Source organism: Loxodonta africana, chromosome 9, assembly GCF_030014295.1.
Source record: "Loxodonta africana isolate mLoxAfr1 chromosome 9, mLoxAfr1.hap2, whole genome shotgun sequence".
In the NCBI taxonomy this organism is placed as follows: Eukaryota; Metazoa; Chordata; class Mammalia; order Proboscidea; family Elephantidae; genus Loxodonta; species Loxodonta africana.
This window is the reverse complement of record NC_087350.1, coordinates 77,171,096-77,243,184: the sequence shown is the minus strand read 5'-3', so window position 1 is coordinate 77,243,184 and position 72,089 is coordinate 77,171,096.

The window sequence follows — 72,089 nt, the reverse complement described above, 5'->3', positions numbered from 1 at the left end:
GAGCTTTTGTTTCCTCATCTGTAAAATGGGTTTATTTCTGCCTTACAGAGCTGTTGAGAGAACTGGGTAAGATAATGAATTTTAAGCTTTGGTGGTGCCATTTGGTTTAAGAGCTTGGCTACTAACCAAAAGGTTGGCAGTTCAAATGCACCAGCTATTCCCTGGAAACTCTATGGGGTGGTTCTAATCTGTCCTATAGGGTTGCTATGAGTTGGAATTGATTTGACAGCAATAAGGTTTTTTTTTTTTTTTTTAGTTTATGAAAGCTGAAATAATAGAGAAATATGATTATACCAAGAAGCGCTTATTATGTGGCCTAAATTACACTGGTTGGATCCTGGAGATACGCCAGGAATGTAAAAGCTGTTCAAAGTCTGCTGCTCAATTTGGGGAGTACAAACACCTCAATGGACATGGGGTTCCAAGAGAATGAATGTCCATCCGAGCAATAGATTCTCTGTGCTCACCAAATGATGAAGTCCAGCTCGGGCGACCATATGGCTAGAAGATCAGTTTAAGCGTCCAGGCCTCCAGGATCAACCCTTCCAGAAGACAAAGCATATTTGAAAATGTAAAATGTAATTCTGCCCGGACTAGGATTACAAGGACATTTGATAGGTAAATTGTCAATGGTTTGATAACATTTTCTCTTCCTTATCTGTGAATATATCATGGAATAAGCCTCCCTTTTTTTTTTTTTTTTTTATCAGTGAAGAACTTGGAATTAAAAAAAGAAAATGTCCAAAGGATAGAAGGAGGGTCACATAACCAAAGATGAACGTGAAAGTGTGGTAGGAACACCTAAGCATAGCGTCGGTAGGCTGGAGCCCAGCAAAGTACAGAGTATTCTCCAACGAGAAACATGAGGAAGGATGGAAAGGTGATGGGAGTATGAGCTTGCCAGAGTAGAGAAAGCTAAGGACTAAAATAAGCTAAGAGGTAAAGTTGGAAAAAAAAATTTTTTTCAAAAAACTCAGAGAAAAAAAAAAAGAGAGAAAAAGAAAGGTAAAATCCAGCAAAAGAGCAGCATTTCCCAACGTGAGTTCTTAGAGCATTAATTCTGTGAAATTTTATTAGCAGGTATAGCAAGGAAAAGAGCAACTCTGATCAAATAAATCTTAGAATTGTTGGATTGTCCAATCAATTGATGGAGCTTCCTTATTGTGCACTTCTTAGTGATGTGGCTAGACTAAGGTGGACTAAGCCCCACAAAGAGGAGGCTACAGTAAGTGTATTTCCAGACTTATTTGACCACAGAACTTTTTCTTTTTTTAATTTTCACAATGCGTCTTGCAGAAATAGTGTTCCACGAAACAGGCTTAGAGAACACTGGCTTAGAAGATCCAAAAGAGAATATGATTTCAGACCAAAGGAGCCTCTGGGACCTTAGAAACTCTAGCCATTCTCTCTTAATCAGTTTAGTTATTCATTCAACAAATATTTATCAGCATCTCTATATGCTAGGCCTTATCCCAGACCCTGGGAATACAGCAGCGAACGAGACAAAGGAGGCTACCACGGAGGCTCCATTTTACTGAGAAGGAAAGGGAAGGAAATAAATAAACAAGTAAGGAAATAAATCAACAGGATTGTGATAGGCCAAATAATGTTGCCCCCAAGATGTTCATATCCTAATTGCCAGAACCGATGAATGTTACTTTATATGGCAAAAGCGACTTTGCAGGTATGATTAAGTCAAGCATCTTGAAACGGGAAGATTATCCCGGATTATCTGGGTGGGTCCAATATAATCACAAGGGTTCTTATGAGAGAGACACAGGAAGGTCAGACAGAGGAAGGCCATGTGATGACAGAACCAAAAGGAGAATTGGTGATGTGATGTGGCCACAAGACAAGGCATGCAGGCAGCCTCTGGAAACTGGAAAATGTGTGGAAAAAATTCTCCCCTGGAGCCTCCAGAGGACATGCATCTCTGCTTGATTAGCCCCGCAAGGCTCATTTTGGACTTCTGACCTGCAGAACTGGAAGATAATAAATTTGCATTTTTAAAGCCATTAACTTTGTGATAATTTGTTACAGCAGCCACAGGAAACTATATATTTATGGGTCAATATTTTTTTTATGAGTAGGAATTGAATTGATGGCAACGGGTTTTCTATATATAATATTAGATGATGCTAAGTTCTGTGAAGAAAATACAAGGGGATGTGATGGTATGACTCGGTGGGGTGGAAACAGGCTGCTGCTTTCAACCTGGCCGTTAGGGATGGCAGCTCTGAAGAAGTTAGTTGACAATGCTATTCAAGATAGTACCACTTGGCTTCTCTGTTGCCCTGTCCCCTCCAGCGAGGAAAGGTAGCCCACTGGCAGCTGACATTATGATACTAGTTGGTCCAAAGAATAGAGACTCAGGTTATCTCAAGGGATGAACAAACAGTTTATTGAAAGAATATACGTAGAAATAAAGAAATCGAAATCATCACCCTGGGGCCAAGACCCAAGGAAATAGAGGGAAAAAAAGGTGCCCAACCAGACTCATGGAAGAAAAGGAAACATTGATAGAGACAGAAACAGAGTAGTTCAAAAATGGAAAGTTGCCTGACACTATTGAAAGTGGACATCAAGGATCTTTAGCCTAGGCCTCCTCATTAAACTGACTCCGACCTTTATCTCTGCTTTTTTCAATGTGTCTTTCTATCTTGGCTCCAAATACCAGAGGCTTACTACGCTAAACTCTTTGATTAAACCCCCCAAGAGAGGAAATCTGATTGGCCCAATTCTTTACCATCTTTCTTCATCTGTCATTGGTCGGCTTAGAGATTGGCTGCCTTTAGGTCAAGTGTTCATCCCTGGTCCAGTCAGCTAAGATCAGAGTAGCCAGGTTGGTTGGCCACTGATGCATAAGGAACTGCCTAGGACCATAGCAGAAAGAGGTGAGGGTCAGACATCGTTGTTTTCTCCAAAAGAGGCTGTGGGTGTGACTGGACCTCGGCACAATGAGTCATCTCAGGAAGTCCAAATTTCTGGAAAGTGAAGCCTGTTATACTTACATCTTATCTCAACAATGTACTAGTGCTATTCTTAAAAAAATAAAACACAAATCTGTGCAAAATAACAGCACCAAAATAAGAGGACCTCCCTGTCATTTGAGTTATTCAAGTAGCAACTTTACAAAGATAATCTAGAAAGGATTTCATTACCCTAATGTCTCAGTTCCAGAGGTTTTCTTAGGAGCCACTGCATTTTTCCAAACCTTCAGATATGTGGGAGGAAAATCTGAATGTACATACAGAAGGCAAATACAAGGGTAGCTAGTCCGATGACTCCCGAGGGTGTATCCCCTCTAAAAGGCATGATTCTATAACAATTCTAGACCAGTTCTGGTGAGATGGAGCAGGGACAAAGAGCAGGAGGAACCAGAGGTCTAGAAAAGCTTAAGTTCACCAGAGCCCAGAGATGAACCTAGGTTGGGGTGTCATGATTCAGGGAGAGCACATATATGCTCCCCTCCCCCGCCCTGAGCAGAGTTGGTGGATGTAACCTCTGTGGTGTGACTGCCAGGATAGGGAGAAAGTTCCTATGGGGTCCTGTCTTGTATGCCCCCAGTGTTCACTGAACACCATGAAGTATGAGAAGGAAGAAGAACTGATCGTTTTGGGGACCCCAATTATGAAGTTCTTTCCCTTAGTTTGTCTCTTTTAATCCTCCCGTAGATTAGAGAGGTAAGGAGATCATTATAGCCCCATTTCACTGATGACGAAACTGAGTGTTGTAGAAATGAGTATCCCTGATGGGCCACAGCTCCCTGAACTCTCTGTAAAAATTCACCACCACTCAGCAGCTCACAGTGCAAAGAGACACTGCTTCCTCTTTCCTTGCTGCCAGCTCCCTCCCTCTCCAACCCTACATAGAGCTTTCTGTCAACAGATGTTCTGGATCTAATAACCACTATTGTACTGCAGAGAGCTAGAGAAAATAATACCTTAGAACATTGACAAGCCCTGGCCTGGGACAGATGGCCACCAGGCACAGCTTGAGGAGGAGGTGGAAGAGGAAGCCCCAGCTCCATCACTTACAAGCTGAGAGCCCTTGTGAAAGCCACTTCACCTCTCTGAGCTTTCTCGTCCTCAACTGCAAAATATTTCCATCCGCCCTACCGTGTTACAGAGGTGAGGCAAGGATTAATACAAAGACTCTTTGTGAAAGTGCTTCACAAACTATAAAGCATTCTTTGAAGATTATTGTGGCCAGAAGGAACGTGACTTGGCCAGCCTAGAATATCTCTCCAAGAGGCTGAATTCTCTTATCTGCTCATTCATTGTCCCAGGTGACTCCCTGCCCTCTGACTTCCAATTGTAGCTACAGTGAGCAGTACCGGCAGGCAGGCAGGGGCTTTGTCTGAGCATCTTCAGAGCCTCGTCTCCTAGTGCACTATAGCAGCTCAATTAATTTTAACTGAATGCATATTTGTGCAGTGGTTTACAGGCTGTACGTATTTCCATGTAAATTATTTTATTTATCCCTTAAAACCTTTTTAAGATGAGCACTAACTATGGGCCAGGCACTGCTACTAGCACCTTTATGTGTATTATCTCATTTAATCCTCACAACAACCCTATGAGGCAGGTGTACTATTATTATCTTCTAATTCCAGATGGGGAAGCTGAGGCACAGAGAGGTCGAGGGACTTGCCTAAGGTCAAGCTGTAAAGTGGTGACAGAGTTGAGATATACACCCAGGCTGGCTGGTTCCAGAGACCACTCTCTTTGCAACATGCTAAGCTGGCTCTTGACAATTCCCTTGTATCATCTATTTCATTCCAGGCATTTTATATGTGTCATCTTATCTAACTGTCCCAACAGCCCTAAAAGGCTGGTAATTCTGTTATACTGAAAAGGAGTAGTAAACTAATTTCTCTGAATTTTCACAGTAGCAAAGCCAGGATTCATACCCAAGTCTTCTATCAAGTCTGGTGTTCTTCACATGACATGTACCTCTTGGATAAGAAAGGTAAAAATAAGCTCTTCCCAAGATGCTCTGGAGATAATTGAGATAACAAAGGGCAAGTGGTTTGATTTTCTTTGGAAGGAAGGTTCTTAAGAAACTTAACATTTGATTATTGTTCCTGCGCGTTCCGTGAGGAGCAGCAGTGTGGGGGTGATGCCAAATATCAATCAGCCGATGAACGAATCAGTCATCTTCTGGGTAAGTGCACACATCAAATTAGCATTTTAGGAGTGAGGCAGAGAATAAGATTTCTAATAAGTCTCTCTCCAGAATAGACACCAGTATTCAGAGACTTGCTTTAGATATTTCTAACAGTCAATGCTCATAGGATTTTCACATGAAAGTTAGTAATCCTAAAACTATCCTAGGCAATTTGCATCTCTGTTTAGAAACTAACAAGAACAGTTCTGAAGAAAACAGTAAATTCTACTTCCTTATTTTCCAATTTCACATACCCCCACAGGGGTCATATGTGTAATGTGGTTGATTTCTAAAGAAAAGCCTAAAGCTTTACCCACTGGAATTTTTGAAAGAGTGGAAACTTGCAAAAGGTGATTGCTAAGTCAAATCAATAAACCATCATTCACCATGAATATAAGAAAGCAAGATGTGATCTTTCACTTTGAGCAGCTTGAAATGACCTAGAGACACGGAAGGACATGTAGTGTAGCCACAGAGGTCATTGTGGAGTATGAATCCCAGCTCTGGCACTTCCTAGCTCTGTGATCTTGGGCAAGACAATCTCTTTATAAGCCTTAAGCCTCAGTTAACTTATCTGCAAAATGGGGAAAATAACACCGTACGAACCATAGTAAGCATTGACTCGGCAATGACTGTATGCCAGATGCTGTTCTAAGGCAGGGGCAACAGCAGATAGCTAGACAAGATCCTTGGTCCTACAGAGCTTACAGTCTAGAGACACTCAATAAATTGTTCATAATTATGATAGTGTATTATTACTGTAGGAGCCGTGGTGGTATAATGGTTAAATGCTCAACTGCTAATTGGAAGGTCTGCGGTTCAAACCCACCATTGGCTCCGTGGGAGAAAAGACCTTGAAATCTGCTCTTGTGATGATTTACAGTCTTGGAAACCCTATGGGGGCAGTTCTACTCTGTCCTGTAGGGTTGTTATGAGTTGGAATTGACTCAATGGCACAAACGACAACAATAATTATTACTGCTGTTGACATTTTTTTGTTGACTGAAGTTTGGTCCTTTCTTTTTCCAGACCAGTTTTTCTTTTGGAAAAAAAAATCTGCTATTTCAATAGAAATCATTTTCTCTTTCATGCTTAGTGACTAAAAGAAAAAGCTTAATGTTGCTTGAAGTAATGATTTATGGGTTGCCTTAAAAAAAAAAATTTTTTTTATAGACAATTTTTTTTTTTTTTAGACAAAGGTGGTGAGTTGGTTAAGCATTCGGCAACTAACCAAAATGTTGGCAGTTCGAATCCACCAGCTGCTCCTTGGAAACCCTATGGAGCAGTTCTACTCTGCCTACAGGGTTGCTATGAGTCAAAATCAACTCGACCGCAATGGGTTTATAGACAAAGAAAAAAAAAAGGTGAAATTTGCTACATAGGCCAGGCCTGGCAATTTCACAGAAAGTCAAAGAAAGCACCCTCATTTCTGGGTGCACCAGGAAAGCCTTAAGTGACCAAGGATCCCGGAAGCATCCTGGGGATGCAGGGCCCTTTCTCTAGGCAGGGCCTCCGGAGACAGACACGCTGGGGAGACCCAGGTGGACACACTCAGGACAGGGTGGGCCTAGAGGTGTCATGAGACACGCGTGGCTGAGAAGGCTCACCAGGAACATGGGGTGCACATGTACTTTCACTGGCCATCTCCAGATTGTCTGCACCAAGAGGGACCCCTCAAGTGGGTGGAACTGATTACTCACATGTGGAGATTTGCATGGACCTACCCATCTCATGGGCTTCACTTTGGAGCCCAGGCAGCTTTTTATGCTTCTCAGCCATCTCACCAGCCTCATTCAGTGGCTTCTACATGGCTCCAGGACCTTCTTCTGTAAGTTTGCATGTCACCTCAGCCCAATCTTTATTATTGAAGGAAAAGCTTTGAAGCAGAGGACACAAGGATAAAGATCTGACTTCTAACTCACCTGTGAATTTATCTTCTAACAAAGATACTCCTAATTAATCTTTTTGATCAAGGTAAACATTCTCACAGTTGATAAAGTTTTGTTTTTTTTTTTTTTTTCTAAAGGGGAAACCATTCCTAGAACTTCAGAACAATAGAATATTAGAGATGGAGGGACATTCGAACCAATTAATCCAACTTCCTTTTTTCAGAGCTGAGGGAATGGGGATTTGAAGAGGGGAAAGGACTCTTTCAAGGTTCCAGTATTAATATGTGGGATATCTGGGGCTAGGAACCAGGTCTTCTGACTCAATCTAGAGCTCCTTCCATCTCTTGATCAATTTACAACCTGGAGCAGGAAATTTGACTATCCTTCTAATCTCCTCCCAACTTGTAAGCAGCTACAAAAATAGATACAATCTGGAAGCCTAGCCATGCCAAATATTGTGGCAGACTTCCCAGCTTCGCCCTCCTCCTCCCCCAGCTGATGGGAAGTTGAAGCTCCATAGCGCTCTTGCTCGAAACGTGAAAATTATCTCTTTTTTATTCTTCTTTATATTTAAGTCTCACTGCATAAGCAGGTTCAAAGCCCCCTCAAGATCATCTCTCCAGGGAGAAGAGATCAGATAACTCATCAGACAGACCTCCCTGTTTTAGATTCTGTAAATTAAGAACTATACGAGGCTCAGGCCAATGAAGACGAAAGACACAGGGGCTTCAAGGGAAACCTATGTGGCTGCATCAGGTCTTTCTACTGAGATAAGATGCTGAAAAGAGAGAAACAAAAGAGGGAAGGTTGAGCTTATTAAAAGACTGATTTCAAACGGAGGCTGAACCCTGTGACAGAAGCATCACTGAAACAAAAGACAAGAATATTTGAGCATAGATAGAAGTTGAATTCAAGAAAGTGTTTTTCTTCATGCTGATACTTGGCAGAGTACTGCAAAGGGTATGTGGAGACATATGTACAATGATGCTCATTGCAGCATTATTGGTAATAGAAAAAAATGGAAATAATCTAAATCTCCTTCCACGAGGAACTGGTTAGATTAAATTACGGTGCATCACACTATGGAATATCACAAATTTGTTCAAAATATAAAGGTAAGCTATATATTCTGACAAGCATGGTGTCCAACATATATTAAGGTAATAAGTGATAAAAAGTCAGAGTGGTACGTAATATGATCTCATTTGATTTAACATAAATCGCATGTATTTCTGTATACATAGAAAACTCTAGAAGATTATGCAAGAAAATTAATCACTGGGAGATGCTAATAGGAAGAGAGGAGGAAAATGAGAAGTTTTCACTTGTTGTCTTTCATCCCTCTAAATTGTGTGAAGGTTTTACCATGAGAATATATTACTTCTGTTTTTTTTTTTTAAACCTCCACAAAAATTATCTGGACATTATTTTTCTCATAAATTTTAATTTATTAATAAATTTTCCAAAACATAAAAAAAAAAAAAATAGTAAAAACTCTCAGAAAGTATTCACTGCAACTCTTTCCTTCATTTCCCCAAGATTTCAGCCCTTGGATAATGTTTATCCTTGCCATCCTTGCCATCACTTTTTGTGACTTTGAAGGTTGACACCATGTAGAATTCCTCAGTCATATGCTTTCTTGGCCTCCTCCACTTGCACCTCCCTAAATTCATTAGACATCAGCCACCCAGCTGTGGTCACATATTGAACCTCATTACCGTGCCCAGAGCTAGAACTTGGATCCTTTCTCTGGTCATAGCCAGAAAGCTATGATCCCAAGGAGTCAGCGCAGATGCTAACCAAGCCATCCTGACTTCCTTTTTTTGATAAAAGTGCAGATCAGGGCATTTCCTCTGTGGGTGCTTGTGAATTGCAGCAAGGCTCTTGTCCAAGTCTCCACAACTCATTTGTGGAACCACACAGAGAAGAGTGGGCTGGTGGGCTACAGAGCAGTGGACGTGGTGAACATAGCTGTGCACTGAACAAATACTTAAAAAAGTATAGGTTATGATAGGTGGTAGTCTGGATGAAACCAAAACCAAACCCGCTGGTGTCGAGTCGATTCCAATTCATAGCGACCCTACAGGACAGAGTAGAACTGCCCCACAGAGCTTCCAAAGAATGTCTGGTAGATTTGAACTGCTGACCTTTTGGTTAGCAGCCATAGCTCTTAACCATTACGCCACCAGGGTTTCCAGGTAATCTGGTTAGAGGAATCTAAAAGGCCTGATTTGGCCTGTATCTTGCTCAGCCTATTTATCAATGATTTGGAAGATAACTGGGAAGCCACATTTTCCATATTCACCAACGTTTCCCCCGTTACACTGATTTTCTTTTCCCTCTGACTTTATTATACATCCCAATCTCTGAACTTGAAAGGGTACAAACTGCACCCCCCCCCTTTTTTTTTAATGTTAGAAACTTGCCTTGTCTACTTACTGTATGATTCCATTTAGATAACATTCTGGAAAGCTGTAGAGATAGAGAGCAGGGGTTAGGGTGGGAGTAGGAATTGACTACAAAGGGGCAACACTAGTGAGGTTTTTTGAAAGATGAAACTATTTTGCATTATGACTGTAGTGGTAGACACATGACTCTGGGCATCTATCAAAACCCATTGAACGCTATACTACCGTAAAGTGTGCATTTTACTGTATGTAAATTTAAAAATAAATTTTAAAAATCTCACCTTGTCATTTTGAGATCCTAATCTAAAATAATAATGCATATAAAAATAAATATTAGTTCCTCAGTTCAACAACTTACAACTAAAAAGGTAAAATCCCCCGATTTCTTCAGAGTTGGAGTTACAATACGTGGCTGGACATAGCAATCAGAGCATCATCTGGTCTCTACCTGCCCCCTCAGTTTCATCTCCAGTCACTACTCCTTCTTTGCGCTTCACATTCCCAGGCCTAAGTAATCAGGTTGTTTCTTGCTCCTGTTGCGCTTCACATTTCCAGACCTAAGTATACCAGGTTGTTTCTTGCTCCTGTGACTTTGCACAAATTGTTCTTTGAACTCTTAATGCCTTTGACCTGCCGTCTCACCACCAACCATGAAAACTGTCCTGCTTTCAAAACTCAGCTCAGTCAGCAGCTTCTTGGGGAAGCCGTTCCTGCCTCTCTCCCTAAGCTATCTTGGTACATCATGCTGATTTCTACCCTCATCCTCCTAATGCCAAATTGGATTATTTGCTGATGTGTCCTTCACCCCACCAAAGACAGGTTGAGGGTCTTCTTATTCACCTCAGAATTCCCAGAATCCAGCAATGTTGGGGACATAATGCAATGCTCAATAAATGTTTGTAGATTTTAAACAATCTTAAATGACTGATTTTTTTAATTATGCAAAATAAACCACTGATTACATGTTTGAAGAAGAGGGCAGTTCTCAAAAACAAACAAGCAGACAAAAAAGCATCTCTAGCAATGTATTAAGCGTCCCCTTTTCCAGAATTCTGGGATCAGTTTCATGTATTAAGAGGATGGAATCAAGAGTAATCCATTCTATAGCATGTATTACAAAATATCATAGCGACTCATAGCGACCCTGTAGGACAGAGGAGAACTGCCCCACAGAGTTTCCAAGGATCGCCTGGCAGATTCAAACTGCTGACCCTTTGGTTAGCAGCCGTAGCGCTTAATGACGGCACTGGGCTTGGTTTGGTTTTTATTATTATTACAAAATATAGTCCTGTGCCCATTTTAGTCGATTTTCTTCTAGTTTTTAGGCACTGGTATAAATAAGATTGCTACACCTTTGTGCAGTGTGGGATTCATGATTCTTTGCTGCAGTCCCTTATACTTAAGACATGAGGACTCAGAATTCATTTGACTTTAGCTGGAGCTTATGCTGATGCATCTGAAGGCAAAGGGCGACGTACAGGCAGAGCACACAGACTTGTTTGGAAGAACTGTGATGTATTTCTGTAAGAATCTAGGACTATTGCTCACGGTAAACTCCATGGGTCTTACTGGAATACTCAGGGATCTGAAGGGATTGGAGGAAGGGATTTCCCAGCCTTGTACTCTGTATTCACCAAAGCTGAACTCATTCCCTGGCTCTGGCAATGGGATAGGTCAAAGACATCTGGCTGTTCGGGCTGGGATTCTGGCCACAGCTCAGATGGAGCCTTGCTCGGAAGAGCCTGCAACAGACCGGGTCTGCAAGGAGAGCTGCCAGCCTTTTTGTTACACTTGCTCCAGTCTAGGCGGGTCTGGCTGGGGCTGGGGATGCAATCAAACCACTTGAGGTCTGGATAGGGTGTGAGTATGACAGGGCCAAGACCGAAGACTTGAGAACCTGGCAATACTACTCAGGAATACAATATCTTAGAAGAAGAATGGCATAGGGAACATGAGCTGTCATCTCTCTGATCCTCAGTTTCCTCATCTGTCAAAGATAGAGGATTAGGACTAGTGATTTCTAAGTCTCCCTTCCCTACTCCAGTTTCTCCCAGGTTGGTCCAAAACAAGGCAAGGCAGGAGCATAGGCCAAGGCAGCCCAGCGCTGGTGCTGAGCTTAGTCAGAGCAGAGAGGGGTCCAAGGTAGGGGCAGCCCTGGGCATTCCTGGATGATTCCTGAAGCTCCTTGCTCCAATAAGACTTTGGGACAGCTGCTTCCTAGATTAGCCAAATTTCCCAAGCCAGTTAATAAACTTAGTGCCTAGAGAATAATTGTTCAAAAAAGGGATGGGGGGGGGCTACTCAGTGGCTTTCAGAAGCCCACATGGGCAATCCACTAGGGCCCAGCATCCCAGGCAGGAGTTTCGGGGGCAGGACTGACATTTCTCAGCCAAATGTCCCACCACCAACCAACCCTAGACTTGACACAGCCCCTCTCCCTCCTTTTAACTACTCCTCTATTCCTAGCCCTCCCTCCTCACCATATATACTTGAGTAGGAAGCAGTATGGTATGGTAGAAGTACAGCAACTTTAGGGCCTGAAGCCCTGAGTTTGAGTCTCAGCCCTGACTGTGATGCATGATGTGACCTCGGGTGAGTTATTTTTGCTGCCTCTGCCTCAGTATTCTTCATCTGTGAAATGGAAAGTACACCACCCACTCCTAGAGATGTTTCCGTGATTCAAATCACATCACTAAATGGCAGTGCTCTGTAGACTGAAACACTACACAAACCTAAGTCATTAACCACGTCAAATTATTTTGGGAAGTTGTTGGGGTCTAAATGATGCATAAACAAAACCAGAGCTGGAGAGGGAGCCTCTTTATGCCCTGTGCAGACTTGCTGTCTCCTGTCTGTCATCTGGCGAACCCCCAGGCCCTCCCCCCAGTCTTCCGGGCTTGGCTGTGGGGCAAGTCAGCCGCTAGCAGGACCGCTCACTGCTCAAACCAGACAGTCCCCAGGGCTGTCAGCCTATCAGCTGGCATGCTGACAGAGAAGGGATCTGGCCAATAAATGTTTAATCAGGATGGTACCAAATCTCAAATTTGGCAATTCAACTTAGTGAACCCAAAGGGATAGCAGCAGTAATAAAGACTAAAGGCCCGTGGTCTGGTAGGCCACGAACCTCCCAACCTCAAGGCCATGGGGTCTTATGGAAGGGTGGAGGGTCTGGGAAAAAGATGTGAGCATTCCTTGTGCAGGGAGCAGTATGGTTAATGGGAAATGTCATTTCTATCCCCAGACACTTGAATGCCAAGACCAGCTCTGCTATTTACTGACTATATCACCTTGCCCAGGTCACAAATTCTCTGAGCCTCAGTTTTCTCAATCTATAATTTGTATTATAATGGGTATTACAATAATAATATCATTCTAGTAGTTAATCTTTACTAACGGTGTGTTATGTGCCAGGCACTGTTGCCTGTTCTCTGCAGGTATAACATACACAATCTGCTTCTTAGGAGTCTTCTGAGGTAACTAAGTAAAGAACCTGGTAGACTAATAGGCAGTCCACAAGAATGAGCTTTCTCTCCACATCCCTAATCCTTAAGTTCCATAAAAACCAACTGTTCCAGTACAGCCTCTATCTTTTGTGAATCCAGCTCAACCACTTACCAGCTGTGTAGCTTTGGACAAATTATTTAACCTCTCTGAACTTTGCTTTTCTCATGGGTAAAACAAAGAGTACTGACCTCATAAAGTTGTCATAGGGATTAAATGCGATAAAGATGTAAAACATGTAATGCAGCACCTGGAACATAGTAAAAGCTTAATAAATATCAGCTGTTTTTATTATTATATAGACTTGTCTTAGTTTCCTAGGGCTGCTGTAACAAAATACCACAAAGTGGGTGGCTTTAAAGAATAGGAATCCATTGTCTCAGTTCTGGAGGCTAGGAGTCTAAACTCAGGGCTTTGGCAGGGCCATGCTCTCCCTGTCCACTCTGGGAGAAGGTCCTTCCTTGTCTCTTCCAGCTTCTGGTAGTCCCCAGTGTTTCTTGGTCCTCCTTGGTACATAGATGCTTCTTCACATGGCATCTTCCCCCTGTGTGTTTCTATCTTTGTGGCTTTCCTCTCTTTTATAAGGACATCACTCATATTGGATTAGGACTCAGCCTACTCCAGTATGATCTCGTGTAAACCTAACTGATAACATCTTCAGAGACCATGTATCCAAACAAGGTCATGTTCACAGGTACAGGGATTACAACTTCAGCATTATCATTTTGGAGGGCACAATTCAATTCATAATAACTAACCACCACATTCATGTCATGTTTTTTACTTCATGAAGCACTTCCATATCTATTAGCTCATTAGATTCATGCTCTGTTAGACATACAGGGAAAGAATTATTATTTCCTATTGGACAAACAAATATATGGAGGTTAAGATAGTGTGGAGTGACTTACTCAAGGTCACACCGTGAATAGACAACAGAGGTGAAACTTAAATCCCGATCTTCCCCCTCCAAGTCCAGTGCTTTTCCCTTCTAAAAAGCTGCTGAGAATCACTGGCAACTGTGAGTTAACCCCTCAGAACAGTTCCTTTGGCCTGGAAATGAATCCCGTTGGAGAGGCCAGTGATAATTGATGGTGGGTGAAATCCAGGGGTCCTGAGTGCATCTGGAGGCTCCATGGCTGCTCTACAAATGGAGGAAGAAGGCCCAGTACTAGGCAACCAGAGGCCCTGGAGGACAATTTGTGGTAGGAATACTTACGAGCTAGGGAGAAGAGGGGCATGGGGTAAATGAGTGAAAACAGTTCCTTCTAAGTTTGGAAGTCCTTACACTTCTCAAGGTCTCACAGAGTTTGGATGAAAAATTATAGGCATTAATGTTCTAGGTATTTTTTGGGGGAAAAGGTCCATAACTTTTATCAGATTCTCAGAAGCATCCCTGATCTACAGAAAGGAAAGAACAAACAAAGCATGACACTTTGACTTCCACAACTGAAGTCACCCTCTTCCAAGTCCTATCATCTAGGTGGCTTCTAAAGAGTATGGCAATAGCTGAAGAAAACAGTCCCTAGCCTCAATCTGCCTCTCCTCAGTGTAATCTTAATTTTCTTCCTTTATTCTTGTCTATACTTGTCAAATTTTCTTTAACAATTAAAAAGTGCATTTATAGCATTCAAAACACACACAAAAAAATTTTTTTTTTTTTAAGTTTTAACTCCATTATTTAACCCAAGGAAGAGTTAACATAAGCAGGGTCTACCATTTTGTCTGTCTCGACAAACACAATTTAGATGTACTGTTTTTAATGAAGACCAAAACAGACCAAATAATTAAGTTAAAAACAACAGCACCAATTTAGTGGTTTACCAATTAGCAATTCATTTCAACATGTATTGAGCTAATATGAGTTTACAGATCACCAAGCTTAGTGCTCCTAGCTTAATTGGCCTCTCTGCAGCCTTTGGCATGGCTGGCCATTGTCTTCTTCCACAATTACCACCTGCCTTTGGTCTTGGTGACTCATGTTTGCCTGCCTCTTTACCTCTTAAGCTGCTTCCTCTTCTGCCCATGCCCTAGATATTGGCCTTGCCCATATTCTCCCTGTTTTCTTGCTCTTTATCTCCCTGGCTGATTTCATTTGCTTCCAACTCTTCAGTTACCATCTCTATGCTGATTATTCCCAAATCTGTAACTCTAGCTCAGACATCTCAAAAGAATTCTAAATCTATAAAGTCAACCTTTTACTGGACACCTCTATCTGAATGTTCCACACACACACACACACACACACACACACACACACACACAATCCAAACCTGTTGCCGTTGAGTTATTTCTCCTCATAGTGACCCTGTAGGACAGAGTAGAATTACACTGTAGGGTTTCCAAGCAGCCGCTAGACTTTTGATTAGCAGCTGATCTCTTATCCACTGTGCTACCAGGGTTCGAATGTTCCACAGGCATCTCAAAATCAACACGTCAGAAGCTGAACTTATCATCCTTAAGGTCAACTCATCTCCAAATCATGATCTTCCTCTTGTGACCCTGAAATCAGCAATAAATTTTTACATACAACACCAAATGCATGATCCACAAAACAAAAAAATGGGTAAGTTGGATTGTATTGAAATTTAAAACTTATGCTCTCTGAAAGACGCTGATAACAAAATGAAAAGATAAGCCATAGACTCACAGAAAATATTTGCAAAACACACATCTGAAGAAGGATTTATAGTCAAATTATAGAAAGAACTCTTAAAACTTAACAATAAGAAAACTAAAAACCCAATTAAAAAATGGGCAAAAGATCTGAATGGACACTTTACCAAAGAAGATATACAAATATCAAATAAGCAGGTGAAAAGATGCGTGTTTTGCAAAAAGAGGAAAGAATGAACTCTAATGTAACTATTGACTTTTTGTTTTTAGGTGACAACAAGTTGGTTCCAACTCACAGCGACCCTATGTACAACACAACAAAACACTGCCTGGTCCTGCCCCATCCTCATAATTTTTGTTATGCTTGAGCCCATTTTTGTAGCCACTGTGTCAATCCATCGCGTTGAGGGTCTTCCTCTTTTTCACTGACCCTCTACTTTACCAAGCATGATGTCCTTCTCCAGGGACTGGTCCCTCCTGATAGCATGTCCCAAGCATGTGAGATGAAGTCTTACCATCCTTGTTTCTAAGGAACAAACTGGCTACACTGCTTCCAAGACAGATTTGTTTGTTCTTTTGGCAGTCCATAGTTATCATGGATTGGATCGTGTCCCTCACAAATGTGTGTCAAATTGGCTAGGCCAGGATTCCCAGTATTGTGTGACTGCCCACCTTTTTGTCATCTGATGTGATTTTCCTATGTATTGTAAGCCTTATCTCTATGATGTTAATGAGACAGTTATGTCAGTGAGGCAGAAGACAAGCTACATGTTTAGGTTGTATCTTAAGTCAATCTCTTTTGAGATAAAACAGAGGTGGACCTCATACCATTAAGAAACAAGAGCCAGGAGAATAGCACATCCTTTGGACCCAAGGACCCTGCGCTGAGAAGCTCCTTGACCGGGGAAGGTTGATGACAAGGAGCTTCTGTTAGAACAACTGCTGCTTGGCCTATGTACAGGTTCCTCATAAGCACAATCAAGTGTTCTGCATTTCCCGTTCTTCACAATGTAATCCATAATTTGTAATGGTCCACTCAGTTGATTAAGAACTGATGGTACTGAAGGAAGAAGTCTAAGCTGCACTGAAGACACTGGTGAAAAACAAGCCTCCAGGAATTGACAGAATACCAGTTGAAATGTTTCAACAAACAGATGCAATGCTGGAAGTGCACACTCGTTTATACCAAAAATTTGGAAAACAGCTACCTGGCCAACCTACTGGAAGTATGTATGTTTATTCCAAAGAAAAGTGATCCAACTGAATGAGGAAATTGTCAAACAATATCACATGGAAGCAAAATTTTGCTGGAGATCATCCAAAAGCAGTTGCAGCAGTGCATTGACAGGGAACTCCCAGAAATTCAAGCCTGATTCAGAAGAGGATGTGGAATGAGGAATATCATTGCTGATGTCAGATGGATCCTGGCTGAATGCAGAGAATATCAGAAAAACGTTGTCTTAGTCATCTAGTGCTGCCATAACAAAAATAAAACAAGTGGATGGCTTTAACAAAGAGAAATTTATTTTCTCACATTCTAGTAGGTTACAAGCCCAAATTCAGGGCGTCAGCTCTAGGGGAAGGCTTTCTCTCTCTGACAGCTCTGAAAGAAGGTCTTTGTCCTCTATCTTCCCATGGTCGAGGAGCTTCTCAGGTCCAGGGACCCCGAGTCCAAAGGATACCCTCTGCTCCTTGTGCTGCTTCCTTGGTGGTGTGAGGTCCCCAACTCTCTGCTTGCTTTCCTTTCCTTTTATCTCCTGAGAGATAAAAGGGGATGCAGGCCACACTGCAGGGAAACTCCCTTTACATTGGATCAGGGATGTGACCTGGTAAGGGTGGTACAATTTCACCCTAATCCTCTTTAACATAAAATTACAATCATAAAATGGAGGACAACCACACAATACTGGGAATCATGGCCTAACCAAGTTGTTACATACATTTTTAGGGGGACATAATTCAATCCATGACAGACATTTACCTGTGTTTTATTGACTCTGCAAAGGCTGTGTGGATTATGGCAAATTATGGATAACATTATGAAGAGTGGGAATTCCAGAACATTTAATTTTGCTCATGAGGAACCTGTACATAGATCAAGAGTGAGTTGTTCGAACAGAGTAAGGGGATACTGCGTGCTTTAAAGTCAGTAAAGTGTGTATCGGCATTGCATCCTTTCAATATACTTATTCTATCCAAGCAGATAGACTATATGAAGAAGAACATGTCATCAAGATTGAAGGAAGACTCATTAACAACCTGCCTTACGCAGATGAAACAACCCTGCTTGCTGGAAGTGAAGAGGACTTGAAGTACTTATGAAGATCAAAGACTACAGTCTTCAGTATGGATTATGTGTCAAAATAAAGAAAACAAAAATCCTCACAACTGGATTAATAAGCAATAACATGATAATTGGAGAAAAGATTAAAGTTGTCAAGGATTTCATTTTACCTGGACCCATAATCAACATCCATGGAAGCAGCAGTCAAGAAATCAATTGACACATTGCATTGGGCATATCTACTGCAAAAGACCTCTTTAAGTGTTAAAAAAGCAAAGATGTTACTTTAAGGACTACGGTGGGCCTGACCCAAGCTGTGAATAAGGAAGACTGAAAAAGAATTGACGCCTTTGAGTTATGGTGTGGGCAAAGAATATTGAGTATACCATGAACTGTCAAAAGAACGAACAAATTTGTCTTAGAAGAAGTACAGCCAGAACGGTCCTTGGAAGCAAGGATGGCAAGACTTTGTCTCACATACTTTGGCCATGTTATTAGGAGGGACGAGTCCCTGGAAAAGGACATCATGCTTGGCAAAGTAGAGGGTCAGCGAAAAAGTGGAAGACCCTCAATGAGATGGATTGACACTGTGGCTACAAAAATGGGCTCAAGCATAACAACAATCATGAGCATGGCACATGAGCAGGCACTGTTTTGTTCTGTTGTACATAGGGTTGCTATGAGTCAGAATTGCCTCCACGGCACCTAACAGCAACAACAACAACAACACAGTTGAATGCCTTTGCATGGTCAATAAAACACAGGTAAACATCCTTCTGGTATTCACTGCTTTCAGCCAAGATCCATCTGACTTCAGCAATGATATTCCTCATTCCACATCCTCTTCTGAAGCCGGCTTGAATTTCTGGCAGTTCCCTGTCAATGTACTGCTGCAACCACTTTTGAATGATCTTCAGCAAAATTTTACTTGCACATGATATTAATGATATTGTTCAAAAATTTCCACATTTGTTGGATCACCTTTCTTTGGAACAGGAATAAATATGGACCTATTCCTGTCAGTTGGCCAGGTAGCTGTCTTCCAAATTTCTTGGCATAGACAAGTGAGTGCTTCCAGCACTGCATCCATTTGTTGAAAAATTCTGTCAATTTCCGGAGCCTTGTTTTTTGCCGATGTCTGCAGTGCAGCTTGGACTTCTTACTTCAGTGCTATCTGTTCTTGATCATATGCTACCTCCTGAAATGATTGAATGTTGACTCTGTGTATTCCTTCCATCTTCTTTTGATGCTTCCTGCATGGTTCAGTATTTTGCCCATAGAATCCTTCAATATTGCAACTCTTTCAGCTTGAGAAATGCCGAGTGTGTTTTTCTCTTTTGATTTTCTAACTCCAGGTCTTTGCACATATCACTATAATACTTTACTTTGTCTTCTCTAACTGCCCTTTCAAATCTTCTGTTCACCTCTTGTACTTCATCATTTCTTCCATTTGCTTTAGCTACTTGACATTCAAAAGCAAGTTTTAAAGCCTCTTTTGACATCCATTTTGATCTTTTCTTTACTGCCTTACTTTTTTCATGTATGATGTGCTCCTGTAACTTGTCTGGTCTTTGGTCATGAGTGTTCAATGTATCAAATCTATTCTTGAGGTGGTCTCTAAATTCAGGTGGGATATACTCCAGGTCTTACTTTGGTTCTTGCGGACTTGTTCTAGTTTTCTTCAGCTTCAATTTAACTTGCATATGTGCAATTGAATGGAAACACTGGTGGCATAGTGGTTAAGTGCTATGGCTGCTAACCAAAGGGTCGGCAGTTCAAATCCACCAGGCGCTCCTTGGAAACTCTGTGGGGCAGTTCTACTCTGTCCTATACGGTCGCTATGAGTCAGAATTGACTCGACAGCACTGGGTTATGTGCAATTGATGGACTTTATTAATTAACTTTTATTAACTTTATTAATTAATTGAACTAGTATTTGAGCAACTCTGGACTTCGGTTAAAAATAATGTATCAGTATTTGTTCATCAATCATAATAAACGTATCACACAAATGTAACATGCTAATAATAGATGAAACGATGGGAGGGAAGAAAGGGGGTATATGGGAACTCTCTGTACCATCTGGTGAATTTTTCTGTAAACCTAAAATTACTATAAATAAACAAAATTTATTAAGAAAAAAAAAAAAGCCCTGAATGGAAACTTGTTAAAAAGTTAACAAGGATTGCTTAGAGGCAATGAGATTATGTGTGTTTTTTTTCTGCTTCTAGAAAGTATTGCTTTCATTTTGGGGGGAAATATCAGAAGCAAAGAACACATTATTAGTCCAATTAACTGAGAGTCCAATGAAACCGTGACCCTAAACCTCCAAAGCAAGGAACCCAATCTCATGAGGTATTGTACATAAAAAGCCTAAGCAACTACTCTTTTGTTGTTGTAAATATATCTGTCACACAACTTTCGCCAATTCAACTTTCTATGGGTGTTTAACTTATTGACAGCAATTACATAAATCAGCTGTGCAACACTACCCTTTTCCATCACCATACACCAAAACTCAGTACTCCATAAACAATAACTCCCCCTTCTTTGATCAAAGATTCTGTAAAAGAATCCTGATCAAAAAGGGGAAAATTCACAACAGAATTTAAATTCTCATAAAATCCAGACTTTCTAGAGCCATGGAGCCTGCATGAAGCTCAAAACTATTGCTCTAAGATAATCCTCAAGCCTTAAACCAAAAATATTCCCTGAAGTCTTCTTAAAATCAAACAATAGTTGAGCTTAACTAGTAAAGAATATCTGCATTGACCATTATGCTCTTTTAAGGTCTATGGGATCAAATTGACAACAGCAACTCGGAAGATTAGACAGGAAGCTTAGGAGGCAGTGAGTTTATGCTAACGGAGGAGGAACAGTCGGAAAATGAAGGTAAGAATGGTTATACAACTTGAAGAATGTAATCAATGTCCCTGAATTGCACATGTAGAAACTTGATTTGGTGTATGTTTTTGCTGTGCATATAGGGTCGATATGAGTCGGAATCAACTCAACGGCACTGGGTTCTGGGTTATCCTCGACAACAATAAAATAAAATAAATTATTGTAAAGGAATAAGGAAGGAAGTTTTGCTGCTTTTAATTCATATTAAGATTCTTAAAATCTTTATGATTTGATCATAGATCTTTACGAATTAACCATTATGTTGTTTTTGAGCCATTGCTCTTTCAAGACACCAAGGAGCCAACCTAAAATGAACTTTTTAAAGTTAACAGTCAGAGATCACCACATCCAGCCTGGTCATTTCACAGATGAGAAAACCAAGGTCCAGAGAGAAGATGGTGTCTCCATGTGTACAGTCACACAGGTAAATTCTCCAGTCTAAACTCATTAGTTTGTGGCCCTGGATATATAAGGCTTGTTTTAATCTTTGAGAAATGCCTGTTTGATTTTTTTTTCATTTCCATTGCTCTCATTTTCAGTCATGATGAACCACCAATCCAGAAAACAATGCATTCCACTGTGTACACAGCTCAATTTTGTGCCTTGGCTAACACATTGGAAATCAATGATGAAACCCATCCTGGTGGCCAGTTGCAGATGTCTCCACAACGCAGGATCCCGAGACAAGGCCATTTGTCTGCCGCTTTTCTAGGAAGTGGCCTGTAGCAGAGCCCATCAAAATAAAAGGTAAGGCTGCCAAATGTGTTTCTTTTTCTTAAGATGATCGTGGAGGTCATTTTGTGGTGATTTTTAAAAAAAATCTGAGTTTATTCTTCTTTCCACTTAGCTCTTTACCCCAGAGGGGCAGTTCATTTTTATAAGACTTCAAAATTAAACAAATTCAAGGGGGCTTGGTGGCTTGCCCTTCCACCTTGGTTAGGTTATCCAGACATGTCCCTTGTACTCCATGCTCCAGGTAGAGTAGACTCCTCAGTGTGGTCTGAACACACCATGACCACACAGAGTTAGGCATCTTTATAGCTTCTATAAAGCTTTTATAGCTTTATAGCATCATTGCTTCTCCTGACTCTTGAGTTTCCTGTCCCAGCCTCCTTACCTAATGGTTCTATGTCCTCCAGGTAGCTTTCCTTCATCTTCCTTGCTTTCTCTGGTCTCACTGCCTGAGAACCTGAGAACACTTAGTCTATGGCCTATAAACATGTGCCACTTCTTTCGCACTTCCCGTATACTACATTAGGTCATAATGTAATTTTTCATGTGGGTCTTCTGTGTTTCACCAGAATGGCCTTCCTAAAGGCAAGGACCATGTCCGATTCATCTCTGTTTATGCACCTACTAAGGACTCAGCAAATGCTGGCTGAATCAATAATGTCATCCAAGATCCAACCCTTGAGGGAAGATTTACTCTGGGATTAAAGCCAAGATTCCATCCCAAGTAATCCCGAGCTTTCAGTTCGCACCCATAGAGCTTCCGAACCAAGTCATCCTTCAGCCTGGAATAAAAATTGCTCATGGTAAAATGGGGGCAAAAAAAAGTGTTGGGCTGATGGGTAGGAGTCCTGCGTTCAAGTCCAATCTCTGATCATTGCTAATCGAAGGAGTTATTTCATGTCTACCAAAGACAGTTTTGTCAACTGCCAAATGGCTGTTGATGCATTTCACAAGTTGTTATAAGATTCAGTGAAGTAGTATACCCAAAAAGGCTCAGAGGCAGGTTAAAACACAAAAAGGCAACTCTGTGCTTGTGTGAATACTAAACTTTTCTCCTCTCTACTTATAAAGCACAAACAAAGAACAGTTGCCATTGAGTTGATTCTGACTCATGGTAACCCCATGTGTGTCAGAGTAGGGCTATGTTCTAGAGGGTTTTCAATGGCTGATTTTTCAGAAGTAGATCACCAGGCCTTTCTTCCAAGGCACCTCTGGATGGGCTTGAACCTCCAATCTTGCAATTAGCAGCTGAGCACATTAACCATTTGCACCACCCAGGGACTCTGTTCTACTTAGGTTGTAGTTGTTAGGTGATGCAGTCTCGGTTTTGATTCATATCCACCCCATGTACAACAGAACAAAACAGTGCCCGGTCCTGCACCACCCTCACAATCATTGTTATGCCTGAGCCCATTCCTGTAGCCACTGTGTCAGTCCATCTTGTTGAGGGTCTGCCTCTTTTTCACTGACTTCTACTTTACCTAGCATGTTGCCCCTTTCCAGGGACTGATCCCTCCTGATAACATGTCCAAAGTACGTGAGATGTAGTCTCACCATCTTTGCTTCTAAGAAGCATTCTGGTTGTACTTCTTCCAAGACAGATTTGTTTGTTCTTTCAGTAATCCATGGTATATTCAATATCCTTCGCCAGTACCACAATTCAAAGGCATCAATTCTCCGGTTTTCCTTATTCATCATCCAGCTTTCGCATGCGTATAAGGTGATTGAAAACACCATGGCTTGGGTCAGGCACACCTTAGTCTTCAAGGTGACATCTTTGCTTTTCAACACTTTAAAGAGGTCTTTTGTAGCCGATTTGCCCAATGCAATGCATCTTTTGATTTCTTGACTGTTGCTTCTGTGGGCATTGATTGTGGATTCAAGTAAAACAAAATTCTTGACAACTTCAATCTTTTCTCCGTTTATGATGATGTTGCTTATTGGTCCAGTAGCGAGGATTTTTATTTTCTTTATGTTGAGGCGTAATCCATACTGAAGGCTATGGTCTTTGATCTTCATCAGTAAGTGCTTCAAGTCCTCTTCACTTTAAGCAAGCAAGGTTGTGTCATCTGCATAACGCAGATAGTTAATGAGTCTTCCTCCTCTCTTGGAAGAAGGGCCCAGCGGTCTACTTCGGTGAAGAATTAGCCAGTGAAAACCTATCAATAGCTCTACTTTTACAAGTCACTATTTTTCTGTTTCCTTTCCACTGTTTGACCCAAACTGGTGAAATGAGTTCCTTTATATGGCCTTTTGCCTTGGTTCTTTTGAAAAACAGCTTGAGAGATTTTTTTTCCCCTAATCCCTGAGGAGTTACTTTGCCCTAGTTTTCTATCCCAGAGGGTTTGGTACATTCATCCAGGTTGATGGACATTTCCTGGGCAACTTGGTTTTGATACTTTTTGTCTGGCCCTGAAGTGCGGCCTGCTCTGTTATTGGTACGCACCTTTCAGGACTATGCAAATGAGGTGAGTTGTAGCCCAGCCATGCCTACTATGCAAATGAAGTGTTTGTGGCCTACCGAGAGGAGACTGGTCAGTTTGTGCCTCCCACTGGGTGGGGTCATGCCTTGAAATTGACAAGAAGTTGTGTATATATATATATGCAGCCAGCCCCACAGAGGTTTGAGCAGACAAAAATAAACAAGAAGAGAAGCAGCAAGGGAGAAGCAAAAGGAAGAAAACAAAAGAAGAAGCAGAGAGAGAGAAAGGAGACAAAGAACCTCCCAAAAGAGCTATAATACTGATCAAGCGCTGTAACACTTAAGATAGCAAGAGGCTCGTTAAGGGGCCTGGTGGCAGAGCCTGAGGCAATAGGCCCAGAAGGAGCCGGCGACAGAGCCAGGGGTAAGAGACAGTAGGGCCAAAAGGACCCTGTCCTCAGGGGGCCGAGAAGAGCTGAGACAGCTGTCCTGCAGTGAAGAAGGGAGACTTTGCCTATATGCTTCCTGAGTTAGGCTTTTTTTTTTTTTATTAACTTTTATTGAGCTTCAAGTGAACGTTTACAATTCAAGTCAGTCTGTCACATATAAGTTTACATACATCTTACTCCATACTCCCACTTGCTCTCCCCCTAATGAGTCAGCCCTTCCAGTCTCTCCTTTCATGACAATTTTGCCAGCTTCCCACTCTCTCTATCCTCCCATCCGCCCCTCCAGACAGGAGATGCCAACACAGTCTCAAGTGTCCACCTGATATTATTAGCTCACTCTTCATCAGCATCTCTCTCCCACCCACTGTCCAGGCCCTTTCATGTGTGATGAATTGTCTTCGGGGATGGTTCCCATCCTGTGCCAACAGAAGGTTTGGGGACCATGACTGCCGGGATTCCTCTAGTCTCAGTCAGACCATTAAGTATGGTCTTTTTATGGGAATTTGGGGTCTGCATCCCACTGATCTCCTGCTCCCTCAGGGGTTCTCTGTTGTGCTCCCTGTCAGGGCGGTCATCGATTGTGGCCGGGCACCAACTAGTTCTTCTGGTCTCAGGGTGATGTAGGTCTCTGGTTCATGTGGCCCTTTCTGTCTCTTGGGCTCTTAGTTGTCGTGTGACCTTGGTGTTCTTCATTCTCCTTTGCTCCAGGTGGCTTGAGACCAATTGATGCATCTTAGATGGCCGCTTGTTAGCATTTAAGACCCCAGACGCCACATTTCAAAGTGGGATGCAGAATGTTTTCATAATAGAATTATTTTGCCAATTGACTGAGAAGTCCCCTTAAACCATGGTCCCCAAACCCCCGCCCTTGCTCCGCTGACCTTTGAAGCATTCATTTTATCCCGGAAACTGCTTTGCTTTTGGTCCAGTCCAATTGAGCTGACCTTCCATGTATTGAGTGTTGTCCTTCCCTTCACCTAAAGCAGTTCTTATCTACTAATTAATCAATATAAAACCCTCTCCCTCCCTCCCTCCCTTCCCCCCTCGTAACCACAAAAGTATGTGTTCTTCTCAGTTTTTACTATTTCTCAAGATCTTATAATAGTGGTCTTATATAATATTTGTCCTTTTGCCTTTGACTAATTTCGCTCAGCATAATGCCTTCCAGGTTCCTCCATGTTATGAAATGTTTCACAGATTCCTCACTGTTCTTTATCGATGCGTAGTATTCCATTGTGTGAATATACCACAGTTTATTTACCCATTCATCCGTTGATGGACACCTTGGTTGCATCCAGCTTTTTGCTATTGTAAACAGAGCTGCAATAAACATGGGTGTGCATATATCTGTTTGTGTGAAGGCTCTTGTTTCCCTAGGGTATATTCCGAAGAGTGGGATTTCTGGGTTGTATGGTAGTTCTATTTCTAACTGTTTAAGATAACGCCAGATAGATTTCCAAAGTGGTTGTACCATTTTACACTCCCACCAGCAGTGTATAAGAGTTCCAATCTCTCTGCAGCTTCTCCAACATTTATTATTTTGTGTTTTTTGGATTAATGCCAGCCTTGTTGGAGTGAGATGGAATCTCATCTTAGTTTTAATTTGCATTTCTCTAATGGCTAATGATCGAGAACATTTTCTCATGTATCTGTTAGCTGCCTGAATATCTTCTTTAGTGAAGTGTGTGTTCATCTCCTTTGCCCACTTCTTGATTGGGTTGTTTGTCTTTTTGTGGTTGAGTTTTGACAGAATCATGTAGATTTTAGAGATCAGGCGCTGGTCGGAGATGTCATAGCTGAAAATTCTTTCCCAATCTGTAGGTGGTCTTTTTACTCTTTTGGTGAAGTCTTTAGATGAGCATAGGTGTTTGATTTTTAGGAGCTCCCAGTTATCGGGTTTCTCTTCGTCATTTTTGGTAATGTTTTGTATTCTGTTTATACCTTGTATTCGGGCTCCTAGGGTTGTCCCTATTTTTTCTTCCATGATCTTTATCATTTTAGTCTTTATGTTTAGGTCTTTGATCCACTTGGAGTTAGTTTTTGTGCATGGTGTGCGGTATGGGTCCTGTTTCATTTTTTTGCAAATGGATATCCAGTTATGCCAGCACCATTTGTTAAAAAGACTATCTTTTCCCCAATTAACTGACACTGGGTCTTTGTCAAATATCAGCTGCTCATACGTGGATGGATTTCTATCTGGGTTCTCAATTCTGTTCCATTGGTCTATGTGCCTGTTGTTGTACCAGTGCTAGGCTGTTTTGACTACTGTGGCTGTATAATAGGTTCTGAAATCAGGTAGAGTGAGGTCTCCCACTTTCTTCTTCTTTTTCAGTAATGCTTTGCTTATCCGAGGCTTCTTTCCCTTCCGTATGAAACTGGTGATTTGTTTCTCTATCCCCTTAAAAAATGACATTGGAATTTGGATTGGAAGCACGTTATATGTATAGATGGCTTTTGGTAGAATAGACATTTTTGAGTTAGGCTTTTTGATCCTGATCCTGATCCTGAGTTCTACCCTGTTCCTTAGTAAACCACTTAACTGAAAGTAGGTCTGTGAGTTCTGTGTGGTCATTGCAATGAATTATCAAACCCAGAAGAGAAGTAGAGATTGCCGTGGGAGGGACGGCTGGTGTCAAAATTGGTAAAAATGTTGGAGAGGGGCGGGGAGTGGCCCCTTCCTACCTGGTGTTACTCAGTCCATATCTGGATTACCACTCCCCCAATTACAGTTCTCGGCTTTATGAAAGACAGATCACCTGGGTCCCCAGTGGGAAGAAGAGCAGAACATAGACCCTACAAGGCAGATGGGAGAAATCTGAAAACCATGGGAATCTTTAGCTTGCAGACGAGAAAGCATTGGAGGCTCTGTAAGAGTTGCCTCAAATATCTGAAAGGCTGTCGTTTGGCAACGAGACCAACCACTTCTATGTGGAACCGATGGCTCAATACACCTTTTCTAAAAAATAGAACTGCCTGTCTGTGGAAGAGGCTGCCTTGTGAAGGAATGAACTCTCCACCCTCCACTAGGAGTGTTCAAGCAGAGGCACCATGACAAACCATTAAGAGAATGGCCTAAGGGATTTCAATTTATGGGGCCCAAACTCGATGACCTTTGATGGTTTTCTCAATTCCACAAAACGAGTCTAGGACTTAATTCCAAAGAACAGCCTTTTGCCGCTTTCTCTTCTGTTCTCAGCACACTGTTTTTTCTCCTTCGGTGCTGGTAGGAAGCAGGACTTCCTGAGAGCTAGTAAGTGAGACGATGCTCTGCCTGGCCCTCTCAGCACGACTGGCAATTAGCTGGACTCCAGTCTTCCAGGGCTTAGAAGCTCCCAGCAGGCCACCATCCTCCACCAGTGCTTATTTAGAACCCAGGGAAGAGGTAGCCACAGGTAGCAGGGGCTTAATTCTGAACTCATGCTAACCAAACATTAACATTTGCATTTAAAAAAACGGGAGAAGGAAAAAGAGCAATGAAAACTCTACTCAATTAAAGCTGTTTGCAAATGCAAATATGCCTGACACCAAAGAGAAAGGGACCCTGAGCTGCCACCCATCTCTCCTGACATTTCTGACCAGACAGTAGAGGGGAGTGTATACGTGTGCTGGGAGAAGGAATGGGGTGGGTGGGGGAGTGGAGGATGAGGAGGGACAGAAAGATAATTTTGTTCTATACCATGAAACCTATAATTTCACTCTGACATGAAAATTAGCTCTGTAGCTAATTAGCTTTCTAATATCATTTGCTGCCATAGAAAGGACAAAAGTTTACGAATTTATGAACCTATCTGAAAAAGAAAAAAGGACTGCAAGTTTGCAAGATGGGATTAGCTAGTTCAGATCACAGGGGCCCTTTCAGGGGATTGTTCCTAATGTGCTCAGCTGTTAACCAAAAGGTTGGAGGTTCCAGTCCATCCAGAGAAACCTCAGAAGAAAGGCCCAGTCCTATGTAGCACAGTTCTAGTCTGAATCTCAAGGGGTTGCCATTGAGTCAGAAATGACTCAACGGCAACTGGTACTGGTTTCAGGGGATTAAGCCTGTGGCTGTCTTTTTGCTCTGAGAGTGCCCCACAGAGGGAGGTTCCACAGAGGGGGGTCGAACCTATGGCTGGCTTGGCCCTTCTGAGGAGCCCTCTTGTCCTTGGAAAGCCCTGGTGAAAAGTGTCTCCCCATACCATGCCAGACTCTGTCCTCTGCAGCTCCCGCCACTGGTCCTCATTGTGCCCTCTTGAGCCACAGAGTCTGCTCCGCCCACCCCCGCCCCATGCCCAGGAGCCCTGATGTAACTCAACGACACTTACAAGCTAGGGGTTAAGTCTTCTTGGCAGCTGGCGGATTACTCCATCAGACATCTTCCCTTCTCTCTCTGGGCTGCTCTTGCACCCTTTGTTCTTCCTACCCAGCTCGAAGTGATCCACTTAGGGTTTGGAGCCTTCCTGAAGCTTCTGAAACCCAGCCTGACCTTAGGAGATCTCTCTTTCATTTTAATTTTTTTGAAAATATACTCACAGCTCACACTTACTGAGCATTAATGACATGCAAACATGTTATGTGCACTGTTTCATCTAACCCTTGCAGTTACCCTTAAAGACTTAACTGCCGTATTGTTACTCTCACTTAACAGACGAGAAAACTGAGGAACTTAGAGGCTAATGGACTCGCTGAAGGTTACAAGACCTGGTAAATTTTACAGCCAGGATTTTGAGTCTAGGTGGAAGTCCAAGTTCTGAGAGGTTAAGTTGTATTTCCTCAGGCTTGTCATTTATTATCAATATTGTTATCGTTATTAGCTGCCATCGAGTTGGTCCCCAACCCACGGCAACCCCATGCACAATGAATGAAACCCTGCCTGGTCCTGCATCATCCCCACAATTAGTTGGGGATCAGACCATTTGGATCCATAGGGTTTTAGTTGGCTGATTTTCTGAAGTAGCTCACAGGCCTTTCCTCCTAGTGCATCTTAGTCTGGAAGCCCCACTGACACATATTTAGCATCACAGCAACACAAGGCACCACTGACAGAGGGTGGTTGCGCATGAGTTGGATTGGTTGGGAGTCGAACCTTGGTCTCCCACACAGAAGACAAGAATCCTACCACTGAGCCGCCACTTCCTCCGTATTAACACCACTACCCCACCCTTGTGTAGCTCATTGTTTATCACTGTCATTAGCTCTGTGGGGTTGAAACCCAGATTCTCAGTTCTGTGCTCTCTGCACCACAGCACATTGACATATACTTGCTAAATATTTTATCCTAAAATTGTTTTCTTTGGATTAATCCTCTCCCAAGATTATTATCCGTTCCATAAAACACAGCCAAAATGATTAACACGTCGGATTAACGGAGTAGATATTGAATGCCTGCCTGTAATCAAACCTGTTCTTTAAAGGTCCTTTTCCACAGGCCCCAAACATGAGTAATTGTATTCCATGGTTTCCTATATGCAGAGATATCAGCTCCTGGCCCAGGCTTTAGGTCCAGACCATCACAATCCAGGACTTCTGGGATGGGGGTGTGGGAATCCCTAAGCCTTTGAAGGAGACCATGAGGCCACATGGCTCTGCCCAGCTCACTGTCCTCACAAAGCAGTGAATCTGGTTGGGGCCCCCTGTGGTTCCCCTTTGGTCTCCCCAACCAGGTCTGACTCTGCCAGTCTGACCCTGGCCCTCTACACCTTTCTTAATGGCCACAGTTTGTAGTATCCTTGACCCCAGATAGGATACTTTAAAAATAAAGAATACCTTTCATTTACCCAGTCCCTAGATGGCACAAACAGTTAAGTGCTTGGCTGCTAAGTGAAAGGTTGGAGGTTCAAGTCCACCCACAGGCACCTTGGAAGAAAGGCCTGGAAATTACTCCTGAAAAATCAGCCATTGAAAATTCTATGGAGCACAGTTCTACTCTGACACACATGGGGTCGCCATGAGTTGGAATTGGCTCAATGGTAACTGGTTTGGTTTTGATCTTACCTGGTAAAGTCCAAAGTCCTCTGAACCCCCACTGGGTAAAATTAGGCTCTCAATACAAGGCACTGATTAAGCTGAATTTTTAAAAAAGACGGGTATCAAGTTACCACCCCCTTTCCAAACAGTGTTATGAATTAGAGTTCCTAATTGATTACACGCCCTAGTTGTAACAAGTTCATTTGGGGATGTCTTAAAAAGGAAATCTGAAGCTGTATCAAGTACTGCTCCCTGATACTGATATTGCTAAACTTCCCATGGAATCTTAAAAGCAAATTACTTTTAATTCACTCTCTTCCAGGTTATGGGGCTTATGGGACTGATTGCAACTGCTACATGGCTACTTCTATGAAAAAGATTTGTGATATCCAATAATAGTACTCTTAAAGAATAATTAGCATCTTCAGAATGGAATTCATGAATATTACTCATCACTGTTTATGGAATCCAACCAAAAGCACAGCCAAGGGATTAATCCTTGGTTGAGATGCTGGAAATAGCCAGATCCTGGCAGGGCTGATCAGTCTGGTCAACGACCTGAACAGCCCAACCCAGGAGTGGAATGGAATTCGAGAGGGCACGGGAGCAAACACTTTCCACAGCACCCAGAGGATGGTCATCTGGCGCAAGTGATCCCCACATTCAATTTCTTCGTTCCTGATAGCGCCCTTAAAAAAAAAAAAGAAAGAAACCAAAAAAAGCCTTAATTATTGTAATAAGAATGCACCCAGTTTTGATGTCCCTTGCCTCATTAAGAACACATACCAGCTTTCTGCTCTTTCATTGTTATGGGCCGAATTGTGTCCCCTCAAAATATGTACTGGAATTCTAACACTTATACCCGTGGATGTGATCCTGTTTGGAAATTGGATTTTCTTTGTTATGTTAACAAGGCCATATCAGTGCAGGATGTGTCCTAAACTTAATCACTTCTGAGTTATAAAAAGAAAAGATTAGACACAGAAGTGGGCACATACTGGGGAAGACAGATGCCATGTGAGGATCGCCAAGGAACCAAGGAATGCCCAGGACTACCAACAAGGAAGGAATCCAAACGGCCATTACTTTTAACCTCCAGAACTGTGAGAGAAAAAAATGGCTGTTATTAAAGCCACCCACTGTGGAACTTGCATTACAACACACTAATTAAATAAGACATACATGATTTCTATAACATGCTTGGGTATCACCTGTATTTTGAAAATGATTTTTGTCTTTCACCTCCTGCTTTCCTCACAAATGAATTAGAGCCCCTGTTCTCCAGATGGTCTCTTTTCTTACTTCCCCACTCTGTTGAATCCTGCCATTTCCTTCCTTAGTCCTTCCAAAGCAGATCCCACCTAAAGTGGACTTGCTACCCAGTTCTTTTTGTGTGTCCTCCATTCATTTCCCCATGTCTCTGCCTACCACCTCCTTGTTTCCTCTGAGGACTTCAGATTCAGCTGACCCATCCTGGCAGCCTGTCCTCAAAAAAGCCTCTTGGCCCTTCTGTTTCCTTGCTGTGCCTGGTGTTTACCATAAATGATTTTGTTTGTTTGTTTCTTCTGGTTCTTTACGTTTCCCAACCTTGGCAAGGATGCATCTTCTTGATTTAGCCTATTGGTCCCTAAGGCCCTCCAGGAATATAATGGAAAGGGCTGGGGTGAGAAGGATGGCCTTAGAAAACTTGAACACAAATAGCACTACTAACAAGCTATGTGGCCTGAGGAAAATCATATAGCATCCCTGAACCTCTATGTGCTAGTTGTAAATGGAGATTTTCACCCCAACTTCCCAGGGCTGGAGCGAATGACCATGAAATGATGAAAGGAAAGGAGCTCTGTAAAGTGTCCAGAAGAAATTGATGTTATTCTTATAGCAATGTTGCTGCTTCCATCTGGACAGCTGTTAGCAGCTGTATTATTCTTCCATCCACATACTCAACTCTCTATTCTCTTAATAACCTGCTCCAGGGAGACATATTCCCAAAGACCTCAGTTTCAGTTTTACAGAAGGTTCAGTTGAGCCCTCAGCCTCTGCAGCCAAAGCATTTAGCTTGCTAGGGCCCACCCCTCAGGTTTCTTAAAAATCCCGTCATGGCATGTCTGACTTCCTCAGTCCCTAGAGAAAAGCTCTTAGTAAATGGTTAACCCAAAGCCATTTCACACGGATCTGGGGACAGCTAAATGATGCTGAATGGGGTCTGATCGGCTTGGGTTTGAATTCTGCCATCAACCCTTATTAGCTGTGTGATCTTGGGCAAGTCTCTTGACTTCTTTGAGCCTCCATTTTCAAATCTACGAAATGGAGATAATAATACAAGCCTGTCAGGAGCACTCAATAGGTCTGATAATTACGATGATGATATTTCAAAAGTGCAGGGATCTTGTTTAAGGAGCATCTATTTTTACAGCTGCTGTTACTGGGATTGTTAAGACTTCCAATAACTCTTTGAGCAAGTCCAAGGCTTCCTGGGACAGGTGTGCCATTCTTGGACCTGAGGAATGAAGCCTTCATAGAGCCCCTAGATGACATACCTTTCTCCTAGGGCATCTTCCAGGATAAATCCAGTTTCTCATACCATGCTCCATATCTCCAGAAAATTGAATTAATACAAATACCACTCTTGGATTAATTCCAAACTGAACCACTCACTGTTTCCCAAATAAGCCCTTCATATTCTTGCCTCAGGGTCCATATTCACACATTTCTCTCCACCAGGATGCCCCATCCCCATTCTCAGGGCCAATCGGCGTATACCCAAATCTTACCTATCTTCCAAGTCTCACCCTCTCTGCTTCTCCTATGTTCAGAATTGTTGGCAAACATATTTTATCTCCTTGCTGCTCTCACACCCGCCCTAGGGCAGGGACCCACTACCATCTCATTAGGGGAGTTCAGAGTGGGGCTCAAGGGAAGGAGCGGGAGGGAAAGGGAGTACCAATGACAGACACAGGAAGAGCAGAGCACTAGGAAGAAGAAAAACAAATTACTGAAGTCAGGGAAAATTTGCATCCTTAGGGTTGTCCGCGTTCAGGCGGGATACCGATGGGGATTTTAATGCAGTCTAGTTATAAGAAACCAAACATGGGAAGAGCTCTGGGGAGTCTTTACTCTGGGAAGATGCTAAATATCTTCACAATGTTTTCAATATACAATGTTCTAGAAGACTATGATTAATATCCATAAATACTGAGAAGCTAGATGTGCAAATAGGAAACCATCAGTGTCTGAGCAGTGCAGAACAATGATTAATTGGCCAACTGGAGAATCTCAGACATCAGTAGAGACATTCAAACTGTGCTAGGGGACTCTCATTTTCTGGGCAGCTTCTGTGTGTATAATGGCCCTTTATCACTGTGGGTTTTAATAGAGTAACCCCTATAGTGTAATTATCTACTTATGGGGGATCCTCAGTAGTGAAGCTGAGTCTTTTCCTGTCTCTCTTCTTGGTGCCCAGTGCAGGGACAGTCACAGAGTCCCCCTCCATGACTGAGTGTGGACCCTCCTTCCCACATTTTCTTACCTCTAAGCTAGCCTTCCCATGCTCAGAGTCAGGCCTTGAGTCTCAGGACTTTGGAGATGTTAGACAGGGCTCAAATCTGTCTGCCACAAACACTGCAAACACTCAATTCCTGGACATCTCAGTTTATAAATCTTCCATTTTGTGATGTGTGACCACAGTCATATCTTTCTTTTTCAGTTGCTTTAAGGAGTCCTGTGATCTTGGAAGACAAGCACACCAACGGGAGCAAAATAACCACTATCAGAAACAGGAAACCACACTAAGACAGGAGCCCAAGCAGCCCAGTGGAAAGAGAACATGATGTGGAAACCAATGACAGGAGTTCAAGAGTTGGTTCTGCCACTAATTATTTGACCTCCCTCAGATTCAGTTTTCTTAGCTGAAAAATGAAGATAATTAACTACAAAGGAGAAAACACATGTGTTTCGTAAACTGTAGAGTGGAATGCAAACACTAGTTAATGATGCTAATATTAGGCCTGTGCTCTTCCAAACTAGCACTCCAACTGGAATCATGGCTTTCCCAGCCCTGTTCAAAATCTGATGTTCGTCATCATCTGCACAAACTCTAAGACAATGTTTTCAGATTTTTTTCCCCAAACCTTACTTTCTTTCCTGCATGAATGGGAACTGGATTCATTATGAATTCCTCTGGCACTGGCACAAATCCAAGGTGTATGTAGTTTGAAGTGACAAATGATAGGATGTTATTGCAGGGGTTTGTGTGGGGGTGGCAGCACCAGCGGCGGAGTGGGCGCATACTCCCCAGCAGTGGCACCAACAGCCTCTGCATGGCACCAGCACCATCACCCATGCAGAGCACATCACAAAGCCTCCCAGCCTCGGCACTCAGCTGGACAATGGGTAGGAGAGGGAGGCTGGTGAGGAGTGAGTTACTTGGATCAGGCGGACACTTGAGACTATGTTGGCACCTCTGGCTGGAGGGGAGATGGGAGGGTAGAGAGGCTTAGAAGCTGGCAAAATCGACACGAGAGTGGAAGGAGGGTGCAGGCTGTCTCATTGCGGAGAGAGTAATTAGGAGTATGTTTTTTTTTTAGCAAGGTGTATATAAGTTTTTATGTGAGAGACTGACTTGGTTTGTAAACTTTCACTTAAAGCACAATAAAAATTATATATAAAAAAATAAACAACAGAGAAAACAAAAAAAAAAGTACAGAATAAACAGAGACATGAACCAAACCCACCAAACCCAATCCACCGCCGTCAAGTCGATTTCGACTCATAGCAACCGTATAGGACAGAGTAGAACTGCCCCGTAGAGTTTCCAAAGAGTGCCTGGCAGATTTGAACTGCCAACCCCTTGGTTAACAGCTGTAGCACTTAACCACTACGCCACCAGGGTTTCCAGAGACATGAACACAGACATGTAAAGACTCGTCTGTAAGCAAAGGAATGGCAAGAATTGTCTGCAGTCACCAGAAACTAGGAAAGAGGCTGCAGAAGGAATCGGCGCAGCCAAGACCTTGATTCAGACTTTTAGCCTCCAGAATTCTGGGAAAATAAATTTATGTTCTTTAAAGTCACCCACTTTGTAATATTTTGTTACAACAGCGCCGGAAAGCTGTAAAGCCCCGCAAGTGACTCTGACTCTGAAGTAGCTGAGTTTTTGATCCACCACTAGGGGCTACCGGCATGTATTTAATCCACAACAGCCTCACCTGCCATTTACCCCACAGCCCACCGCAGTGGTTTCCCCCTCACCATGTCACAGATTGCTCTTGCTAGCATCACCAATGAACCCCTGACCATCAAGCCCATGGATTATTTCCAGACTTCATCTTAGTTTCGCCCTTTGTGGCATGATACTGCTGACCACACCCAGCTTCTTGAAATTATCCTTCCTTGGTTGCTCCCTCCCATTGTCCCACTGTTGATCCCCTTCCTTTTCTGCTTTATAAACATTTGCTCAATATCCTGGCTTCAGTCATTGCTTCTCACTCTTTTAAGTGTCCTTGGCTGATTTCTTCCATACCCCTGGTCTATGCCCATGACTTAAAACTATGCCCATGACTTAAACTTTCTATACCACCTAGAGAAATAAGAGCCGTCATATGAATAGACATATGCACACCCATGTTCATTGCAGCACTGTTCACAACAGCAAGAAGATGGGAACAACCTAGACGTCCATCAACATATGAATGGATAAACACTTTATGGTACATACACACATTGGAGTACTACACAATGATAAAGAACAATGATGAACCTGTGAAGCATCTCACAACACAGTTGCCTCTGGAGGGCATTATGCTGACTGAAATAAGTCAATCGCAAAAGGACAAATATTGTATGAGACCACTACTATAAAAACTTATGAAAAGTTTTACACATACAAAGAAACAATCTTTGATGCTTACGAGGGAGGGGGTGGGTTGGGGATAGAAAAACACTAAGTAGACAAGAGATAAGTGGTAACTTTGGTGAAGGTTACTACAGTACACAATACTAGGGAAGCCAGCACAACTTGGCCAAGGCAAGGTCATGGAAGCTCCGTAGACACATCCAGACTCCCTGAGGGACCAAATTCTTGGACTGAGGGCCGTGGGGACCATGATCTCAGGGAACATCTAGCTCAATTGGCATAACATAGTTTAAAAGCAAAATGTTCTACTTTCTACTTTGGTGAGTAGCGCCTGGCGCATTAAAAGCCTGTAAACGGCCATCTAAGATACTCCACCGGTCTCACCCCTTCAGGAGCAAGAGAGAACGAAGAAAACTACACACACAAGGGTAAGATTAGCCCACAGGACTAATGGACCACAACGACCACAGCCAGACTGAGTCCAGTACAACTATGTGGTGCCCACCTACCACCACTGACTGCTCTGACAGGGATCACAATAGAGGGTCAAAGACAGAGCTGGAGAAAAATGTAGAACAAAATTCTAACTCACAAAAAAAAGACCAGACTTACTGACCTGACAGAGACTAGAGAAACCCTGAGAGTATGGCCCCTGGGCACCCTTTTAGCTCAGTAATGAAGTCACTCCTGAGGTTCACCCTTCAGCCAAATATTAGACAGGCTCATAAAACCAGATGAGACTAAAGGGGCACACCGGCCCAGGGAAAAGAAGGTCTACAACCCAGGAGGGGACAGGAAAGCTGGTGATTGGGAGCGTTGACATGTCGTGGGATTGTTAACCAATGTCATAAAACAATATGTGCACCAACTATTTAATGAGGAGCTAGTTTGTTCTGTAAATCTTTATCTAAAGTACAATAAAAAATAAAATAAAAACTCTCTATACCAGACTTCAGTACCAAGGACAAGTATCATTCATTAGCACACTACACTCAATAGACTCCATACTGTAATCCATTTATTCCTGAAATATATATTTATTAAGCAGTGGATCAACTTATGGGATAGCCACCATGTTCTAATTAAACCAATAAATGGAATTTACAATGCAAACTACGTGGTGAGCTTCTTGAGGGCAAGAACTGGATCTTATTTATCTTTGTGTCTTCATATTATTGAGAACACATTATTAAGAATATAACACAATAACCTATTGAAAAACTGTGTCTTTTTTCTCGCTACCTAGACTCATCAGGAAGAAGCAGATGACATCCGTGCTCCCATCTCAGGAGAAGAGCCAGAATTTTGTTTTAGAGAAGTCGTCAGGCGAGAGTGTTTTAAATTGTGGGCCTGAGAGGAAAGAGAGGGGATGGAAAGTATTTTTTGAAGTCTAGAAGGAAAGAGATTCTCCAGGACAAGGAGGAGAATAAGGGTAGCATGAATCCATTATCCCAGATGGCTAATGGTATATGTAGGGCAGATGATAGTATTCCCATCTTCCAGCTGAGAACATGGGTGCATGGAGATTGAGTAACTTATCCAAGGTCACAGAGCTAGAGGGTAGTACAGGTAGAATTTGAAATTGGGTTCCAACTTTAAATCCAACACTATTTTCACAGGCCTTTTTGCCTAATGCTAACAATTTTACCTAGAGCTGGTAAAGCAAACTCTTCTTTCTCTTTCCTGGTCCACCTTACAAAGAGGTCCTGGGATGCTAACGCTTGATCCAGCCAGCCTGTTGTGGCCAAGATGGCATTAGCCTTTGTGGCTCTAGGATAACATAGATTCTTCCTCCAAGTGGCCAACAGGTTCAGGCCAAGTTATAAACATTTACATCAGTCTTAGAGAGTAGCCAAATGTACCAGGGAATACATATGAGAAAATGAGGCAGCCTTAATCTCTGTAGCATGTAGAAGGAAATAAAGATCACCTTGACTGATGGTTGACTTGATATGTCTGGAGAGGATTAAGTCTGGCTGTGGCAGAAACGGCTGGGGAGGCAGAGTGAAGAGTAGTTGCCGAGGTATGGCATTCAAAGTTTTAAACTTCTAATCTTAAAGGACCAGGGTGACTTCTTAAGGAATTCAAGAAGAACGCAATTCACTCAACATATAATAGGATCTTGAAATCCTAAGAATGTTTTCCTTAGGCCAGAAAAAGGATAGAAGGGTACTGGTGCCCGCTGTGGGGTGACGAAAGTGTCGCACAAGCTTTGCAGTGCTGCTTTGATAACTCAGTGCCACAAAGGTATTACAAGATTGATGACATTTGCAGGTGTTGACACCTATCCAAACTCATCCTCTAAAGGGAGAGCTTAATATATAGGAAGTCAGCAGCTAAACATATCCACGCTTTCACCCAAACTAGCAGACTGGCAAAGTCAAGCCCAGAAATAGAGTTTAATCTCCAGAGTTTAACCTTAAATACTGCCCCTGTGTTTTTGAGGTGATCCTCCTCCCACCACCCAGTGTTTTTCTTCCTCTAGAGGTTTGTCTTTTGATAATAAGCTGTGTATGCGTGTGCAAATTATAAAACATGAACTTCCAGATGGACTTCTCAAAGTGCAATCCAAACATGAGGGGAACAAGAAATCCAAAAGTCAAAGGCGAGTGGGAAGGCTTCTTCTCCTCCGAATCTCTGGGGAGCCCGATTCATTCAACACGCTCACATTCTGGTTTCATTTCCATTTTCTATAATAAGAGATGAAGATGTAATATGTCAATGTTGATGTATCAGAGAGATGAATTCCAGGCTAAAACACGGCGACATCTGCTTGGAAACGAGATGGAAGAAATTAAGATGCTTACCATGATTATTTTCCTCCTGAGCAAATTTATAGTATCTTTGGTCTCAAGGGCAGAAATTCCAGACAGATTAGCTTTTCATCTCCTAGGTAACTCTCTGAGCTGCATAGCTGTAGAAATTCATTGCTTTAACACTGGGTGTCCTTATTAGGGAAATATCTTAAATTCTGTGCCAACAAAGAAACTCATTGACTACTAAGCAATAGTCACAAAAATATTTATGACATGGATTACAAACAGGTGCTCCAAATAGAACAAAAGCTGGGGTTATTCACTAACTGGACTAAAAAAAAAAAAAAAAATTGTGACTAGCTGGGGGAAAATATTATTTGCACCCTTTTTTTTTTTCTTTTAGCACAGTACATTTTATGCTTTTAGTAAATTTTTTTTTCTGGGTTATGTATTCTCATATTCTAGGAATGGTAAATTTGCTTAAGTACTAGAGAGAATTGGCAAACATGAATAGAGCTATATAAATTATAGGTGCTATAGCGTTGCTTATACTACACCCATTCATAAATTATTCAGAAAACATTTAACCAGTCCCTACTACAAGCTTGTATTAGGGGCTGGAGAGGCCAAGATGAATACAACATGAGCCTGTCTCGTTCAAAACTATGTAGTTTTCAGCTTAGAAGAATGCTTTATTTGTCTTCATAAAAGTCTCAGGAAGCTGTGCAGGCATTAGCATGCCTGATTCACAGATGAGGAAGCTGAGGCTTGGAAAATCACTCATCAGGAAACACCAGTCAGGACCGACTCAACCTTCTTTCTCCAAGTCCACTGCTCCCTCCAGTCCTTCCTACACTGGCGTGATGCATTGTCATTCTGACAGGAGACACAGGGGGGTTTGGGTTACCCGAGGGAAACCATTCTGTGTCTAAATCTGTTGTCATCAAGTTGATTCCAACTCATAGCCACCCTATAGGACAGAGAGAACTGTCTCATAGGGTTTCCAAGGAGCGGCTGGTGGCTTCGAGCTGCCAACCTTACGGTTAGCGACCTGAACTCTCAACCACTGCGTCACCAGGGTTCCTCACAGTGTCTAGGGGGCATCAAAGCTGGCTTTCTACATCCTGACGCTTTCCATTTTTGGTTTTCGTCCAGATGTTTAGCATCATGTAGACACAGCTGTGATCTCAATCAGGACTAAGTTATATTTTGCAGGAATTACAGAAATGCTCATTGGAAAAACAATTCTCTCCACATTGTGTTTTGAAGCGGTCCAATGAGGAAAGAATTTGAGCCTTTTTGAAGCAGCATCTCTCAGAACTTTAGCAACAGGAGTTGTAAAATATTCCCCGAAATATTGCTTGGCATGAAAACCTCTTTCAATGCAAATGAACCATTGATAAAAAGGAATTCGTTAGCAGAGACGGGAGGTGGGGGTGAAGCTTGTTAGCCACTTGGTTGCCAAGGAAGAGAATCTGCCAGAGAAACCTCAGATTGGAGAGGCGCTCCTGCGGGGTGGAGCTAAGCACATGGCTGGTTTGTAGTCAACAGGGGGCATGGGACGTTTTACACCATCTTAAAACCACCACCACCAACAACAAAAAGACCTGTTGCCATCTAGTCAATTTCCGACTCACAGTGACCCTATAGGACAGAGTAGAACTGCCCTACAGAGTTTCCAAGGAGCAGCTGGCCGACTCGAACTGCCGATCTTTTGGTTAACAGTCATAGCTCTTAACCACCGCGCCACTAGGGCTCCACACACATCTTACATGTTAGGGACTATTAATTTGATTTTTTATACTTGCAGAATCCATACGTGACTACTCCGTAGTAACCACAATAAAACGGAAATAACACAAGAAAATGGAAATAGCATTGGCTATTTGAGAACTCTCTCCATCTTCTGTTAGCTGTGGGACCATGGGCAAGTCATTTAACTTCTCTAAATTTGCATTTCCTCACTTCCAAAATGAAGACACTCTTACCTCATAAGATGGAGTCCCTGGGTAGTACAAACAGTTAATGTGCTAGGCTGCTAACCAAAAGATTGGAGGTTCAAGTCTACCCAGAGGCATCTCGGAAGAAAATCCTGGCAATCTACTTCCAAAAAATCAACAATTGAAAAACCTATAAAATACAGTTCTACCCTGACACACATGGCATGGCCATGAATGGGAATCAACTCAACAGTAGCTGGTGCCTCACAGGACAGTTGTGAAGGCCAAATACAATGATGGATTTGGAATCACTAAATTATAAAACATTGTACGAATCCAAGTTTTCCTTTTTTATTGACACAGAAAATTCAAACCTAAGTACAGTGCTGAACATCTCTCTATGCTCAAATGTTATTCGTCACTCTTGTAATCTAACTAAACCTAGCTGCTCCCAGGCTGGGTCACACTCAGTCTGCAATTTTTCTAAGAATACAGGCATTGAGCGAGTGCCTCCTGGGGTGTTCCTTAGAGCTTCAGCTATGTGATCACAGACCTGGAATGCTTGTTGCATCCTTGATTTGGGAGAGCAACACTCTCTAACACCCGAAAAGCCACACAATGTCTCCACTCTGATGTCTGACAAACATCTCTAGCTATGATATGATGGAGCAAACGTGTTTTACATGTGCAAGGACATGAATTTTGGGGGGCCAAAGGGTGAAATGTTATAGACTGAACTGTGTCCCCCAAAAATGTGTGTCAACTTGGCTAGGCCCCGATTCCCGGTATTGTGTGATTGTCTACCATTTTGTTATCTGATGTGATTTTCCTGTGTGTTGTAAATCCTACCTCTATGATGCTAATGAGGCAGGATTAGAGGCAGTTATGTTAATGAGGTAGGACTCAATCTACAAGATAAGGTTGTATTTTGAGTCAATCTTTTATGGGATATAGAGAGAATCAAGCAGAGAGACAGGGGGACCTACCACCGCTAAGAAAGCAGAGCTAGGAGCATAGCGTGTCCTTTGGACCTGATGTCCCTGGGCAGAGAAACTCCTAGACCAGGGGAAGATGGATGATAAGGACCCTCCCCTAGAGTTGACAGAGAAAGAAAGACTTCCCCTGGAGCTGGCACCCTGAATTTGGACTTCTAACCTCCTAAACTATGAGACAATAAATTTCTATTTGTTAAAGTCATCCGCTTGCGGTGTTTTTGTTATAGTAGCACCAGATAACTAAGACACCCACCAATCACTCTCCTGCCTTGGGAAATTTGGGCTGTTAACTCCCCTTGCGTGGATCATTTTTACCCCAGATAGTCACATGCTTCATTTCTTCACTTACTTCAAGATTCTTCCAGACATCACTTCCTCCGAGATGCCTTCCCTGATCACCTCTGCTGCTTAGTTTCTTTATAGCACTAATATTATACTATGTCATATTATACTGTATTATTTATACTACACTAACATTATACTGAGTAGCCCCTGATTGGTGGTTAAGCATTCGACTACTAGCAGAAAGTTTGGCAGTTTGAACCCACTCAGAGGTGCCTTGGAAGATAGGCCTTCTGAAGGGTAACAGCCTTGAAAATCTTACAGAGCAGCTCTACTCTGCACATATAGGGTCATCATGAGTCAAAATTGACTTGATGGCAACTAACAACAACTACAATGATATACTGTACTACATTTATTATATTCTTGTTTAGGGTCTGTTTCCTGACTACAATGTAAGCCCCATGGGACAGGCATTTGGTCTCTTTCATTTACTGCCATATCTCCAGCATTTAGATTAATGTCTGGTACACAGCAGATGCTTTCAGAGGCTGTGTGAAGTTTTAGAATTACAAGACCAGAGTATCTTGAGCTCATCGGGGGATCAGAGTTATCTTTCAGTTGGGGGTATACTTAATCTAGTCTAGTCAATGGTATAATCAAGTGTTTAGAGAGGACCATGTGTCAACCAAAATGTGGCTGGCCTGGAACGGAGGCATACCAAGGAATGACTACAGAACATGAGGGTCCCAGTGGACTCCAGCACAGCCAGGGCAGAAGCTGCCTTGATTTTGAGTACTCATTGGGTCAGCCTAACAGAAGCCTCCTCACAGCAACAAAGGGACCCTGAATTTAGGTTCTCTTGAATCTGAGCTCACCAAGGAGCTCCCTGATCTAATATGGGTCTCCCAATTGTCATAAAGAGTCCGTGAGTGGTGTAAATTTTAACGTGCTCTTTTTTTTTTTTTTCTGCAGCTAGTTGAAAGATTGGAGATTGGAGTTCACCCGGAGGTGCCTGAGAAGAAAGGCTTGGGAATCTACTTCCAGAAAATCAGCCACTGATTGAAAACTCTATGGAGCACAATTCTCTACTGACATCTGTGCCCTATGAGTCAGAACAAACTTAATGGTAACTGGTTTAATTTGCGTAAGTCCAAGAGGGAGGGCCTTGCCCTAAGTTAATGACCATGCAAAGGAGAAATCTCCACTTCCATCTCTTGTTTTGTTAGAATATTCTAAATCTATCCTTTGTTCAGTGCCTCCTCATGCTAGGCCTTGTGCTAAACACCATACATGCATTACATCATTAAAGAAATAAGATATTATTATACGTATTTTACAGGCGAGAAAACTCAGGTTCACAAGGGATTAAGTAGCTTGCTCAAAATTACACAGATAGAAAATAGCAAAATTGAGATTTTAACCATACTGAACACAATGCTACCTCCTTAATGCATTTCAACTGAATCAATTGTTCCTACTTTGTCCCCCAAATGCAGGAAGACTGAGGCCTCTGGGTTAGTTACTGGAGTATGAACGGACACAATAGTGTTTTTTGAGGTGATAAGCAGAGGTGCTGAGCCTGGAATGTGTTGACCACTTCAGGGGCCTGTGGAGGCTGCTGCTTCTGACACCCAGGAAGCCTGAGAGATACACCCTCTCCCAAGCCCCAGAAGGGTACTCAGCTATTGCTCATCTCCCAAAAGGAGACTCTGGCCTCTTGGCCCAGCCCGAGCTGGAATCATGGGACTTATCCACAGAGAAGGTGAACCTCAGCTTGATTAATCATTGTGAAACTCTTCAAGTTTCAGTTCCTAGGACTGTCTCTGTCTCTAAGCCATTGTCTTGAAATCTCATAGCTATGAAGTCTGGTCACCAGGAAAGTGTTTGTAAACATCCTCCAGGGGGTTGTCCTCTGGGCTGGAGACAAAATCTTGGCCCCAGAGGCGCACCAGGTCCTTGCTCTGAAGTTGGCAGAAGTAACCAACCAGTTGCCACCAAATTAACTCCAACTCATGGTGATCCTATGTGTGTCAGAGTAGCACTGTGCTCCATAGTAGAGCTATGCCCAATGAAAATCAATGGCTGATTTTTTCAACGTAGATTGCCTGGCATTTCTTCTGAGCCACCTCAAAGTGGACTCAAACCTACAACCTTTTGGTAAGCAGCCAAGAGTATTAACAGTTTGCACCACCCAGAAGAGATGGACAAGTTTTTATCTCACACATCTACAGAAGGGAATGATTTTCAAGTCTTGCTGAGGGCAGTGAACTCTGGTCCTGTGAGAGGCTGGGCACTGTCCCTTCTGCAGCTCCCAAATCCTAGTGCACTCCAGAGCAAATTGTCCTTACCAAAGTTGGAATAGGTGAAAATCCTTAGCAAGAGATTCAAACCTCATACAAATATCAGGTCTTGTGATCCCCAAAACTCTCACCATGCTCTGTGCAAACATGACCCATTCACCAAAATTATTTTTCTCTCCAGAACATGCTGAGAAGGAAAGCTATTTTACTGAAGATTGTTTCTTTGACATTCACTCTCCAACAAGGATAGTCTCTTCTGGGCCTAATTTGACTTCCTTATGTGCCAAGAGGAAACTTTCTATCTGAAGGGCAGGCACACAGATATCTGAAGAGGCCTTTAGGAGGCACTTTATAATTTCCTTGAATTTCCTAGAATGTTTGGAGAATAATGTGTATTGATTAACCGTCTCTTTCAAAATGCTTAAAGTCTCCTACCCTTTCATTTTTAAAGAGAATTAACAGTGAAGAATAAAAAACAATATACCAACTCATTCACTCATGTTTCCTAACCAGAAGGAATGTGACCTAAAATCTCATGAAATTCAGTGGAGTCCATGCAAGGACAGTGAAAGCTAAGGGGCCAAATCTGATAAATTTGGGATTTGGGCTGAGGAAATAAGAGAGGTAGCAGTGACTCCTTGCAACCATGTCATGGCCTGAATCTGACACAGGATGGAAGGCTTGACTAGACAGTGACTTCAGGAGTCTAGGGCTAAGGTCAGAGCACATGACCTTCAGCTCTCTAGCACAAAGGAAAGTGGCAGTCTGGCCATACCACAGACCTGGTCTGCGTTATTTACCACGCAAAGCACATGACCTCCTTGGGCCAATGTTGTAACAGAGAGCCTGCTTTCTACCAATGATTTAGCGTAAAAACAAGTAAAAAAAATTAAAGCTATGACCCATGACATGATAGCAAAACAAGCATGTCTGAGGTTTTTTTTTTTTTTGTAGAGCCTTATATTGGGGGCTCCTCAACCTTTTCTCTTACAGCCCCAAGCAGCACCTGGTCACCTTAAGGGGATTGACGTTTTGGCAGATGACAGACCATTTGTGGCACATTATTATTCCATGGCACACCTGTCAGCAGCTTTGCAAGTGGAGAGAGCACTGGATTTAGGGTGAGAGGACCTGGACTCCATTCCCGATCCCTGCTATGTAACTTTGCTCAAATAGCTTAGTTCTCTGGGTCCTGCTACTACATCTATAAAATGCAAAATCTGGAAAATTCAAAGAATTAATCTTATGAAGTAGGCATTTTCATCCCTGTGTTACAGATGAGGAAACTGTGACTGTGGAGTTAATAAGGAAAAGAACTGAGAATTCTTCTTAAGAGTTCTCAGATTACATTTCTAGTGACTCTCTGCATCATGATTTTCTAAGATGGCCTTGACTTATGGAACGAGACTGATCTTAACAGCTGGAAGGACCCCAGGTGGGGTGTGAGCAGACAGGGTGCAGAATAGGGATGGAGCTACTGCTTATTCACTGCAACAGCCCTCCTCGGATACACCCTTACACAGCTGCTGAGGTGAGAGAATTTCAGCTTAACAGGAGGAAGAGGTGAGTTCCTACACCTCTGAGAACCACCACAAGTGGAACCAAAGGGTTTGACTCAAGGCTTAAGGGTTGGAAGATTCTGGAGGCTCTGCTTTTATATTCAATGCCACTTCCTCCACTCAGCCCAGTTTCAAGGGAGTGGAGGCAAAAATAACAGCTTCTAAAACAAGTTTCTCTTTTTTTCAAGGTGCCCTTTGAGGAAGTTAAAGTTAGAACGAAGGAAGTAAAACAGAACCTTTGTTATGGTCTCCTTTCCTGTAACCCTTGGGCCCACCCTCAGAGCCATCCCCAGCCCCACCCCCACTGCTCTGCAGGTTTCAGTTTCACCCTCACCTCTCCAGTGCCCTGAGCGTCTCTGTCTCTGCACTTCCTGCCAAAGCACCCAGAACCTCCTCTCTGCAGCACGTTGCTCGCTTGTGCTTGTTCAATTCTCCTTTTTGGTTTAAGTGCCTGCCTTCTCATTAGACTCTGAGTTCCATGAGGCAATGGCTGTGTAGCCTACTTCAGTGCCTGGCACACAATAGTAGCAGGTGCTGGTCATTAGTTGGAAACAGATCTCTGTTAGAACATTGGCTTAGGAGGGTCAAGTGCTTTGCCTGATAAACAACACAGACCAGGTCTGTGGTAGCGTCAGATTGCCGCTTCCCTTTGTGCTGGGCAGCTGACTTGTGGTTACTAAGAGAAAATCTAAAAAATTCATGGCTCTTTCGTAAGTTGGAAAAGTGGTCTCAATCTAACAAGACAAAATCTGACTACATTTGAAAAGGTAGAGTGCAGTCACCTTGTTATTTGGCCTTAAATGTGAAAATACTCCAACCAAAATAATTTCGCCTAGTCATTAATTCCCCTAAAGAGAAACAACAAAAAACCATGTCTCTTAAAGTGTTTGAAAAATTAAGTGAGATTAAAATAAAGGTATTAAAATAAAATTAATCAACTGTTTTAGGTGGTAAGATTTTAGTTAGTTGACCTAGAGAGCCTTGAATGTCACGCTAAATAGTTCTAACTATTCTGGAAACAATAGGAGATGATAAAAAATTATGATTTGGGAGTGAAGTGGTCGTTACCAAGGCTAACTTGGCAGCCATGAAAAGGAAGGATTAAAGGAGATACTAGGAGACTATTTGAGGAGGCTGTGGCAAAAGTCCAAAGGAGAGAGTTGAGGCCAGGGCTAATGCAGGAGGGACAGTGTAGAAGGGACAGGTCAAAGACACATTGCAGATGTACAGTTGCATTTCTCCTGACTGGTTGTGGGGAATCAAGAAACCAAACATAAAGCCTGAATTTTAACAACTGGATAAAAGAGAAAGAAAGAGAAAGAGCAAAAGTAGGTAGGAAGGTGAATTGTGTATTGGCAACCCTGAGGTTAATGTGACTAAGGGAAAACCAGACAGTTATATTAATCTTCATTCTACAACTCGCCTGGTCTTCTGTCACTAGTGTTCAATGCGTCAAATCTATTCTTGAGATGGTCTGTAAATTCAGGTGGGATATACTCAAGGTCATATTTTGTCTCTCATGGACTTGCTCTGATTTTCTTCAGTTTCAGCTTGAACTTGCATATGAACAATTGATGGTCTGTTCCACAGTCGGCCCCTGGCCTCGTTCTGACTGATGATATTGAGCTTTTCCATCGTCTCTTTCCACAGATGTAGTCAATTTGATTTCTGTGTGTTCCATCTGGTGAGGTCCGCACCGTTTATGTTGGTAAAAGAAGGTATTTGCAATGAAGAAGTCCTTGGTCTTCCAAAATTCTATCATTCGATCTCCGGCATTGTTTCTATCACTAAGGCCATATTTTCCAACTACTGATCCTTCTCCTTTGTTTCCAACTTTCCCATTCCAATTGCCAATAATTATCAATTCATCTTGATTGCATGTTCGATCAATTTCAGACTGCAGCAGCTGATAAAAATCTTCTATTTCTTCATCTTTGGCCCTAGTGGTTGGTGCATAAATTTGAATAATAGTTGTATTAACTGGTCTTCCTTGTAGGCATATGGGTATTATCCTATCACTGACAGCGTTGTACTTCAGGATAGATCTTGAAATGTTCTTTTTGACAATGAATTCAACACCATTCCTCTTCGAGTTGTCATTCCCAGCATAGTAGACTATATGATTGTCTGATTCAAAATGGCCAATACCAGTCCATTTCAGCTCACTAATGCCTAGGATATCAATGTTTATGTCTTCCATTTCATTTTTGATGATTTCCAATTTTCCTAGATTCATGCTTCATACATTCCAGGTTCCGATTATTAATGGATGTTTGCAGCTGTTTCTTCTCATTTTGAGTCATGCCACATCAGCAAATGAAGGTCCCAAAAGCTTTACTCCATCCATGTCGTTAAGGTCGACTCTACTTTGATGAGGCAGCTCTTCCCCAGTCATCTTTTGAGTGCCTTCCAACCTGGGGGGCTCATCTTCCAGCACTATATTAGACAATGTTCCGCTGCTATCCATAAGGTTTTCACTGGCTGATGCTTTTCGAGAAGCTGGACTATATGAAGAAGAACGGGGCATCAGGATTGGAGGAAGACTAATTAACAACCTGCGTTATGCAGATGACACAACCTTGCTTCCTGAAAGTGAAGAGGACTTGAAGCACTTACTGATGAAGATCAAAGACCACAGCCTTCAGTATGGATTGCACCTCAACATAAAGAAAACAAAAATCCTCACAACTGGACCAATGAGCAACATCATGATAAACAGAGAAAAGATTGAAGTTGTCAAGGATTTCATTTTACTTGGATCCGCAATTAACATCCATGGAAGCAGCAGTCAAGCAATCAAAAGATGCATTGCACTGGGCAAATCTGCTGCAAAGGACCTCTTCAAAGTGTTGAAGAGCAAAGATGTCACCCTGAAGACTAAGGTGTGCCTGACCCAAGCCATGGTATTTTCAATCGCATCATATGCATGTGAAAGCTGGACAATGAATAAGGCAGACTGAAGAAGAGTTGATGCCTTTGAATTGTGGTGTTGAAGAAGAATATTGAATATACCATGGACTGCCAAAAGAACGAACATATCTGTCTTGGAGGAAGTGCAGCCAGAATGCTCCTTGGAAGCAAGGATGGTGAAACTGCATCTTACATACTTTGGACATGTTGTCAGGAGGCATCAGTCCCTGGAAAAGGACATCATGTTTGGCAGAGTACAGGGTCAGCAGAAAAGAGGAAGACCCTCAAGGAGGTGGATTGACACAGTGGCTGCAACAATGGGCTCAAGGATAACAACGATTGTAAGGATGGTGCAGGACCGGGCAGTGTTTCGTTCTGTTGTGCCTAGGGTCTCTATGAGTCGGAACTGACTCGACGGCACCTAACAACGACAACAACATATTAATCCTGGGGTGCTCGTTCTGAATTTTGTGTGTGTGTGTGTGACAAATATACACTTACGTTTTTTAAAAAAGTCATTGATTTTGGGTTTTCTGACCCATGCAGTGAAACATTAGTGTAGCTAATACCAATATTGGAGCTCCCTGTCCTCCCCATACTACAATCTCCTTTGGAGAGATAACTACTTCATCCCTAGAAAATTCTTCTCCCTCGCATAGCCCCACATTTAATCTGTCTTCAAAGCCTGCAGTTTCTCTCTTAAAAATGTTTTAGACTCACCTTTTCTGCCTACTTTCCTTGATGTTGCTCCTGCCTAGCTGATTGCTCACTTGGTACAGAATGTCTTCTCTCCATCCCATAGTCTCTAGTAGATTTAGAACCCTACAACCTGTGCCAGCAATTCCATCTGCCCTGACTGACTTTCAAGATCCTCCCAAATCTGGCTTTGGTTGATCTGACATTATCTCTCATTATTTTTCAACCTGCGTTTTACTTCTAGTCTGGCCAGTCTTCTTTCCAAAATACTATGTCCATTCTCAACACTGCAATTCACTGCATTTATTCTTTCTGCGTGGAATATCTGCTTACCCTTCTACTTAGTCAAAGTGTGTTTTCAGCGCTCTCCACCCTCCAAGAACGAGCAATTTAATAGGCCATCAGAAGGTCCAGATATGACTTGAGGCAAGATAAAAATCCAGTAAGGCTGCAAGCAAGCTCCCAGCTAGACACTAAGCAACTTGAGAGCAGAGATCTTGTCAGTTACCTCCTAAGCACCACCAACCTCCCTTCCCACAGTTCTGAGAAGAGTGATCAATATTGAATCTCGAGAGATTCTCAAAACGAGGGAAGAAAAATAATGCAAAAAAAAATTGGAATCATTTTAAAACTCATAGATAACTATCCAAAACCATGTGATAAAATAGAATTGGATTTAAAAATTAGAATCTACAGGATTTGGTTTTCAACTCTGGCTGCACATTTGAATTATCTGGGAATTATTTTTTTAATTGATTTATTCACCCCCTCCCACCAGAGATTCTTATTTAATTGGTTTGAGGTAGGGTCTTGAGTGATTCTAATGAGTAGCCAGGAGATCACTGATTTAGAAATTAGGAAAAAATTCCATGATCTCGAATAAATTTTACAGAAAGATAATCTTAGAGGAAATATGCAAGGGATAGGAGAAACAGCTAGAACTTCAGTTTAATATATCTGGAGTTGATTCCCCATTCTACCATTTCCTAGTTTTACGACCTTGAGCAACTTATGTCCCAGTGCCTGACAAAATACCTAGTGCCTGGCACAATGCCTAGCACACAGCACACAATCAGTAGATTTAAACGAATGAAGAAGTAACACATCTTTATGAAATATAAGGACTATATTTTTGTGGGAGCCTGGTGGCATAGTGGTAAAGAGCTTGGCTGCTGGTGGATTTGAACTGGTCGGCAGTGGGAATCCACCAGCTTCCTCCTCGGAAACTCTATGGGGCAGTTCTACTCTGTCTTACAGGGTCACTGTGAGTCAGAATCAACTCAGTGGCAACGGGTTTGATTTGTTTTTTGTTTTATATTTTTATGCTGTTCTGAGAATTAGCTACTACAAACACTAAAGGCAGAGTCCCAAAACAGTGCTTGGCACATAGTAGGCATGCAATAAATTATAGATATTATAACAAATATTATGCAAAGACCTTTAGATTTTATCTAATCTAACCTTCTCATTTAGCAAATGAAAACACTGGGGACCAGGTGAGAGGAAGTAATCTTTACCCAGTGTTCATTATATAACAGCCTTTCACTTTCTTAACTTCTGGTGTCTACAGTGTTTTAGCGTAAACACCTACACTAAAAAAAAGGCTTCCTAAAATCATTGCTGCTACTCTAACCATCACGTATAACAGGAATAAGGATGTGTCCAAAGAAATCTGCAGGTGCTCTGCTTAGTGATGTTAGATGGTTCTTTATAACAATCTCTCAAACATCAAATCTGAGATGATGACCTTGAGACTCCACAGGTCTGAGTCACTCTATGCATGGATGGCAATTTTCTGGGGTTTCCCAGGGAGTAAATTACTCCTTGCTGATTTCCAAGGGCTTTTTTTAAAATGAGACTTCAGAGCTTTCAAACTACCAAGACCTCAGCACCCCATTGACAGCCCGTGGTGCCCTGTGGCTCTCAAATTATTCATTGACATCTTCCACGGAGTGTGGTTAGAAGGTGATGCTTGGAACACCAGCCTCAGAATCACCTGTGGTGCCTGTAAAAAATGAGGAGTCTAAGGCGTGAGGGTGCAGTCCCTGAGTCTTCATTTTCTCAAACTCCAAGTCATTCTTATATAGGCTATAATTGAAAAACTGCCATTCCAGGAACTACCTGGCAGTTCATTCATTCCAATGTTGGACATTTTACTGAGCAGATACTTTGTGCAGGCCCTGTGCTGTTCTAGACCAACTGCTTGGAAAGGTATTTCTTCCCCTGCTTTTGCCTATGGTACCCACATGTTTACCAAATAGGTTGTGACCTCCCTGAAAACTGAGCCACTTGTTAATCTTTTTATCTCAATTATTCAGGTTCATCAACAAATCATTGCACTTAATAAACTGAACTGGGGTCTGAAATTGCCTTTAAGGCACTTTCTTCTGGTCCAAATACAAAGTCATAGACTCACAAACCTAATGTTTAGGAGGGACATAACATGTCAACAAGCCCAGTCTCCCACCCAATGTTTCACGTCACCTCTCACTACCCCCACTAAGGTTGTCCAACCTGACTAAACATTTCTAATGAAAAGATTCAGGTGTTGACAGGTCTGTTAGAAGAGGTTAGTTAGCACTGATGTTCTTTACATCTTAATATGACCCGTTTTAGTTCTAGATACTTGTGGTACCAATCTATGAATCCAAAACCCAAAACCAAACCCATTGCCATCGAGTTGTGATGACCAACCTATAAGGGATGATAAAACATCACTGGAATAAAGATGAATATGGCACGAGTGAGCCCAGGTTTTCATACAACTCATTTAAATAACTGGACAAATAGAAATTGAACCTACTGAAACCAACATAGATAGCACAGTGGAGGAGAAATTTTAAAACTATTCTTAGCTGGTAGTAACCAATTCCAGGTGAGTAAGTTGGAATTGACTCGAGGGCATCTAACAACAACACTTCAGACCTTTGCATGTGCAAATGATACAATACAATTACTGGATGCATTCCCAACACAGAGACCAGCCACTAATATTCCAAAACTAAGTTAATACATAGCATAGTATTGTTTACTGGAAATGAGTGATGTATTTTATTATTTAAATTTTAAATTCTCCCAAATAGCTAGCTCCAAAAGCTATCCAATTCTGAAAAAGCACAAGTCTTAGGCAATTCTGAATAAGCTTAAGTGTTACGATATGCTTACTAGATGTAATAAATCCCTTTTTAACGTAAAGAGCTATGCCATTTGTATTACTAGAAAATCAGTTTCTCCCCTTACCCACTGAATAAATACTACACAAATATTTAGAGAGTCTCTTTTTAAAAGGTGTCCACATGTCTCTGTCTAACCCTTGGTCTGTTATTGCAAACACCATCTTGCCACCTGCCTCGGGTCCCCCAAACACCTATATAATATGCTTGGTCAGCCTCTGAAAGTGGACTTTGCTTCCAGACAATGAGGAATTCCTGGAGGAAAGGTGACTATTGAAGACCTAGCTTCTCTTTCCCATCCTCAGAGGCACATAATGTACTGATTAGGGTCGCAGTGTCAAGCTCCCTGGGTGTGCTTCCTGGCTTTGCCACTCAGTAACCATGTGACCCTGGGCAAATTATTCAACTTCTCTGAGTTGAAATAGGGATGATGGCAACAGTACCTTCCTCATGGTGCAGTTGTGACAGAAATGAGTCAATACAGGTAAAGCGTGTAGAGCAATGCTTGGCACGTAGTAAGCATCCAATCATATTAACTATTATTATTGTTGTCACTGTGCCTTCTCTAATTCTGGACGAGCCTTTCCTTCCTCTCCACTCTAGTTCAGGTTCATGCCACCTAAACTCAGGTTTCTGACATGATTTGGGGCTTGGGTTATAAGGATGCAATAGTAGACAATAGGGAAGACCTCATGAAGTCAATGACATTCAAGTTGGACCGTAAATAATTTCTTCCCCCCATTTGAGTGCTTATCAGAAAATTAGAAGAGAAGGGAAACAAGGAATTGCAGCATCCCCTTGAAATTCTTTATAGGACAATCAGGGTCCCCTCAGCTTCCATCTGTATATTTCCAGGCAGGTACATTTATCTCTCACTCTCTCTTCAGATGTCACATCTCCCCAACCTTAGTGTTACTCCTTTTACCCTTCAGAGCTTTCCTCTTAACTTTATCTGTTCTAAACTTTCTGAACCCAAAGGCATACCATGTGCCAGCTGCAGTAACACCAGGACTTAGCAGAGCAGGGTAACACATCCCAATTTTCCTTGAGTTCGCTATTCCTAAGAATATAATTAACTTTGGAGAAACCATATGCAAGACTTAGTTAGACAAAAATAAAAAAGAAATGGTTTATTGGACCCAAATTGCTTTTTATTTGTGCCATTTGGTCAGTGTCACACATAAATTTTAATTATACTGAAAGAAGAATTATGGAATAATGGTTAAGGGTACAGACTGAAATTGGCAAAGCTCCTGAAGGTTATAAAAGTTGTTCACTGCACAGAGGCGATCAGCTGAGCAGGCCAATAGGGCCTGAAAGCCAGACTGCACTCACTCACAAAACTGTACCCTGGCACGGGGTGGAATTTACTCAGATGGGTCATCTTTTTCTTTTTCATACAAAGACACAGCATGGGCTAGTAACGGTTACATACATGGGGATTGACCTACTCCTCATTGATCGACTATCATGTTATCTCACATTTCGCATTTAAGACAATAGTAAAAAATCTACTATCTGACTGTTTTGTGCATTAACAATGAACATCTGGCAGTAAGGAATGCTGAGATGTGAGGTGAGAGTAACATTGGCTGTGACGGTTAAGGTTACGTGTCATCTTGGCTGGACCATGAGTCTCAGTGGTTTGGTAGTTATGTAATGATGTAGTCGTCCTCCATTTTGTGAGCTGATATGGTCATCCTACATTTTTGCATAACAATGATTTTTGCTTAATGACCTGGGTGTAAATATACTGAGGATAATGGAAACTGGATTTCTCAGTGTCAGAGACAGGAGCTTCAAATACAGAAAGGTGTGTTGAATTGGAATTAGGCATATCAATGTGAATTAATGGTTTCTAATATTTTTTTTTAATATGTGTGTGTGCGCATGTATACATATGTATGTATGTCTGTGTGCATGTATACATAGACAATTTTCTGGTTCTTTTCACTGAAAGGGTCTAAAAACAATATCATACCAGTAGCAATGTTCCCACCTAGCACCCAGATCTTGGTTTATTTATTTGTGCCATTTGGTCAATGTCACACATTAATTTTAATTGCACTGAAGGAATAATTATGGAATAACAGTTAAGAGCACAGACTCTGAAATTGATAGGGCTGCTGCAGGTTATACTCAATATATTTACTTATTTGCTCAATCTCCCTGTATGTGATCACAACTAGCCCATATGGTGCCTTTGTATAAAATAAAAAAAGTGCCCCTTCTGAGTAAATTCCACCCTTTGCAAGAGTGAGAAAGTTGTTCACTGCACTAAAATACTATTCACCACTAAAAGGAACCAGAGACGGAGAGGATGGAGAGATGGTTGATTCCAAGGCTGAGATAGCAAAAGTACAAGAAGAGACAGCGACATTTTCCTAAAATTAAGAAAGTGCTCAAAAATCATGGTGACATACCAAAAGGACACAAAGCCAGCTTTAAAGGGCTCCCAATGGTCAAATTGGGGGAAATTTGCACATCAAAATAAATGGCAGTCACAGATTATAACCCATTGAATAAAATTAAAATCCACAAATCTATAATTATACAAATGATTAAATGCATTAAAAAAAAAATAGGCGAGATGGGAAAGCTCTACCTTAAAATAGAATACCAACCAATAAATATTGAATGAACGGTAAAATTAGAAAATTGTCATTTGGCAACCATCAAAGCCATAACTGATTTGAGCAAAATATCAATGCACGCTAAAATTAATGGGTAAAAATTTGATAGGAACGTATTTACATAATAAGGAAACCCTGGTGGCGTAGTGGTTAAGTGCTACAGCTGCTAACCAAAAGGTCGGCAGTTCAAATTCACCAGGCGCTCCTTGGAAACTCTATGGGGCAGTTCTACTCTGTCCTTTAGGGTTGCTATGAGTCAGAATCAACTTGACGGCACCAGGTAATGGGCATATTTACATAAAATACTTATTAAGTAGTAAATACAAAATACTTATTCATTACTAAATCTAAAACAGTTATTAATTAAACACACAGTGGATAAAACTAGCAGACATCACCTTCACCAAGTAATAAAAGTGAACATCACCAGTAATGGGACAAATTGATGTTATGTACCTCCTGATATGGGGCACTGAGAACACAGAATCACTTCTGTGGTATTACTAAAAAATATACATAGCCTGAATCCAATCATTAGGAAACATGAAGCAAACCCAAACTGAGAGGCATTTTACAAAGCAATGGGAATATCAAATTCATGAAAGAGAACAGTAAAGACCTGTTCCAGACGAAAACGGCATGACAACTAAGTGCAACACATGATCCTGGATTGGATCCTGAATCTGTAAAAGGCTCCATTAGAACTACCAGCAATTTTTTTTTTTAATTTATCGTGCTTTCAGTGAAAGTTTACAAATCAAGCCAGTCTCTCATACAAAAACTTATACACACCTTGCTATATTCTCCTAGCTGCTCTCACACTAATAAGACAGCACACGCCTCCTCTCCACCCTATATTCCCCATGTCCATTGAACCAGCTCCCGTTGTCCCCCTTTGGCTTCTCATCTCACCTCCAGACAGGAGTTGCCCACATAGTCTCATGTGTCTACTTCAGCCAAGAAGTTCACTCCTCACCAGTATCATTTTATGTCTTATAGTCCAGCCCAATCCTTGTCTGCAGAGTTGGCTTCCAGAATGGTTCCAGTCTTGGGCTAACAGAAGGTCCGGGGACCCTCTAGTCTCATTCAGACCGTTAAGCCTGGTCTCTTTATCAGGATTTGAGATCTGCATCCCACTGTTCTCCTGTTCCATCAGGGATTCACTGTTGTGTTCCATTTCAGGGCAGTCATCGGCGGTAGCCGGGAGCCATCTAGTTCTTCTGGTCTCAGTCTGATGTAGTCACTGGTTTATGTGGCCCTTTCTGTCTTTCAGGGTCATCTTTACCTTATGTCTTTGGTGTTCTTCATTCTCCTTTGCTCCAGGTGAGTTGACAACAATTGATGCATTTTTTAGGTGGCCGCTTACTAGCTTTGACTACCTCAGATGTACTGGCAAATTTTGAATGGAGTCTATGGATTTTGATGGTTATACTGTGGATATGTAGGAGAGTATTCTTGTTTTTTGGGAAATACAAATACCAGGAGTACTGGGCATTGTGTCTGCAATTTACTTTCACATAGTGTATAAAAACATATATAGAGAGAAAGGCAAATGTAGTATAATGTGAGGGCATATGGGAATTCACTGTAGCCTACTTTAACATTTTCAATAAGTTTGAAATTGTTCTACATCGAAAAGAGTTTTTTAAGTAAAATCAAAGTGAAAAGACTCTCATAGAAAGCCTCACATCCTGGAAGCACTCTGAGGACCCTTCCTTCCACACCCCACTTCTGTGTACAGATGTTTGCCCAATGCTGACTCTCAGAATTCCACATCAGGCCCAGACTCCAAGTACACCACTTGCCTAGGAGGAGAATTAGGACAAGAATAGCATGTTAGGCTCATAATAATCTGGCTACAGGTCAGCCTCCTGCTTCAATCCTCAGAAAACCTAGACTTCAGCCACCGTAAAATTCCTATCACACTCTCAAAGCACCATGTTCTTTAATATATGCTCTTTCCACTACCTGAAATGCCTCACCTCCTCCTCTCTGCACACCTCCACTTCTCATTTGCCTTGCCTGCCTCTGGAACTCATATTCACCCTTCAGCGCCCTAAAATTTCTAGCTTTCTCCTTCCACATACCCCTACTTCTCAGCTGCCTTCACGGCCTATGAAACACCTACTCACCCATCAAGGCACAGCTCAAAATTCATCCTCTCTGAATGAACCCCAGACAGAATTAAACATAATTATGGTGGCTGTGTGTTTCTATTCTAACACTGATCTTTTAACTCTGATAGGAGTATATGTCTGTCTCTGCCTACAGATCAGGGGCCTTGTCCTGTTCAATGTTGTATCTCTAAAGAGTAGCACCATTAATATTTTTGGAGTGAACTAAAAGCAGGAACAGTGCGATCTTTGACTGAATAAAACTAGCAGATCCTCAATAAATTTTCTTTTAATGAATGAAAGTATGAATAAAAATATGGTTTTAGAAGTGGTTCCTATGTATTACATACTCAAAGCCCAATATTATCTCTACCACCATCAATACGTGGGTTACATTCATTCATTCATTTACTGAGCCCCTGATATTGCTACACAATGGGCTAGATGCTGGGGATATAGAGATGAATAAAAACAGAACTTTTCTTTAAGGAGCTCAGATTCTCTTTGAGTCAACTATAAAACAATGTAGAAATGCATTAAAAGACATATGCTTAGGGTTAATTCATTTCAAAGAACATATTATTCTTTTAAAACAATGCAAGTTTCATCTGCTTGAGATAAATGTTATTCAGTGGCTGATAACACTGTAAAAATCTGGAAATGGTTTGTTCACTAGCCATTTCACCCTCTGGATGACTTAAGCTGACGCCAAGATCATCAAGCAAGCTTTTGAATAATACTTATTGAAAGCTGAAAATGTGAATGAGTTTCCTCCTGAAAGAAATGATGAATCCCTTTCTAAAAACAGAGATAATTGTTAGCAATTTCAGAAGGTGAGCTAGTAAAGGATTCATTCTTACATCGTTCTCATCTGTCTGATAGAGATGGAAGGTTTATATAAGCTGACTAGTCCCCATGGCAACAGTCTTTCTCCTAGGTTACCATAGGAATTGCACAGGCCTTTATAAACCTCCATTAGCAGAGCCTAGGCTGGCAGCAATCAGACACGTCTACTCCGTAAGACACTGCACAGTGTCAGTGAGGGCATCTGAGAAGTAATTTTACCCTAGAAGCTGGGCAGGTCTGTTTAGCCACCACTTCTACCACTGTCAGCATTAGGAAACATTAGAATCAGCCCAGTGCCTTGAACACTTTTACACAAAGGTCTTTTAAAATCTAACCATTAACAGATATGACCAGATTTCAAAAGACTTTGAGAGATTAGGCATGAGTTTATTCTGACAAAGGTTTATACAGGAGAGAGGTAAATTTATGTTTGTTTGTTTTCCAAGACAGTGTATTAAAGCCATATTAATAATTAACAGAGTTAAAACTGTGATACTACCGTTATTGACCATCACCTATATCCCAGGCACTATGTTGTGTGCTTCAGATGTTCTATGGCTTATCATCCCATGAGTTTGTGAATAAGGGACAATGAAAACAGAAAGACAGAAGAATTGATACATTCACACTGTGGTGTTGGTGAAGAATATTGAATATACTGTGGACTACCAGGAGAATGAACAAATCAGTCTTTGAAAAAATAAAACCAGAATGCTCCTTAGAGGCGAGGATGGAGAGACTTTGGCTTGCTTACTTTGGACTTGTCATCAGGAAAGACCAGTTGTTAGAAAAGGACAGCAAGTTTGGTAGAGAGTTAACAAAAAGAAGGAAACCCTCAGTGAGAAGGACTGACACGATAGCCACAACAACGAACTCGAACATACCAAAAGTTACGAAGGTGGTGCAGGACTGGAAATGTTTGGTGCTGCTGTAATATGGTCAGTATGCATCAGAGCCTAAGGCCACTAACACAGCTTCATTTCTACATTCTGGATGAGGAAGCTGAGGCTGAGAAGTCATTTGCTCAAGGGTACATAGCTTACAAATGGAGGGGCCAGGAGTCAAGCCCAGGTCTGTCTCTGAAAATCTGACCCTTAACCACACAACTTCAGCATTAAGGTCACATTCTGTAGCAATTGATTGATATGTTAAAGCCACATTCTGTGATTCTATTTAAGCCCTTGATGAATTCTGTTTAAATGTTTCTTGTTTGCTTTTTTAAACATAAAGGATTATCTCCTAGAGTATGATTGCAGGAGGACTTTCATTTTCACTCTAACCTTTAATTTTTTTTTTTAACACACTCATGAATTTTCAGAAAATAAAAAGATATTTTCATTAAAAAAAAAATCTTGGATTGTGTAGAGATTAAAACCTCCAGGCACTTAAAAATAGCAATCTGAATCAAAGAACCAACCACAAAATCTTACAGAAGAGTTGGTCTCTAGAGAAATTGTTTAGTAAATAAACTTAAGAATTACAGGTAATTTTTAGGCACTGGAAAGTCCTTCCTCATTAGGGCAAAGAAAATTACCAGGGTTCATGCCAGAAAATGTGGAATGCACGTGGTAGTAATCTCTCTGGGCTTCAGTCAAGCTGCATGGAAGAAATAAAGAAAAAAAAAAGAGAACTCTGGGTAGAAGGAATTCTAAACCCCGAGGGAATTTCTTCAGTAGCAAGAAGGTAGGCAACAACAGGAATTGTTTCCTTAAAACTAAGCCTTGAGTCATGCCACCAGAGAAGGGACACTTCCTCCTTTTATGTTTCTTCCACATGCCAGTCACAGCTGTGAGAAACACTGACTGAGGTCCTTCTGCCAAGAGCCAAAAATCTGGTTCCTGGCCCCTGAAGCTGGCAACGGTAAAGTATGTTAAGTAGTAGAAAGAATTAAATTTTTTTTCTTTTCAAAGTCATAAATGGAAAAGATGATATTAATTAATAAGCAATGAAAAATATACCAGGGTATTCAGACATTCAGTGAGTAGAATTACCTGTTAGACTCTGAGAAGCATGCGGGAAAAAAAATTATATATATATATATATATACACCAAACTACACCTACTTTTCTTTTATTATTTTGCTTTTAAAGTCCAGTTTCTTAAATATCCGATAGTGTTTCTGTTTAGCTGCTTTGATAGTTTTTTATGTTAAAAAGTAAAATTGATGACATCAGAGTTTCATCAAATACTACTAGGAGACATCCTAAGTGAAGCCCTGGTAGTACATAAATAGTTATTTATGTAACTACACTTGATACTGACTGCTCCAGCATAACCCTTCTTCCCCAGCTCATCTACCCAATGCCTCCTGAGAGAGTGTTGGTCACCCTCGTCCTCTTCAAAGACAATCCAGGACTCTTGCCTTGCTTTCATGTTGACCTCACTTCCAGTCCTGCTTCCATGTTCACGCATCCCCTGACCTCTTGCTCTGCCTCCTGCTTTGGATGCTGCCTTTGTCCATCCCAATGATGACTGATATGACTTCTTTGCCCTTGACCCTAACTCTCCTCTTTGGGGCCTCAGGTTGAACTTGCCCTAAGGTTAGATCTGCCTCTGGCCACTCTGAACTGCCATCTGGGCTCAGGCCTCTGGACCCTCTCCCACCAAGAGGACTCACCCTGTATCACTCCAAAAATGGAATGTATTGGACACAAAATCTGCAAGGCATTGTTAATAAGCTGGACAAAAAATTATAAAGCAACAGGCTAAATTTTATCAAGGACAAAATTTAACATAAATTTTTATCAAGGATAAGTTTTTTTTTACATTTTTTAAAATTGTACTTTAGATGAAGGTTTACAGAACTAGTTTCTCATTAAACAGTACACATATTGTTTTATGACATTGGTTAACAGCCCCATGACATGTCAACACTCTTGCTTCTCAACCTTGGGTTCCCTATTACCAGCTTTCCTGACCCCTCCAGTAGTCTTTGCCCCAGGGCTGGTGTGCCCCTTTAGTCTTGTTTTGTTTTATGGGCCTGTCCAATCTTTGGCTGAAGGGTGAACCTCAGGAGTGACTTCATTACTGAGCTAAAAGGGTGTCCAGGGGCCATACTCTCAGGGTTTCTCCACTCTCTGTCAGGCCAGCAAGTCTTATCTTTCTTTTTGAGATAGAATTTTGTTCTACATTTTTCTGCAGCTCTGTCCAGGACCCTCTACTGTGATCCCTGTCACAGTAGTCAGTGGTGGTAGCTGGGCACCATCTAGTTGTACCAGACTCAGTATGGTGGAGGCCATGTTTGATGTGGTCCATTAGTCCTTTGGACTAATCTTTCCCTTGTATCTTTAGTTTTCTTCATTCTTCCTTGCTCCTGAAGGGGTGAGACCAGTGGGCATCCCAGATGGCTGCTCACAGGCTTTTAAGACCCCAGACACTACTCACAAAGTAGAATGCGGAACATTTTCTTTATAAACTATGTTATGCTAGCTGAGCTAGATGTTCCCCGAGACCATGGCCCCCACAGCCCTCAGCCCAACAGTGTGGTCCCTCAGGGAGTTTGGATATGTCTATGGAGCTTCCATGACCTTTCCTTGGACAAGTTGTACTGGCTTTCCCAGCTAGGATAAAATTTAACACCCTGCCCTTTGATTTACTCTATAAAATGTTTCAATCCAGGATTCAAAAAGATGTGGTTTGATATAAGTTCATAAGATATAGACATGGGTCTTTTATTGATCAGCATTGACAAAGCCTGCGTTAATCAACAGGTGGAGCCGTGGTGCCACAGCAGATAAAAGCTAAGTCAGCCAACAAGATGGTCGGCAGTTCAAATCCACCAGCTACTCCTTGAAAACTCTAGAAGGCAGTTCTACTCTGTCCTGTAGGGTTGCTATGAGTCAGAATCCACTTGACAGCAGTGGGTTCTGGTGTAAGATTAATCAACAGTGTAAGGAAGTCACCAAGATGACCAATATGATGTTTAGCAACATCAGAAAGTTGACAGTTTTGATAGAAAATATTTTCTGCTTTGTAGGCCATATGATCTCCGTTGCAACTACTCACGTCTGCTGTTATAGAGTGAAAACAGCCATAGACAATACGTAAAAGAATGAATGTGAACATATTCCAATAAAACTTTAGTTATAAAAACTGGCAGCAGTTGGAACTGGCCCATAAACTGTAGTTTGCTGACCCTTGGGTTGTTGCAACAGCATTGTGTGCCTTTTAGTTAATTCTGACTCCTAGTGACCCTATATAACAGTGTAGAACTGCCCTATAGAGTTTCCTAGGCTGTAATCTTTATGGAAGCAGATCACCAGGTCTTTCTCCTGCAGAGCAGCTGATGGAGTCTAACATCCGACCTTTCAGTTAGCTGCTGAGTGCTTGATGGTTATGCCAACAGGGCTCCTTGATCCCTGAGCTACATTAACCAAAATACAGAGCCAAGATCAAAGGTGTTGACATTCTCATTGCACTCTTCAAGAACCAAACCATAAGCCAGTTCTTGAGTTCATTTCTGACTCTGCTCAACCAGGCAAAGATAAGAGAACTGAGACCTCCCTACTGGTCAATATTGTCCTTAAAAAAACCCATTGTCATCGAATCGATTCCGACTCATAGCAACTCTAAAGGACAAAGTAGAACTGCTTCATAGAGTGTCCAAGGAGCACCTGGTGGATTCAAACTGCAGACCTTTTGGTTAGCAGCCATAGCACTTAACCACTACATCACCAGGGTTTCCAATATTGGGTTATTAGTCCAATATCAATCCAGAGTTGGCTAATTAATTAAATCTCAAGCACAGTTTTCCAATTAGCTAAGAATCTTTCTAAAAGCACTGACATTGCATCTGGATTTCTCCACCTAGTCCCCAAGGAGCATGTTGCAGTCCTTGTCAGTCTTCCCAGAATCAGAGATTCCAACTCTACCACAGCCCTATGGCCAATCAAAGAGGGATGGGAGGTTAGTGTGTGGCACGTCAGTCCTTAGTGAATCCATGCAGTTTCTGGGGATCGCCAATTCCTTTCAAGTGCTTACCAGGTGAATCTTTTAATCTCCTTCCCCAGCTTCTTAGCCGCAACATGGCAAACCTACAGGCAGAAATCACAAACTCGTGGCCTATTGGCCCTATCAGTCTACAGACTTATTTAATTTAGCCTGCGCAATGTTTCTAAAAAAAAGTTAAGTAGTTACCCACATTTGAAAATAATGTAATTTAACATAAAAATGTTGATGTTCTAGCAATTCTGGGCATGGCTACAACCAGCTGGAGCTCAGTAACAACTGCCCCTCTTGGATGGGGCATGCCCTCTCCAGCTAACTAGGGTCTCTACCACCCTATCTGACTCTTATTAGTTACTGTCTGGTCTCCATAAACGTTTAAGTTTATGATCCCCTGCACATAACCCATTTTTGCCTCTTTTAGAAAATCATGACTATGTTTAACTGATTCCAGTCCTCTGACACATCCCATTTTTCACAGCTCCTCCATGATAACCAAAAGTGGTCCAGTAATCTCATGTGCAAGGTCTCTCAGTTTCCTGGAATATACTGTTCCTGGGCCAGGAGGCTTGAAACTTTGTGCTCACTCACAGCCTCTTCACCAGTTTGGCTTTCGATTATCTTTTTTATGCTCATGTTTGTTCCACCCTTTCCTTTCAAAAGGTCATTCTACTTGGCAGAGCAAACAGAAAGCCAAGAGTTTTTTGAACGACTTTGAAAGCATTTACCCAAGGCATTTGCCTTTGTCTTTTTTTACTTTTCAACTCGCTCCAGAGTTTTGTGTCTTTTTATGATGTCCTAAACATTGCCTACGAGTCAGAGTTTATCCCAAGCTTTTGCTTTTCTGACGTCATTTGCACAAATTGTCATCATCCTTTTTGTTCATTCTTTGCTTTCTGGTCGGGTCCTTTGAAGTTCTGGGCTCACACAGAGCTCCCTGTGAAGCCATAGGATTCTGTTTAGATGTTGCCTTTGCTTCTTCTTCAGGAGGATTGTATGCAATTTCACAGAAAAAAGTGTCCAACATGAGGACACCCCATCTCCCAACCTTCATGAGACATTTGGTGCTTTGGAATTTTAAGTTATCCATATCTTTTCTCTGAATTTCCTTTCTTCCCCATGGCTAATACAAGCTTTTTCTCTCAGGTTTCCTCTACTTTCTGATCACAATCAAGCACAGAGGAGAGGTCTCATCACTTCATCTACCCTCTGGGAGGAAATATTGTCTGTAGGGCAAGTAGGGATTTAGCAGAAGCTGAGATTTGTTTAGGTCTGACATGAGGAATTAGGCGACACTGTCTTATTCTAGCTTTGTCCATTGACTAATATGGGAGCTGAGGAGTTCCCTGGGGACAAAACTCAGATATATGTGGCATGTCAGAGTAACTGGCGAGGTAAAAGCACCCAGTAGAAAGTAAGTTGCAAGAGGACTTACAGGATCTCTTGGAGATATTTTTTTTTCAAAGGAAAAGAGGTCTTACATGACACAATGACAGAGGTTGAGGGCCTGTAGGGAGAAGAGATTCTAAGAACAGGTGGGGGAACTTTGGCTTGAATCCACTCTGACCCCTCTATTGATGGGACAGTGAATAAACCAAAAGAGCTTTCTCACCAAACTCAGTTGTTGGTTCCTCTTAGAGACTGGAACATGGAAGAAGGAAAGTACCAGAAAGTCAGAACAGCAGTGGGGTATCAAGTGATGGTATAAAAGGAAGCTGGGATCAATCAAAATACTAGCTCCTATATACCTTGTGGAGCCTCTGGGTGGTGCAAATGGTTAGCATGTTCAGCTGCTAACCAAAAGGTTGGAGGTTCAAGACCACCAAGAGGCACCTCACAAGAAGGCCTGGAGAGCTACTTCCAAAAAAATCAGCCATTGAAAAGCCTACGGAACACAGTTCTAATCTGACACACATGGGGTTGTTGTGCCTCAGCATATGTGTACCTTGCTTCCTTCTGAGACCCGTAATCTGGTTCAGGGATCCATTTCTTTCATATGCGTGTGTTGTCTGCAGGATATACCCATATCAATAATAACTTCTTTTTTCTTATACATGTCCTCAAAATTTGACTCACAGCTCAAAGAATTTCAATTTAGGTAGTTGTCTTGTGATATATGGCACTACTATATCTATTCTTCTGAAAGCCTGCTCCTTTCTAACAAAGTAAACACCTCCATTGCCATATTTAGGTACAAGGATCCTTCTGTCAAGTCTCTGAGACACTTAAAGCTGTTTTTCCCTTCTGGTATTAAAATCTCAAAATTATTCTATTTTATAGAATAAGAGCTACAGCTGCTAACCAAAAGGTTGGCAGTTCAAATCCATGAGGTGGTCCTTGGAAACTCTATGGGGCAGTTCTATTCTGTCCTTTAAAGTCACTGTAGGGTCACTATGAGTCGGAATCAACTCGAGGGCAATGGGTTTGGTTCAGTTTTTTTGGTTAGCAACTAGGAGGTGGCATAGTGGTGAAAATGATTAAATATTTGACTACTAGCTGAAATGCTGATGGTTTGAACCTACCCAGCGGTGCTTTGGAAGACAGTCCTGGAGATCTGCTTCAGAAAAGCCACAGCCTTGAAAACTCTATGGAGCAGTTCTACTTTTCACACATGGGGTTGCCGTGAATTGGAATCGACTTAATGGCAACTAACAACATCAACAGTAACTTGTAGGTAGACATCTGAGAAAATATGTAACGTTCCCAACATTCTCTTTATGTAATATTCTTTGCCTAGTTTTCACCTTTCATTTCCTGGACTTCTTCCTTCAGTTGTATGCTTCTGGATAAGTGGTAACCAGCTCTGTAATTTTATCTCAGTAGTCACTGAGCACATCATGATCCTCTGTCCTTGTGTGATAAGAGTTATTAGCAGTGATGATGACAGGTACCACTTACTGGATAGCTACTATGTGCTATTTACATATATTACCTCTTATCTTTGTGAGGGATATTTCATTCCTATTTTATACATGAGAAAACTGAGGCTCAGATGATTAAACAACTTGTTGTAAGTCTCAAAGCTAGTAAGTGGCTGGTCAGATGTAGTTGCCAGGCATGAGATAACACCTTCAAATGGGTTAACTGAAGGAAGCTTAATGAAGGGACAGTTTTAAGGTATGAGCAAAGATACAAGAAACCTACAAGGGATGACAAAGCAACCCATGGCTAGAAATAACAAGAAGTTTTCACCATCCTTGGGCATGAAGGAATAAGAAGGGCCAGTAGTTACTAGAACCTGGAGAGATAGCTGCAGAAAAGACCCAGCTGTCAAGAGAAGCCATGGTCAAACCGTAGCTCAGCTCACCCTGACCTCACTTCCCACTTTCTGATGACATGTCAATGCCTCCCATTGGCTGAACCCAACAGCAAGGAAGAGAGGAAACCTTACGTCAGTCTCCCTGGACACAAAGCAAGGTGGTGCAGGGTGAAACGTGGGTCTGGGGGAAAATGAAGAGCATCCATCAAAGCTGAAATTTGAGCCCTGGTTTGTCTAACTCCAAAGCCCTTGCTCTTTTCAAAATGCCATGACATTTTCATCTCAAAGTAACAGCTCATCATTTCTAACACGTTGGTCCCCAAATCCAAATTCCATTCTCAGACATGTGTCTTAGACAGTCACTTGCTTCCCAGGTAACCAGATTTTTTTCCATATTATTCTTTCAAATAATGTTCTGAAGAAGCAGAAAAGGAAGCTGTGCTAGTATCCATAAGTTCTGTAGTGTTCTGCTCAGCACAGAAGAATTCCTGGAGAATTTGATGATGACATTTGCCCACACAAATGAATCCTTAAGAGTGGGTTATGTTAGCAGACTCTGGTCCAACCTAGACATACTCTTCAAGAAGTCATATGGTCGAATACTTTACCCAAGATGGCGGCTTAGTCACACACACCATGACATCTCCCCTAAGCAAAGAACAGAGAAACCAAATGAGATGGATACAGATGACAATCTGGGAATCCAGAACAGCAAACAGGAGGATGAAGAATTAGATCAAGCACAGAAGAGAAAGAGAAATTAAATGAAAACAGCAAACAAGGAGACTTATGGACTGTAGGTACTGTAGCAGCTGGCCTGGTGCAACATGGTTACCTTAAGAAAAAAGCGAGTAGTGATCCCAGGTGAAGAGTAAAGGAAGGCAACTTCATGGAATCCCCAATAGGAGACAGAAATACTGTGTGGACAAACTCGGAACAAAGCAAAGTGAGCAGGACTTAAGCTGGATCTAAGGAAGGAAAATGCGAGAAGGCAGGAGAGAACCCTACGGAACCAGGCAACCATACAGCAGAGAAGGAACCAGAAAATAGGGACAGAATTTCTCACCAGCCGAGGTCCCTGAGCATTGGGCAGGTGGAGCTGGTGGAGTGGAGGGTCCTTGGAGTGGCAGCTAGAGATCCCTCACCCAACTGGACTCTGGACAGCCCCCTTCTCCTTGCATTTAGTTGGAGCTGGGTCCTGATTGCCAGCTACTCTCTGTGGGGCTTGCCCCAGTGCCCCCTTAATATCCTCCACTGCCCTCCCACTGACCAGCAGTGAGACCCCTTCCCCCCACACCTGGCAATACATGGTGAATACTCCCACACCATTAGACCTGCAACCAGAGGATCACACCTGCCCCCGCCCATCCCCGTGCCCCACCTGAAAGGTGCCACCTGCACCTCAGCCAAACCATGAGTAGGAGATCCTAGTGCCATCCTCCAATGTCCACCTAGCTGCAGTGTCACACATCCCACACCCAAAAAGTTCCTGCAGGCTATCTGCACTTCCACTGAAACCTCTTGGTACCCCACCACCTACTGAGATGCCAATTCATGCACACACAGTAGGCCTACCCTATCCATTTGGGGAGCAGCACTTCACAGCAGATATGGAAAAGTCCTTCCCTGACCTCCAGAGAACACACTAACTGCTAGTACCAACCCAGAAGGACCCCATGGTCCCACAAGGGCTGTGGAGGGACTCTGACCATCCAACACTTGTCACCCAATATCACCTGCTCTCCCACTTCCACTCAATCTGGTAAGGGAAGGCATACAAACATAACCACAGAGGACTAGAATATTAGTGTGATCCACCATATCCACTAAAGGAGGATATCACACCCAGCCAACAGATAACACCAAAGTCACACAAAGACCAGAACCACAAATTAAAATAAGGCAAAGGAAGAAAGACATTCTAAAGGGCAAAAGAATATACAAAGCTCCAGACACACCAAAACAAAACAAAAAAATCAGCACAAAACAAACATACATATAAACAATCAGTAAATAAACACCTAAATGCGATGGACACAGTAGACAATAACTAATGATATGAAGAATCAGGATAAGATGTCTCAAAGAAGAGAGGAAAATAAAGGAACAGAAAACCTTTCTGGGGAAAAAATGGTAATAGATTTACCTGATAAGGAATTCAAAAGACTTATGCATAGAATCCTCAAAGAAATCAAGGAAAAACAGATAAAACCCTAGGAGAATTCAGGAAAACAATACAAGAACAAAACGACAAAATAAGTAGACAATTAGAAACCATGCAAAAACAAGTAGAAATCCAGAAGATTAACAATAAAATATCAGAAACAGATAACGCAATGGAAGAACATAGAAGTAGAATTGAATCAGTTGACGAAAGGATCGGCTAAATAGAGGAAAAATCCTTTGATACTAATTTGTTTGAGGAACAATCAGAAAAAAGAATGAAGAAGAATGAAGGAAGCCTAAGAGTTATGTGGGACACTATCAAGAGGAATAAACTATGCATAATTGTAATTCTAGAAGAGGAAGAGTTTAAAAACTACAGAGAATTTTTGAAGATTTATTGGCAGAAAATTTCTCTAATATTGTGAAAGATGAGAAGGTTTCCATCAAGGAAGCTCAAAAGAGCTCTATACAGGATAGACCCCAAAAGAAACTCACCAAGATATATCATAATCAAACATTACAAAACCAAAGACAAAGAAAGAATGTGAGAGCAGCTCAAGGAAATCAAAATATCACCTACAAAGTGGCACCAATAAGATTAAGCACTGATTTCTTGGCAGAAACTATGTTGGCAAGAAGGCAATGGGATGGCATATATAAAATCCTGAAAGAAAAGAATTGCCAACCAAGAATCATATATCCAGAAAAATTGTCTTTCAAATATGATAGCAAAACAAGGACATTCCCAGATAAACAGAAATTAAGGGAATTTTTAAAACTAGACCAACCTTACGAGAAACATTAAAGGAAGTCCTTTGGACAGAGAACCAATAATATCAGACAACAGCCTGAGATTAAGATATATGACAGCAACACCCAGATACCAATCCAGATAAAGGATTCTCAAAAGTAAAATAAAGTGGCAAAACTGAAAACAAGAAACCAGAGATATCAATCTGTAAATGAAAACAACTTCAAAATAAAAAGAGGGGATAAATGGTGTAGTTATAGAACTTCCATATGAAGAGCAGTCAAGACAGGATCAAGATATAATAGACTGTTTTGAACTTAGGAAGATAAAGGTAAATTTCAGAATAACCACAAAGAAAATTAATAAACTTACTCACCAAAATAAAGAAAATCAAAAAGACTCAGCAAACATAAAATCAACAACAAAGGAAACAAAAAGAAAATTCATAAACAAAATTAACTCAGCACAGAAGATTAAGCAGAACAAAGAAATGGTTAATACCACAAAAATAAATAAAAATAACAAAATGACAGCAGTACATTCATTTCTATCAATAATCACACTGAATGCAAATGGTTTAAATGAACCAGTCAAGAAACAGAGAGTGGCAAAATGGACAGAAAACATGACACATCAATATGTTGCCTACAGAGACACACCTTAGACACAAAGACATAAATAGGTTAAAGTAAAGGATAGAAAAATATACCAAGCAAAGAGTAACCTAAAGAGAGCAGGAGTGGCGATAATAATCTCTGATAAAACAGACTTAAATCAAAATCCATTATAAGAGACAAGGAAGGGTGTTATATAACAATTAAAAGGTCAATCCACCAAAAGGACATAACCATAATAAACATTTATGCACACAATGACAATGACAGAGCCCCAAAATACATAAAACAAACTCTAAGAGAATTGAAAAGAGAAATAGACAGTTCTACAATAATAGTAGGAGACTTTAATACACTACTTTCAATGAAGGACAGAACTAGAAAGAAACTCACCAAAGATACAGAAGACCTAAAAAACAATCAACAAAATTGACCTCATACACATACAGAACACACCACCCAAAAGTGGCACAGTACACATTCTTCTCCAACTCACATTGATCATTTTCCAGAACAGACAATATTTTAGGCCACAAAGCAAGTCTCAATGAATTAAAAGACACCAAAATAATACAAAGCATCTTCTTTGACCATAACATTATAAAACTAGAAATCAATAACAGAAAGAACAAAGAAAAAAATTAAATACATGGAAACGTAATTACACTGTACTTAAAAACTACTGGGTAATAGGAGAGATAAAAAGGAAAATTAAAAAATTCCTAGAATCAAATGAAAATGAAAACACAATATACCAAAACCTTTGGGACACAGCAAAAGCAGTGCTTGGAGAAGAATTTATAGCAATACATGCACATGTCAAAAAAGAAGTAATGGCCAAAATCAATAGCTTAACCCTACAACTGGAAAAAAAATAGAAAAGGAAAAACAGAAGAAGCCCACAGTCATCAGAAAAAAAGGAATAGGATCAAAGCAGAAATAAAGGAGTTAGAAAACAGAAAAACAACAGAAAGAATCAACAAGACTAGAAGTTCTTTGTGAGGGTCAATAAAATTGACAAACCACTGGCCAAATCGACAAAGGAAAAAAAATGAGAAGATGCAAATAACCAAAATAACAGATGAGAGGGGTGGCATTATAGAAGAACCAACTGAGATAAAAAGGATCATAACAGAATATTACGAAAAATTGTACTCCAACAAATTCGAAAACCTCCTGTAGAGTCGCTATGAGTCAGAATCGACTCGACGGCACTGGGACTGGGTTAGAAGAAATGGACAAACTTCTAGAAACACACTAACTACCTAAACTAATACAAATAGAGGTAGAAATTTTGAACAGATCCATACACAACAAAAGAAGAAATCATTAAACCACCCTTCTCCTGCCAAAAAAAAAAAAAGGCCCAGGTGGCTTCACTGGAGAATTCTACCAAACATTCAGAGAAGAGTTGATGCCAGTTATACTCAAACTATTCCAGAACATAGAAAAGGAAGGAATACTCCCTAATACATTCTATGAAGCCAGCATAACTCTGATACCAAAACCAGACAAAGACACCAGTGTAAAAGAAAATTACAGACCAATATTCCTCAGGAATATGGACACAAAAACTCTCAACGAAATTCTAGCCAACAAAATTCAACAGCATATCAAAGAAATAATATCCTATGATCAAGTGGGATTCATACAAGGGACTCAAGGATGTTTCAACATTAGAAAATTAATCAATGTAATTCACTACATAAATAAAACAAAGGAAAAGAATCACATGATGATCTCAATCGACACAGAAAAAAATCCGGCACACTTTTCTGACAAAAACTCTCAACTAAATAGGAATAGAAGGGAAATTCCTCAACATAATTAAGGGCACATAACAGCCAACACTATTCTCAGAGAAGAAAGATTGAGAGCATTCCCTTTTGAGTTTGGGAATGAGACAAGACTATCCTTTATCACCACTCTTACTCAATATTGTACTGGAAGTCCTAGCTACAGAAATAAAACAAGGAGGGG